This window comes from Hirundo rustica, chromosome 1, assembly GCF_015227805.2.
Source record: "Hirundo rustica isolate bHirRus1 chromosome 1, bHirRus1.pri.v3, whole genome shotgun sequence".
NCBI classification, from domain to species: domain Eukaryota; kingdom Metazoa; phylum Chordata; class Aves; order Passeriformes; family Hirundinidae; genus Hirundo; species Hirundo rustica.
Window position 1 is genome coordinate 36,542,134 of NC_053450.1, and position 67,436 is coordinate 36,609,569.

Genomic DNA, 67,436 nt, shown 5'->3' on the forward strand with positions numbered 1-67,436 from the left:
AGGCACTTTACTAGACAATAAAAATCAGCTACCTACCAGTATCACTTGCAGGTCTAATACTTTTCATTTCAATATGAAATACAGCCCTTTTACTGCTCATTCATTCTCTCATATGCTCTCTACCAGACATGTGGACAGTTTCTGCCATCCTCCTTAACATTACTATTCTTATGCACAGAGCCAGCCTCAGATTGGTCTGTTAACTGTGTATCACATCTTCCCTCAAAGCTCCTCTAAGCTGAGACCTATCACGGCAACTGAAAGACTACTGTCTGCTAACATGTGGTCAGTAAGGACTGCTGACACCGACTTAATTCAACCACTTGAAAAAGCCTCTAACCCAAAGCCAACAACCTGTGCTACACTGAAGATGGTAGCACCATCTCCTAGACCTATAATCTAATGCTAAGTCATTAAGTTAGTTTCACTAAACAGACATTACACCAAATAATTTAACAGAACAGAAATTAACTGCTCTATTTCACTATAGTTTTCACTTAGGTCATACTCTCACCAAGAGCATACATCATGAGTATTCATTATTTAAAAGGATGCACTCCAGAAAAAAGTCCAAGTTCAGAAATGCAAAAATATTTTCCTTACATAGCAAACAGAGATGTGTTTTGATTCAAACATTCCACAGCAGTGACAAATTATAGAACACGAAAATATGCTAACATAAATAAGCCAAAGTAAAGCTGACTAGTGCATTTTCACACACTGCAACACAGCACCCAAACAGAAATGCTTAATACTTCCAGTCCAATTCATATATAGACAGTATAGTTCAAAATCTACCTGTGTGAGTCTCTAATAGATGCATCTGATTAACCTCACTAAAACTGAGAAATGATAATTCAACACTACTTGCTATAATGAGACTGACTTTTCTTCTCATTTAAGGGCAGCATGGAAGGTATGGCCACAAACTATTTCAAAAACATGAAATAGCTAATAAGTGCCCTTTGGGAAAAAAAAAAAAAAAAAAAAAGCAGAAGTATTAGAATATGAGAGAACAAGTATTCAAGAATGACCAAACTAAGAACACCTTTACGAGGAGGTAAACACATTCATTTTTCTTTGAATGCAGAGAAATTAAAAAGAACAGGCTGAATTCAGTGAGATCTGGGAACCATGTGCCACCTCACAAGCAATATATGCAACAAGAAGCAGATAATCTGCACGTAGACAGAATAATAGAAGAAGTATGCTGTGGATAACATTACATGACAGCTCACAGAGAACAATTAGATTAGCTCAGATAATGAACTAAGAGGGGCAAAGAGTACATGAGCTCAAAACATAAAAGTTTTTTATCTGCAAAAGTATATACACAGAGGTAGCTGTGTGCATGCTACTCTATCGCTCAGTTTGCTGAGCATCTGAGAATTAAATGGGCATAAGTGGACTGTTTAGGCAGAAAAATTCCAAATAGAACATTAGTGAGAAAACAAATTCCAGACAAAATACTGCAAGATATAATCTGAAATGCTGTTTACAACTGACTTGCCAAGAATTTTAGAGAGAAGAATATTAAGTAGTTAGTAGTTCCTCCCTTGTGTGGGAAAGAAATCCCACTGAGTATGGTATTCAAGAACTAAGACTTAGAAGAAACATGAAAAAAGCAGAAAACCAGAGGGCCTACAATGCTGACAAAAGATCAGTTACTGGCGCTAAAATGAAGCAAAACTACCAAAATTCTGAGAATAAGGAAGGTGATGTTTTCTGCTCATAGATGAGTAACTAGTCACATGGTTGCTCTCTAGCAAACTAAGGAAGCTGCTCAAAAGATTATTCCTGATGATTCTACTCACTACACAGAAAGGCCCAAGGTGTACTGTTAAGAAGAGATTACACAAGCACATCACAAAAGCAGCTAAAAAGAAATAACTATTTAACTGACCTCTGACACTAATCTTTTGCAAAATAACACATTGTAAACTGAAGTACTGCTGTGCCACAGTAAAAGTGCTAGGAAGTAACATAATGGCAACACAATTTGCTGTCACCCTGCTCTGAAATAAAAGTCATCCTATAGCTGTAACATCTTGCTATGACTATCAGACATTAAAAAAAAAAAGCAATATTACAGATTTATACAGAAATACAAAGTATTAACTTACCTTTATTTCCCTGTCCTTTAGGTCTCTGTATATAGGAAAGTGGGGGGGAGGGGGGGGAAGCAAAACAAGTTCAGTTAGAATCCTCTAATATCAACTTCAGTGTAATTCTATTTATTTGCCAACTGTGCCCTTTTCAACTTAAATATCACTAAACCATGCTATTATAAAAATGTTGTGGCATTATTTAAAATAACATTATAAAATACTACAAACCCAAAATCTGATAGAATTTTACTCAAAGCATTGAAATCATCTAGGATTTAACAGCATGTGAAGCTTAAATGGTGCTGAAAAGCTGAACAAGTGAATTTTAATTGCCCCTGGACCTGAAAAAACATAAGCTATAAACAAAAATAACACACAGAATTTAAAAAAAAAGTTAGTACCTTAAGATTACTTACTGCCAATACCCAAATTTCATTCTGTTATGTCATTTCTTAAATTGACAGGTACTTATCAGAGAATAACATACAATGCCTTGCTTTTTAGATAGACAAAAAAAATAGAGTTGTATCATATGCTGAACTTCAAGTTGTACATTCCTCACCTAGGTAATTATACTGAGAAAACTATACAGCCTGTACAAACCTTTCACACAAGGAAATAATTAAAGAGGATTTTTTTTTTTTTTAGGATTAGTCATTACAAAACACCGTTAATCTGTCATGCACTAAGAATCAATGTAACATTACAAGTTACAGTATCCTTAAATCCTCCACAGCAAGATAAAGTAACTTAGAAAAACAAATGTTAGTCCATGAAAAGCTAATTCACCTTCTCATATTACATTCAACTAAGCAGGAGTGGGTCTCCAGGATGCATCACTCTCTCAAAAAAAATTTAGTCCTGAAGAGCTCAGTATTCAGAGGTTTGAAAGTTTAGGACGTAACCACCTCCAAGTTACTTTCATGTGCATTTGTCTCAAGAGTTACCACAACACTGTTAAACACTGCTTCATCTAGAGGTGCACCGGTTAGACACTGACCTCTCCCAAAACGGGAAAAATCTCTGTAACCTGAAAAACCCCAACCACCTCATCTTTTGGGATGAATCTAATCCAGACACAAAGGCATGCAAAGGCCAACAAGAGACACAACTAGAAAAAGTTGGGAAGAAGCAGCCTTCATGAAAGATAGAACAATGAAAAGCTAAGAGATCATTGAGCTAGAAATAACTGCTTAAAGGAAACTGGAGAGCATGCACAGAGACAAAAGAAACAAAACATTAAAGGCACTGAGGGAAAATAAAAGGAGGCAAGAGACTGCAGGGCTAAAACTTTTGGGGAGTGGCAGAAACCCATGGACGAAGCAGAGATCAAGACAGAATAGCTTCCAGACAGAAAGAAAGACCAGCAGAGGCCTAAGCAAAGGTAAAAAAATAACGAATTCTAAGCCCCGTGAAGGACCAAGTTTAAAAAAAAGTGCTGCACAGCGCAGGGAGAAAAACAGAGAACTGCTGGAAGAAGCGGAGGCCGGGGGAAAAGGAGAAGCCAGAGGCCCGAAGGTGGGCAAGCAGAGCGAAAGGCAGGAAGAGAAAGGATGCGGTAGCGAGAAGCCTGGGGGAGTTTGGGGTGCGCAAGGAGAGGAGACGGCGCAAGGCGCCGCGGGGAGCCCCGGCTGTACGGCGCTCCCAGAGCGAAGAACCGGGAGCCCGGGGGCCTGGCCGGGAAAGGCCCGCTCCCGAGTAGGTCACACACAAAGGGGCCGCGGGCGGGGGCCGGGCCGGCAGCGCTCGGGGCTGAGGGCGGCGGGCGCTGCGGGCGGGCGGGGAGGCGGAGCGCTCCGGCGCGGATCAGCGGTTATAAATAGGGGCGGCCGGCCGGGAAAGAGGCCCGCCATCCCGGCTGCGACGGACAGCCGCTCCCCATGGCGGCGGGGAGGGAAAGAGGGAGGGAAGGAAGACGGGAAGAAGGAGGCCGCGAACCGCGCCGCCCCGGCGGCGAGGAAAGGTGCAGGTGGCCGCCCTGCCGCCGCCCTCCCCCGCCGGGGGTAACGACGGGGCCGGGAAGAGGAGAGAGCGGGCGGCCGCCCCCCTCGCCCCGCGGGCGGTACCTGGTCGACGCTGGTGGCTGACATTCTTCACGGGGAGCCGCGATCCCCTCGCTCCGCTCCGCCTGGGCCTCGAGTGATTCCGCACGCCGGGGCCGCTCGCTCGCCTCCGCCGCCTCCTCCCCACCGCCGCCGCCGCCGCCTGATTGTCGCCGCCGCCTGGGCTCGCTGCCGCCGCCGATCGGGTTCCCGCTGGAAGGAGCCGGCCGGCCGGACGCAGCGCCGCTTCCCCCCCTTCGCTCTGGGCTCCGCTTCCCCACAATGGCGGACGAGGCTCCGGCTCCCACTTCCGCTCCGCGCCGCCCTGACCTTCCGCTCCCCCCGCCGCCGGCGTCGCCGCTGACCTTTCCCTCCCCGTCCCCGCCTCCTCCCTGTCACGTGGGGCGCCAAGCAGCGCCGCGCGCGCGCGCGCCCTCCCGCCGCCCAGCGGGGCCCGGGGCGCGGGGGGGCGGGGCCCGCGGCGGGAGCGCGAGCGCGCGTGCGCGCGGCGGGCGGAAGGAGCCGCGGCGGTTCCCGCCCCCGCCGGCCCGGGAGCGCGCGTGCGGCGCGGGAATGCCCCGGAAAGGGCGATGGAAAATGCGGGGGATTCTGTCCGCTCCACCGCGCCTGTGCCGGGGATCTGCTGGGCCAGGGCGGCGTGGCCGGGGCGGCGGGCAGTCGCGTGAGGCGACACCCAGCCTTGGTTCCCCGGAGCGGCTGCTGCTGCCTGCGGAGGGCTCGGGCGGCCTTCTCGCGGCCGCTCCTGTCGCCCATCCTCTCCTGGGTCACAGAATCACTGAATGGGTCAGGTTGGAAGGGACCGTAGTGGGGCATCTGGTCCAGCCTCCCTGCTCGAGCAGGGTCATCTCAGAGCACGTGGCACGGGGTTGTATCCTGACGGTTCTGGAATATCTTTAGGGAGGGCAGTCTGTTCCACGGCATGGTCACCCACACAATTAAGAGCTTCTTCCTCATACTCAGGTGGAACTTCTGTATATTGGTTCCTGTCTGTTGCCTCTTGTCCTGTTGCCGGGCATTGCCACGAAGAGCCTGGATCCATCTCCTTGGCACCCTCCCTTGAGATACTTGTACACATTGATGAGGCCCACTCTCAGTCATCTTAACAGGCCCAGCCCCCTCAGCCTTTTCTCACCAAAGAGATGCTCCAGAGCCTTGAACCACCTCTGGAGCTCTCCACTGGGCCTGCTCCAGGAGCTCCATGCCTCTTGCACTGTGGAGCCCGGAACTGGACACAGCACTCTGGGTGCTGCCAGCACCTCCAGAGCAGGCTGTGAGCAGGGTCCAGGGCGCTGCCTGGGGCCGGAGCCCACAGCTCAGAGCCTGGGCTGTCTGTCTCCCCCGGTGGGTGAGCTCACGGGTGACAATGCCTGCTCGCAACCCTTATCCTGCAAACTCACACCCCCCCTGCTCTGCTCCTGCCCACGTACCTGTGCTGTAGTAGGGGTTTGGTGGGAGAACACAAGGTGCTTCAGCAAATGCAGGGGTTTTTTACCTAGCTGCTTTCAACTCCATTGTTAATGAATTACACTGTCCTTAATTGATGGGAAAAGTTCAGCAATTGCATAGGGGCTTCCTGCAGCAGCCAAATCCAAGACCACTTAAACAATGCCCCAGGGGAGAATTAAGTATTTATAAACCTGAATCAGAATATTCAGCATTGTAATTAATATGTTTCTTAGAGTCTGGAGGTGAGAATGCCTTAAATCCAATACAATTGTGTAAATATAACTGTCAGGGCAATGGGACGGTACATCTGTCATGACCCTGAGTCCAAGTCCCTTTTAAAACTTGGTGCATGTGTTTTTTCTTCTCAAATTAGTGCTCTTGTTCTGTCTTGGTTTTGTTTGTTGGTTTGGGTTTTTGTGGTTTTTGTTGTTGTTTTGGCTTGGGTGTTGTTGTTTTGGTTTGGGTTTTTGGGGTTTTTTTTGGTTTTGTTTTTGGTTTGGTTTGGGTTTTTTTCTTTTTCTTTTTTTTTTTTTTAAGAATTGCATAAAGTGATCTTGGGGAAATAACACTTCTGGATGAAGAGTCAGTTTATAGTGGCAAATAATTTCTTAAAATTGTCAGAAAGTGAACATTATACTGGAAGTTACCCAGAGTTTGTATAGATAGGACTTCCAGAATGCCCATTGACTCTGTTGCAGCGCAGTCTGTAATTTTGACCACTACTCACAAAGGAACACCCTAGAGTACAGAGGGAAGCAACAAGGATGATGTAGGTCTGGATGTGGAAAATACTTTCTAAAAGAAAAGGTTGAAAGAAATGGTCTTGGTTGGGTTAGAAGGAGAAGAATGGTGTTGGGTTATCATAGGAAAAAAATAATCAAATATTTTTATGCGTTTCAAACATCAAAGGACCAGGACAAAATATCATGGATTTAAATTGGAGCTGGCAAGGTTAAAGTTGATCTTTTATGACACCTGGAAGAGCTAGCTGACCTTTAGTAGATCTGCAAATTTAACTTTGGATAAGACCCTTAAAACACTATCCATGAGTAAGACTGCACTCTTGCCTGTAGCATAACAGTTAAAAAGCAGGTGGAATCCTTAGATTCAGTCTTTTCAAATTTTCACTTCCTAGTGAAGTGATATGATATACATACAAAAAGATTGAATAGACAGAAGAAAAGTAAAAGTGAGTCAAACAGAGCACAGGCTCTGGAAGGAGTGCCCACATTAGAAAGTCTCCTTACTGATAGGCTAGGCATTCATTTCTGCCTGTGGTTTGTTGGGCATTTTTGTTTGTTTTCCTGGCATCTTTTATCCTTTTTCATTTAGCCATGGTGAAATAACTTCAGTCTTGGAATGCATTTTGGTGTGGTGATGATAATACTGCCATGAAAAATGTAGCTTTTAATCTCTTCCCAGTGACGAGGGAATTCAGATCTCAGCATTTCCTAGGTCATGGGGACTACTGGCCATGGGTACATCCTACCCAGTTACATGGTGAATATGGCACTGAAAATTCCACTTGCAATCTTAGATACCATAAATTTGATATCAGTAATACTCAAAAAGAATCAGCCACAGAAGTCCTTTAGGGAATCTGGTCCAGTGAAACAACAGCCTTTGAACCATCTGGTTCATAGCAAATTGCCAGTTCTCAAGATTTTTTCCTGTGATCCAGGAAAATGGACTTAAATCTCTATTTTTGGAATCATAAAATTATATTAAAATGCCAGTGTTTTAAATGGTTTTGGCCCTCCTGATTAGACACAGAAGTCTGGATAGAAAGCAGCCAAAAACTTTAAAAATGGGCATCAGGAAAGAAGAACTCAAACTTATTACTTAACATCTCATTTGTTTTGACCCAAGGCAATTTATTTTATGAGATTGGTGGTTGATTTTGAATATTTGGAGTTTTAAATGGTACGTCTTTTGTAGAAGTAATGTATTGCCTCTGAGATAGTGCTGGCCCCTAGTGACTAATCTATTTAGTTAAATATGCAATGTAATAGGGAAATAAATAAAAGCACTATGATTTTTTAATTCACTTTATCATGGTTGCTGTGATCTGTATGACAAAAAATCCAATGTGCTGCAAATATTTCCAGTTTTTATAATGTTGGTGTCTGTGCTTGCAAATGGTTCTACATTGTTTCTCGTTATCTATACCATTAGGAATGTGGTAGAGTGAAAATTATCCTTAAAGAAAGTGCAAGTTCAGCAGGATTCCAGTCTGCATTGCAAGCTTAGGCTCAAATGAACCTTTTCGATGGGGAATAATGCAAGCCTCTGAGGACTTGCTGGAATGCTCTGTGGCAATTAGTTCTGTAATATTATAGTTCAAGTTCCGGCCTTATGTGGCTCTAGATACTTTGGAAATATATATGGTTCATTTTTCAAAATGCTTTTAGGCCTCTTTTTTAATCCCCTTTAATTTTCCATCATCCAGTAGTTAAGTTCAGGAATATTGTTTGTGATCTGAGCTATGACGGTTTGATTCCACCACCCTGTGCCATCAGATTATCATACTGAAGATCTGCGTCATCTGTGTGCATGACTTGCAGAGTTGGTGCCAATGGAGCCATTTCTAGGCCACTCTGCTGGCAGTTTTCTGAATTGACTTAATTGGACAGGGAGTGCCAGCCAACAGGAATATTCTCGTCAGGACTCCATTTCCTCGTGGTTTTTGGAAACGCGTATCAAATGGACATGTGCCCCCCCCACCCCCCAGAAGGGGCTTGGGGCCCTTCTAGAAATGTAGCTCTAGACTGCAACAGTGCTCAGGAGGAGGACAGTTTTCTTTTTTTTAACCCTGAAATCAGGTCCTTATCAAAGTCTTCTCTGTTACATCCAGCAAAACCTTTTGGATTTTCCTGTTGCTGCTTTTAGCATAGTTGTGGCGCCAACTTAAAAGCAAACTTAAAGGATGACTGCGTTTATCATTTTGAGATACCTTTTACCCTTTAGCTTCACTGGACAAAACCAGAAGGACAACATATGTATTTTTAAAATAACAATTTCTTGGGAATGATTAAGAATTAAGGCCCAAGTTCCGAATTGCTCATAAAATGCAGTGAAGTTTCTCTTCTTAACCATTAAAATGTAAAAAACCACCATGATTTTTTCATACATCTCCAAGGTTTTCACTGGACTGTAAAACAGGTGCTTTGTTTGGCTACACACAGAAAGTGGCTCCAAGAATCTTAAAAACTAATTCTAGACAACACAAAAACTGTAAATGACCTACTGCCTCTGTTTCTTAGTGTAGCCGAACTGTAACTCAAAAGAATTATAAAAATATTTGTTAAATAAGTAGAAAATACATGCTACTAATATTCTTCTGTTTCTCCTGTCTCAAAAAATATAAAAAATACCTCAGTGCTGTAGTCTTGGTGATAGACCATCTCCAAAAGCAAGCTGGACAGTGTGGCGTTCAGGTATCCCCGCTAACCAATGCTTTTATTATTTTCTGTGATTGAGACAATCTGTGAACGATTCATGAGGCAAAGTCAAAGCTCAGGTGGTGGTGACTGCTGATGAACATGCCTTCCAGAATGTCCCAGTTATTAGCACTCCTCCAGCTTCCCCTTGGCTTGAGCTGGGGTCAAGAGATTGGGATGCCCAACTTCATCTAGCACAGAGGATCATTGCATTAATGAACATCTTCAAAACATGGGTTACAAAGGAGTTACAGAGCTCAGCTGCAGATAAATAGTTTCCCTTTCTGTGTGTGAAACTTAATAGTTCGGAGCTATTAGACATAGGAATAAATAAAAACTTTGTCATATATCATTTACTCAGTAGTTATTAAACAACTACATGTCCTGCCCCATTTGAGAAATTAATTTCTTTGTTGAAGTCCAGGGCAGGTCCCAGATTCCATCAAGCATTCTTTTACAAGATTACAAGTTCTGAATGTACAGTAGCATCTACATGACAAAGTATTTCAAAATATTCAACAGGCATTCTGGAAAATACCCTGATCATAAAAGACTGATAAAGTTATACAGTATGTTAATGTTGTTGATGCCCTTTTTGGGAATGAGGAAATGCAAGTTTTCACTAAGGAAAGAATTTGAAGTAAAACATTGCATTAAAGGACTGCAGAATTGTATGATAGACTGTAAATAATTGTAGAATAAAATTACAATTGATGGACAATTAAATAGAATGTAATAGCTCAAAGCTAGCACTATGACAAAATAAAGCAGCTAAGTTAGTGTATGCTGTCTTTAAAATAGAAATTACTGCATTTAACCAACAATGATTTCACCTCCTAGGAACTTTGATTTTATTTCCTTTGTTATGCAGTGTGTTATTTTTAGTGGGCTCCATTATCTGGGAGAATGAGGCAAGACAGAAGCTTTTCACATTGGCAAGCTCTTCTCCACAGAGATATTAATGTACACTAAAGTACTGGTATATTTGATACCAGTGTGTGCTAGATGTTTGGCTTCAGGAAACACGTAGCCATATCACAGCAGGCTGTGCCTACAACAATGATTAGTTACTGACAGATCTTCTCTTGTTAGTTCTTATGAAAGACAGTCTAAAGAATTAAATATATATGCCCTTTATTATGTACATCCTCTCTGTGAAACCCTCCTGTCCATCAGTCTATTTTTTAGTTTAAATATCACTCATACTTTGTGTAAAATTAATGCCTCTTGCTGCCTTTGCTCCTAATCACGTAGAGCAATGTATCTTTTGGTGTATAAATTGCTCATCATTATTGCCTGCTTGAAGCTGGGCTCTGCCATCATCCTGACTACAGCCTGAGGGCTACAGAAGATTCCCAGTAGATGTAGTTTATATAGCTGGGTTACTTCTGCTCTGCATCATGGCACTAATTGGGCTGTGCTTTTCCCAGTCCATTAGCAAACAGCCCATGGCCTATTCCTACCTGTCTCAAGATATTCCATATGCCAGATCAGAAAAAGCATGGAACTATTGTAGACACTGCTAGATAACCCCGTTTGTCAAAGTATTTTTAGGTGACCTGTAGTAAGAAAAGCTTCTTTAGTTCTGTTTAGGCTGTGACATTTTTACTCCAGCACAGCTGCTTATGTGCTTCATTCCTGTCTCAAGATTTGGCTTTGATGAGCTGTAGGTAAATATACACAAAGCTAGTATTTTAGGAGCCTCACATGCTAGCCTGCTCGCCTGAGAATATGCGGAGTGCTATTCTCTAATTTTAGTTTAGCTTCATAATTTCCTGATGTTCAGGGAAAATTGTGAGGAACAATTCCATTATTATTTCAAAGACAAACTGTGGGATTTCCACCTCAGACATTAGATTCACGAATAATCTTTATAGTTAAAACAAAGTATACTGTATCATAGAGACATGGTGTGCATTTGCTGAGACAGTCACCTGTTCCATAAAATTGCTTTGGCACTTATTTTGGAAAAGAAGTATTAAATACATTATGGAAAGGGTGCACGATTTTACCACCTTACTTGTGGTTTTTTTGTTTGCCATGGTGGAAAATACCTGTAAACTTTTCTGAAGTCCTATTCTGCATGTGACTGCAGCATTTTGACTACTGCATTCTTGATTATTTCATTAGCTAAATGAAATATTTTTATTGCCTGGCTCTTCATGTCACAGCAAGGCCCTATTTCTTTTCTCCCCTAAAACTTTTACTATTTTTTTTTTCTTTTTTTTTTTTTCAGAAAATGCAGAAAGTTGGGTCTTTTTCACAGGATTCTTTTGTTTTCATTCTTGCTCAAGAAGATGTGCAACTTTTGTCTTTGGTAAAATGAGTGGTTTGGCTCTGCTCCCAGCATCCACACCACATCCCATTCCATTAATCTGATTTCTAAACTTGGGAAGATTTCATCGATTTTATAACCTTACAGAACTTTCAAAAATCATTCTCTCAGCAATGCTTGCATTTTTCCTAGATGCTTTTTGCTGGGTAGTCTGCTTTGTGGTTAGATTTAAAAGTCGTACAGCATAGAGCTGTAGATGTTAGCTGCTAACCAGAAGAAGAGGAGCTGGAAGGTTATCTCCAGCACTAGCTCCAAGCTCACTTGCTCTGGCAGATCTGGAGAGAATTAAAATAATCCCTCTCTCCAAACCCTGTGTCTAGAGCCTGCTGTCTATAAAGGGATATCTATGAAAGATGAGTTCCCTGTTAATGTTCTTAGAAGGAGACTTATGAATCAGAATATTTGATATTTTGTATTTGTGCCACTCTAAAATAATACAAATCTGTGAAAGGAAAAAGTTTTGGTTTTCTTTGAAATATGTAAACCCTCCACCTACTTCGTCAGCACAGTCACTCAGCATCCCCAGGATTATGGTATTTATAGCACATTTTTTAAACATAAAAAATAAATTTGTTTTATTTATATTTCAATATCTGGATATTTACAAAAGTATACCATGAACAAATAGACACCAAAGTGGGATTCCTCCATTAGTATATGTAGGAAGAGTGCAGCTTAAATTCTGTTTTAAAGCAGAGATATCTTGTAATATAGCACATACAGACCAAACCAATTTAGGTAATTTCAAAATAAAGATAAAATTGTGCTGATTGGTAGATAGTACATTCATCACACACATTCAGTCAACCCATAGTAACTACATTTCCTCATTAATGACAAATGTCTGTTCTTTATCTCTGCTTGTAGCTCTGTGTTACTTACAAGAATGGATTTATTTCCTGTTGTGCCTCAATGTAAAATAGCAAGTTAAATCTAGACTCTGAGTTCAGTGTAAAATGCATAGGAAATACTTTCAATATACAAAAGGTAGAACTAAGAATCTTTTTTTTTCTAAATATAGATTAATTGAATGAATAAATATAAAATACAGCTGAAATAGCTAATTAGATGATGGAACCGATAAGCCATTGGCTATTGTGAATCCATTTTTATTTTAACAGCCACATCAAAGAGAGATATATAATTCTTGCTACATTTCATTCCAGATATAGAAACTGTCCAGTTTTTTAAAGGTTTTCATTAATTTATGTAACCAAACATCTGATCAGCTGCTGGATCTACACCACTAATTCTAGTCCACTCAAAAGTGTTTACAGGGAAGAGAGCTCAGGATTATTTTTTTTCTAAGCAGTGGTTTTTGCTTTCAGTTACTTCACTGATTTCTGTTTGCAGTCATTTTGATTTTTCCGATCAGTACCCGCATCTCATAAACGCTCATGCTGATTCTGGCATGACAGTGCTTTCTCTTACTGTGGCATTTCACAGTATTCTTTCTATTTCAGTTGGCTAGTCATGGCCATTTCTATTACCTAATCCTAACTGCAAGGTCTGGAATTAAGCCCCCCGATTAGACAAGGCACTCAAGGTTTGGTCCCAGTCCCATGTCATAGTAAACTTAGTTTACTTTAGGCTGATCACCCATCATTTTAAAGATCCCAGTACTTATTATTTTCAATCAAATCTCAGTTTCTTGCAATGATAATTCTGAAGTCTTGCCAAAAAAAATGCTCTTCATAGGTAATATGTAATGCATGCATTATATACATAAAGAGGCACTGCTCAGATCAAATACAGAATTTTAAATAAGTAACCATCCCTCTATAATTAAATTAAATCAGCAACAAGAAGAGAAATATTAACAGTATATTGATTAATGTAATAATATATTTATTTTAGGGAATTGCTCAGATAGGACACCTATCAAGTGTCTTTAAATTTTAAAAATTATATGCTTACGTAATTATATGACCAATATATTTGTTGTATTTGACTACCTGGTGAACAAGATTAGAAATAACTTCTTTCTTTGGTTACTTATTTTCCAGTATTAAAATCATGACTGTTCAGTCTTTCTCACTTGTTTTCATTTAGAGGAAGAAGAAGGAGTTTATTTTTCTATTCTCAGGAAATTCTGAAAATTAAAGGACATTTCTGTCCCAATGTTCTGGGCATAATGAGTTGGGAAGAGAACATCCTACACTGAGGCTCAGTAAGAGCCAAATTTTGTGCATACTAAGTGGTACTTGTTCACCTATATTAATTTAGTGTTTTTCAAAGCTGTTGTGACTTGCTGTGAACAGGCAAATAGCAAGTCTTAAAGAGAGGAGACTGACAGCTGCTATTCATACCTTGAAAAGGAAAAATATTTTGCTTCTTGCTTTTGTTCTGGTAGCTTTTAAATAGATCCACTAGGTGGTGCTTGAAATACAGGGGCAACTGGAAATCGTTGTGATTAAGAAATATTAAATTATAATTCCTTAGTCTACACTCCAACTGGAATATTCTTGGCAACAGGATTTCTATCCAAATGCTTGGAGTCCTCCTTTTCCAGAATTGAGTTTTCTGTTTCAGAAGTAGAACTAGATGTTCACCATTATGGGGGTGTACTGCTCTCCGTTATAAATTTCGGTGGTTCTTCACCTTTGGTACCCTCAGAATAGATTGTTTTCCATTAGTATTTTTGGCATTTGAATAAAAAGTTTATGGCCAGACTCAAAGTGATTCAGATAAGTAGTTCTTAAAATACATTAAATAAAGACAAATCTTGCCATTGCCTGAGTGCTTTATCATCCAGATGTTTAATTTCCAGTAAGGAATCCAGGAATAATGTTGTGATGTTATAGCACATGGCCAGGAGAAGAGGCAGGAAGGCCCCTATGGCCAGTTATGCAGGTATGAATTATGGGCACTATTCCAATTTCCTTATGGAGACCAAGGCTTGTTTTCTCAAGTGATTCTTTAACCATGTGCTGTGCAATCACTCATCCTTATGTAAACCAGCTTTTCTGGAGCTGTAAAAGTAGTACCGATGCCCTAGACTTCTTGATCAGCTGTGCACCAGTCAGTTGCCCAATAATTCTCCTACCTTGCAATCTGACAATAAAGTCTTCTGGAAAAATTATTTGTTCCTAACACTGCTTCTCTATTAAAGAGGGTGTTAGTCCTGTCAAACTGCTGTCCAGTCCCCAAGTGGGAACTCTGTTGTCCTTCCAGCTTCCAGGAGACATCTGTGATACCTGTAGGCTTCAGACCACTCCAATTTCCTCTCCTTCTGCCTTGAAGGTGGAATTCTAGTGATCCAGGCCTCCCTCAGCATGTGGTTTTGAGGGAAGTGCCTTTCAAAAGGCATTTCTCTATTTCTTGCAGTCTCCGGGAAAACAAACTCCTTTAATTCGTATGGTAGGGGGAGGATAGATGGAGGAGAGGGAGGAAACACACTGAACTTGTACCTGTCCTTTTTCCTTGCCTATGCACCTCAGGCAGGTGGCTGAGGACACTCACACCACCTGTTCAAATCTTGCCCAAGGAGCAGGCTGGCAAAGGTGAGACCATGAGAGGGATCTGATTGATAGGGCAGGTCTAGGAGGGCTTCAGGTCTGGGGTGAGGGAACTGAAGATCTGAAGTGGGGGAGCCCACTGGGAAAATCAAGGTAGGATTGAGGGTGGGGCAGGAATTGGAGGTGCTGCACTAGGAGTTATTGATGATTAAGAAAATTGAATTAACCCCAGCTGGAATAGTTCAAGAGACACGGGACAAATTTAGAGTTAGCCACGCTTCTATTATTCATGGAAAAAAATGTTTAAAATTACTATATGAAGGAAAAGCATGTGTGAATTGCCAATGGAAGAGAGAGGCTGTTATTAAGGTCTCTAAAGGGCACACGTGTGAACCTGGAGAATTCAGACCTAATTACTGCTAAGTGCACTGCCTTGAGATTTCATCTGTCATTTAGGTTGCTCATGACCAAAATGCAAAAGCCCTTTTCACTACAAGGCTGGGAAGCAAGTAAGGTGTACAAACTAGGAGGATGTACAAGGGAAGCTAACCTTTCACCTTTATATGTCCACATCATGTCAAGTATTTTTCGTGTTTAAAATGTAGTCTATAAAGAAACAGACTAAGAATATTGATCTTAAAGAAAATTAAGGATTTGGGTCACTGGAAAGCTACAGAGAAGAAATTAATCAGAAACTCAGCATTTTGTGTAAAGATAATTTACAGGACATGAAAAAATAGGCTTAATTGTCTGCATTGCATCTTGGAATAAGATTATATCAATAATCTGAAATATGCAAATTAGAAAATGTTAGTGTAGCCCTTAATATGAAGTTGATTTTTCAAAAGCTTCCTCCTTCTCATTTTGTTTGTTATTGTAGATCTGAAATGGATATACCAGTTTTATAAAGACACTATTTTCTTTCTTCAATTTGTTGTTGCTGCTAAAGTTTAACACCAGTTTTAGTTTTGTACCTGAGTGCCTTCTTTTCTCAATATGCCAAGCTGCCAAAAATCAAAGTCTTTCATTTAAACCAGAAGTCACATTTTGGTAGATCAGGTTGTAGATTTTATTCTTTATTTATCTTATTTATTCACTAAGTTTGTAGTGAGTTTTAACAACTTAGTTCTTATTTTACCATTTCTGTTTCATTTTCTCGTGAGGTGGCTGATAAAATCTTTGTTCACGGCAATGTGAGTCGGCTGCATAGTCAGGTAGTTTGTCGTCTCAGCAGAGAGCCAAGAAAGAAGCCCTTGGCTCTGTGAGTCCTCAAAGTAAGGAGGGAGCTACTCCCTGTGCCAGTCTCAGGATAGACCATCTTCAAATCAAGGTGCAGAAGAAGCACGCTCTGATGTTTGCGCTTTAACATTGCACTTCCTGTTATGACCTCTGATGTTATCTGAAGGGAAAGCATTCAGGTTCAAGAGCTGAAAATAGATCACTTTGGTAAGACCTCAGCTAGGAAGAGTGAAGGAAAGGGAAGGATAGAAACTTCCATAGATACTGAAGGGTTTGATTTACAGCCTTGGGAGAAGCTTGGATTGATGTAATAATAATGGCACACAGACATTAAGCAAAAAAATTATAGGCTTATGTTTCTATAGTTGCAAGTAAGAATATGCTTTAAATAAGTAAGAAACTGTATTGGGTAAGCTAGTGAAGAGTTTTAAAGTGTAACAATGTGATTTTATAGAGTAAGCCAATAGTTTAAAACCTATGATAGAAGTATATGTGTGTACATGAGATAGAAAGCCATTAGATAAAAATATATGCAGTGTGGCAAAATCAAGTAGAGGTGATGGGTTAGAAAAGCAAAATAAACTCTGTGGCAACTTTCCATTGGATCAGAATGTTATATATTGCTTTCTAACAAAGAAACTTGTGACTGCTTTGGAGCTATGGCCGACTTCTTACTCTAAAATCTCACAATCTCTGAGGCTAATGTTTATCTGAGTAATAAATATTTTTAGCCCGCCAGTGGTCCCATCCCTTCATTAAGGCATTGATAATAGAACAGGAAAGAGTTAATTTCTGTTTCACTGACATAACGTTATCTAAATGTTCACTTCTTTAAACAAGTGATTTAGTCATAATTTCTTGTAAAAAAGAACTAAAAGCAATTAACTAAGTTTCAGGATCAAAATAAGTCTATGTGGATATTTTAGTATTTAATGCTAAGGTAGGAAAAAAAAAGTTTTCTTCAGTTAGTTTGTACATTTTCCAATGCACACTAACTGAAAATTGTTTCAGGTTAAGTAAGGAATTTTTTCCCCCTGCCATGTTCTGAAACTGCTGTTAGTTTTAAACCAGGTCACATTCATTTTCAGTGTAAATCCACATCACTGAGTGGTGTTGGTGTTTTAGAAACATTTTCTGGGGTGATCTGTAAGACAGAAAATGGTAAGTTCACAAAGAAGTCAGTCTGAAGACACAACAGCAGAAATATGCCTTGATCAAAAGTCAGGCCACACAGTCTTTGCAAAGGGGAAAAAAGGTGCTTTGTTTAGCTTTTTAAAAGCTATAGAAATAGCAGGTAAAGATGTCCTAAAAGCATAGTTTCTGTACTTTTTCACCAGTCTCTCTCACAGAATGAAGATGATTAAAGAGGATGAATAATCGAGGTGTTTGCAATTAATTAAACATTGAATATATAACGAAAACAAGCAAACAAGCCAACAAAAAGCTGGAGTGAATGACTATTTCTCCAGATAAAAGGAGGTTAGTAACAGGCCATAGCAGATATATGCATTAAGACCATATTACTTTTGTTTGGAAGCAAAACTTTCTACCCACTTAGCCTAAAAATAGGTTAATATGAGATGGAAGTAATTGTTAAAAATCAAAGATGAGTTACCTTACTGCATTGCACAGAGTAGAGATGACTAATAACAGATCTGAGACTACAGCATGTGGTCTCTTTTGTGCTTGTATTGCCATCAGATGTATATCAAACACCATTTATTTCTATGCAATTGGTCATGGTTTTTTAGGGTTATCATATCCACTTCTCACTTCTAAATTATTTATCTGGCAACTAATATATTTCTATGGCTTCCATAGAAGCCTCTGGTGGATGATTAACCAACAGCCTCACCCTCACAGCCTAAGCCTTCTCTGTCTCCTTGCTGCTGTGGCAGATGTCATTTCTCTGCCTGTCATTTTGGCTATACCTGAACATCTGGCTCCTCCGTGACTTCATCCCTAGATCATACCCCTTTTTTTCTTTTTTTTCTTTTTTTTTTTTTTTTTTTTTTTTTAATAATTCACTCTGTAAAATGTGTCTAGGATAGAATTATCTTTGTCTACTCACAAATTGAATTTCTCATTCACGTTATGGTTGTCTCATTAATTGAGACCTTGTTCTGGTTTTGTCAAATTCAGTCTTGCCCTGCTCACACCCACTCACATGGCTGGGGTAAAGATGGGGTTTTTGTGCACATCTAAAAGTGTTAGCTCTCTGTGCGTTTCTGTACACTCCAATTTATCTGTCACGTCAATTCTAAGATGCTTATCCTCAAATCAAAGCACTTTTTACTGTGCTTTTTATCTATGGCATCAGCTTTTCTTTAGCAGTGAGTTAGAAATAGGTGCCAGGCCAGCTTCTGCCTCACTGTTGGGAAAAGCTCTTCAAAAGGAGTCTGCTGCTTTCAGCCCCTTCCTGAAGCTCTTGTTTTGGCCATTTAGGCCTAGGCCAAACACTTCTCTAGGCTTCTTCAGAACTAGGCTGCAGGCATGCAATAATTTAGGCTTCTTATTTTGGCCAGTATGGTTCCACTGTCTTCTTGTCCTCTGTCTAATTCTTTCTTTTTGCGTCTTTCTTATGTGTAGATAATAGACTGCTTGAGGCCAGAGATTGTTCTGCATCTGCACAGAACCTAAGAGAACAGAGCAACATCAGCCATAGTAGTAGTACCATCAATGCATATTATTCATCTTGCATGGTTTGTTTGGAATCACAAGTATCTTTTGGGGTTAACCACGTCATGGAACTACCTTTTAAGTCCTTCTGTGCTCATGCCTTTTATTGAATTTCACTGATACAGTACCAGGTTCCTCTGCCTGGAGGGCTGAAAGGACATCACAGGGCAGGCTTATTTCGTTGCCCAGGGGCAGGTCTGTTCTCTGGCTACCTTCATGCACTAAAAGAAAGGAGAACATTAACAGATGATATTGGCAGAAGATAGAAATGGTTCATGTATGCTTCCTTCAATGGTGCTACATTGAGATTATGATTATTATCAGCAATATAGAAAACATTCTTTTCTTTTTAAATTTACTGAAGAAAGTAGAGAAAATCAAGAATAAAAATACATAATTCATTTATCAACTCATCTGAGTCTGTTAATACCCAATGATTACCCACCTGGATTGAAGTTTGTATCTCACCGAAGGACTCAAATATTGTTTAACTTGGCAGGCAAGGGTCTAAGTAAATAGGATTTCCATGATGGTAGCAAGAAATTATGATGCAACGTGGTTATTTATTAGCTTTGGTTTTACTGTCAGGGAGATGGGCAAATAATACCCTAATGCTTAGAATTTAAATAGGTCAAACTATTTGCACTGCTTAGACTCTGCCCAACTTCTTTATAAGTTCCTAGAGATAAGCCTCTCAATTGACATAATTTTGAGAAGCCCTATATCCTCCTTTGATACTTTGTGCAAGTTTAAGCACTTTTGAAATTTAAGCCATTCATCTAGGTTTTGCAATAAAGCTACCTAGAATAATTTCTTTGCCAAAGATGTTCCTCATTTAAACTTGAAGCTTTCACAGAGAATTACCAATCTGTTTGTACAGAGATCTGCCAATTTGGATTGAATTTTTGCCCTGAAATGTCCAATGTTGACGATCTAGTCACTGCAAGTGCAGTATTTAAATATCCATCTGACATTTTAAATTCAAATACAAATATTTTGACACAAAATGCTCTCATAAGTTTTGGGATTTACGGTACAAAATCAAAGCAAATTTTGTAATCTTGAAATTCAGTAAATGGATGTTTGTTCTTTGGACAGATTTATTTACATTCATTATAAATAACTTGTTATTTGAAAAACATACAGAAAAGTCCTTGTCACAATTTAAAGCAATAGCATTTTCAAGCAATTAGTATCTTTTAAAAAGCAACTTTCCTGTGAAAAAAAATCTGAGAGAGAAATATTTGTTCCCACTGATGAAACCTGCTTTTCATTTGACTAGGAGAAAATATTTTTGATAGTGAGGCATACTAATCTTAGTTTTACTATGCCCAGCAGACAAAGGTATTACATCTCGACTTCTCGTCACTCTGCTTACTTTCATCTACAATCCTTGCTGCAAATAGTTATCAGCAGGAATTTGCTCACAGCCCCTGACAGTGTCAGTGCACCTTATCTTCCACAACATATGGCTCTTTGCTGCACTCCCTTTGTAGAAGTAATGCAAACCAAATGAAGGTCTGCCTTGATTGTGCCTTCACAACATTTCGCTGGTGGCCTTCTCTGACTTGCTGGATGTTTTAACTGGCTATAGAAAATGGGAGAGCTCTTATCCAATATTTATTTTATTTATTTTTATCACTGTGAAATCTTGTACCGACATTGTTTCAATGTTGACTGTCAGCAACCTAAAGCTTTGTTTCCCCAGTGTCATTTTTACCAGGGTGTGAATTAGGACACATTTTCCAAGGTTTTCAGGCATCATCATTGCTTTTATGTACGCTTAATAACATGGTAGACTCTTCAAAGTCAGTGCCAAAACTCCCACCATCTACCATTTTAAATACAGCAAGTGGGGTTAAGGCTAGTCAGTTGATATAGCAAATCCTATTAAAGTAATTTAGGTTAGATTTTAACTGTTACTTAGATTCCTAATTCTCCTTTAATCTGAGTTAAGATGAGGTGCATAAATAAATTACCACTCTGGGTCTAGGAGCTTTTGAAAATCCCACCCTCCACCAACATACAATCCACAGGTTTGTGTATGATTTAATTTATTCTCAAAGAAATATATGGGATCACATTGCCTGGCCCTCTCTCTGTCTGTCAGTCTCTGACCTGTCTCTCTCTGATAAGTTTTGAACCCAAGAGCTAATGTTGACTTACAGACAGAAAGGCAAGGGCCCAAAGGCCTTAAGCCCTTACGGAGTATAATGCTTGGAGAAAGGCGATCTGCAGCACGAATTCCACTGCCCTCACCTCTCTCCTATGCACACAGACTCATGGGGCAGTCTGTGTGTTGGTCACGGCCTGTTGGGTTTGTTCCCTGTGATTCAGGTGGTTTTAGAGTCCTTTGCCTTCTGCACAGCTCTGTGCTAAACTGAAGGAAGAGACGGAGTCTTCAGGTTTAGATTTTTCAAGGTTGCATGCTTCGTTTATTTTTTCTTATCTTACAATTCTCTCAGTCCAACAAGATGTTTGCTGTGGCTTGGACTTCTGACGACTCTCCCTGAACTGGGGCTGTCCTTATCTTTTATACTAATTGCTACGTATTATTTATTTACTATTTCTTACTAATGTCTATCACTAATACTAAAACGGTCATCTTTACTCCGACCCAATCCTCACTAACTACTTTGTGCCAACGTCACTGCTGAAATGGAGTGAGGCAAGAAGGATGAAGAAGAAGAAGACAACGCCCCAAATTCTCTCTCTTGCCCCCATTCACTTCAATGCTAGAAATCTAAACTTACTGTTTTCTCACCCTGTGATAAGCTAAACTACTATTTTTCACACTCTTGTGGCCTGTAAACCCTCTCTCAGTGTAGGAAGTTTTTCCCATGGACTGAGATCAAAGCCAGTGTCCCTCTGAGCTCTGGGCTGGGGTCCCAGACCCCCCTGCCCAGGTTTCTGACCCTCCAGGGCAGACAAAGGAATGCCCTGGACTCCAACAATGGCCAGCACAGCACCACTCTCCCTGTCAGGCAGAGGATCTTACCTTGGCTCCAGCAATAACCCACACAGAGAAGGCAGCAGGCTTCCACCATCTGCCGAACTCAAAACATTGTCTCACTGGAAGCTAGACCACATTGATTTCATCATCTAAAACCTGTTGTCACTTGCTAACTTGCAATAGCCAACAATGAACAGTCGCTTCCCAACACAACTTCTGGAAAAGCACTCTTGAGAACCACCATTTCCTCTGAAATTATATCAACAGACTTAATTTAAAAGTAGTTGTTCTCTGGACCTCCACAACTTTGCTGTCTTGCAAAGGGCAAAAAATTTTGACACGTCCCGGTGACAGCAGCCATACTGAGGAGCTGACATTGGTGCCTACCCTGCGGAAAGTTCTCCAGTCTAGACTGACTCTGTGACATGCCACCAGCTGCAGACACATTATAATCAAATTTTAGTTTACACTGGATAGTTATTCTAATCTCCCAGGTTTACCTCACCATGATCCTAGGTGATCAGCAAAGAGGATGGGTGCGATTTCAGGAAGAATGGAAATCTATCCACAGCCTGGGTTCCAACGTGACTTCTCACACTTCGGTTCTTTTGTAAATAAAATATCGATGCCCAGGCCTGCAAAGCTTTATGCCATCAAGGCAGTGGACAATGTTTTTACATGCTAATAAAAGTACATTAGGAAATTCAGTGGAGATGATTGGCCTTCAGCTGGAAACAGAGAAGCTGGTGTTAAATGAAATTAAATTGTCAATGACTCATCCTTAAGTTTTCTATGTGTTAAGACAATACAAACTGGAGGCAGCATAGACCCGATTTTAATTCAGTATGTGAAAGGAAAATTATGATAGCAGAGTAGGAGGAAGAGATGACAGTTAAGGAACCTACACAAGTCTTTGCTCTCCTTATATATAGTGAGATGCATATTCTCACAGCCATGTGACAGGGCTGGGTCTACCAAGTTACCTTATTGCTTTCAGAACATGCTCAGACTTCGAAGCGAAGTCCATAAACCTGGCAGTGGATAAGCATCACTTCTGCAAGCAGTTTGGTGTAGATGATTCATACTGTTGCTACAGCAAGACAGCAGATCAAAGCCTTCGTAACTCAGTCAGTCCTTGAGTGACCCTGCCTGTTCCTGGCCTTGAACGTTTTATCATTATCTCATCACCCACCAAGGATTGCAGTGTCTTACAGAGCAAAGTATGTTTAATTTAGGTTGTGCTTATATTATATGTGGGGTTTTTTATTTGTTTGTTTGTTTGTGGGTTTTTTGTTTGTTTTTTGTTTTGGTTTTGTTTTGTTTTGGGGTGGTTTGGGTTTTTTAAATTAATTTTTTTTCAATTTTTAAAAATTATTTTTATACCAAGATGGTTTTGCAAATATTGTGGTGTAAAATGAAAGACAAGTTTTCTGCCATGTACTGTCTGTCTGCTGAGATTGCTGAATTATATTCCAGAGTAAGACTTTCAAAAGCTGTTACTAAGTCGCTGAGTCACCAACTAACCTTGATACACAGTATAGGCTTTTGGTCCAGTACGACTGAAAAAGGTTTGACATAGTTTCAAGCAATGCTATCAGCAGCACTGACTACAGGAGGATGGGTCATGGAGAAATTCAGACAAAAAAATCAGAAAGTATCCACTGCAACTAGATCTGCTACACTTTAGGGTTTCAGTGAAAGGCTGATATCTATGCTGAAGTATTCCTACAGAATGGTTTCAGCGACGGGTAACAACAATTTACACTCCTTTTTGCTGTACAAAATGGTCACCCTTCAGATAGAGTCATGAGCTCTCAATTCAATTTTCCTTAGCTTGAAAGATCCAGTTCCAAAGTACTTTACATGAACAGATTCCTATGACAAGCTTGGAGTCCTACTGATACGACTGTCTACTCTGGATTTCACTGGAAGTTTGCATTTGTACAAGAGTTTGCTTGTACAGGACTATTGGTTTGGAGGGATTTTGGATTTTTTTATCTGTACATAATAAATACCAGAGTATTAAATATATTTTTTCATGTGCATGGAATGTCATGTCTCTTTAGTAAATAAATATTGTTGTAATTCATACCAAATGCCTGTCCACCCTGGAATATGTGATAATCTTGAAGAATTAATACTTGTGTTCTCTTTGGGGTGTAGGGTTACTTTGCTTCAGCTGGTGTGCACTTCTTTGATTAGATAGGCAAGAGGAAAGAGCAAGCAAGCTCTTTGGCTTCTTGACTTCCTGACTCACAAGTCTGCATTTAAATGTACAAATATGTGAATTCTTTGTAAAAAAATCAAAGACCTGAAAATTAAACATTCTATGGTTTAGAATTCCATGTTCTCTGCACAAGTTTAAGCAAGTTAACTAGAACTTAATTCATAGAGATGCTAACATCTTGCAGTCACCAGTGGCTGGAATTAAGTGTTCAGCATTTATGCAAGTTAAACTCTTAATCTTGATCCTAATGGAACTTGTATATTAATGTTGAGTGCATATGCATGAAATACAAGGTCCTTCTATTTATCCATATCATTCACAGAAAAAACATACAACTACTAATGTAGGGTTGAAACTCAAAAACCTTTTACAGTTTTTATAGAATCTTGTAAAAGAGAGAAGCACAAGTGCATGTGTATGTTACAGTCAATCTAAGATAGTTGCCTCCACACTTCTTGAGCACTTGTCACAGACCTGTTAAAGTATTATCTAGGTTTTACTCAGATGTAAATATTCTCTTGAAGGACTGCAAATTCCAGCTATCTGTTAAAAGTCTGTTTTGTCATAGGAATATGCCAAAAGGAAACATCAAAGAGCTGCTGTCACAATTTCAAGTCTTTTTCATAAGAGTAATCATCCTGGTCCAAGGACAAAACAAGGCAAAGTTTACAAACGGGCATAATTTATTTAGACAGAGCTTTCAGACACTTGAGCTCTTTTCCAGATGCAATTAAACAAAACAAAAACTTTACTTACAAGCTCCATCTTGCAACAGGTCTTAATTGCTCTGGTGAAGGGTCAAGTATACAACATGTTGGCGTCTCTGAAGGAAGACTTGATGATATCACATCTTCACTGTCAGAGAGAGGAGTTCTCATTAGTCTTACAAATACAGCCTCTTTTGCAGAATTTTAACAAAAACTTCAAATTTATAGATATACCTTTGTAACTTAGTCCTGAGGGAAATCACAGAAAATGCTTGTATAACTAACTTTGTTCAAATATAGAGCCAAAATCACAGTATGAATTTTGTAGAAAAGCCAGTTAGAAGCTATGAGTTCCTCTGCTGATCAGTCTAATGAAAAGTATCTCTATTGCCCTTTTTGTTTTCATAGATGAAGCACCAAGTTGGATGTATTCTGAGATGGCAAAAGTAAGTGCTCAAAAATTATGAAGTGGTGTTTGAAATCAGAATATGAACTCTCTGTGATATTGCTTTGTTTGTCCTACCACCTATGACTGGTTTACACATAAGCCTACAAATTTTTCCCACGGGAGCTCTGTCCAGAAGCAAAAGGAGTGTTTTTAAAAAACCTATTGTTAGTGTCCCCTCTTTGTTTCTTGCTGTATTTCCAGCTTGCTTTTTCTTCTTGATCCAGGGTAAGTCCACATTTCCTCACACCTCCTTGCCCAGATGTCCACATCTAAAGACCCTTGACTGCACACCTATTTTCCAGTTTTTATCCTTTCCTTTAATACCTTCTCCCTGCAAGCTTGTATTCCCTATTCAATCCCTCAAGTTGTTTGCATTTTTTGTTTTGTTTGTTGCAAAAAACCCAAAACACACAAAAAAAAAAAAAAAAAAAAAAACCAAAACAAAAGAAACAAACAAACAAAAAAAACCCCCACCACCTCTCCTCCCACCCTTTACTTATCTGCATTTAGCTAGGCAGATTTTTGATTTTTTTTTTTTCTTTTTTTCATTTGTAAAGCTGAGAGGGATACCTGTAGACATTAAGCAGTGTCTAAGAGTCTGATCAAGAAGTACGTATTAACTGTAGAAAGTCAGAAAAGAGGAAAGTAACCTGGAACAAAGTTCTGTAAACCTTTTTACTAGGCCTAAGTATGCCTTGTTAATTGCATGTTAAATGAAATAAGGCTTTTAGCCTAAGCAGGCTACAGAGATCTCAAAGGAAACCTAATACAAGAAAAAGATTATACTAAAAATACTAATAACAGCAATGAACTCTTTACATTTCATAATCGAACTCACTGCTGGGCAGCAAAGATGGACTAAGGTTGGATTCAATTTCACCGCCTTATCTCCTGGCAGAGTGAATATATTTTCGTTACTGCATATCCACGTTGAGGATGAGGTGCTCCAAGGCAGTTTTGCACCAGCAGTGATCCCCACTTTGCACTTCATTTCCCAGCTGCGATGAAGTTGCAGCTTTTTGCGATTCCGTATCGAAAGATGGATTATTTTCGCCAAAAGGGGAGCCCACCACCCTTAGCCCGTCCCAGGGGTCCGCGATGACCCTCCCGCGGTGAGCGCCGCGGGTACCATCGTCGGGGGTCTCCCTGGCCGCTCCTCGCCCTCCAGAGGGAGCAGGTACAGCTCGCTTTTGGGGTTGCAAGCGAAAAACAGGAGCTGGGCTTAAAGCGTAAAATTCTAAAAAGCGGTCAAGTCCGCAAAAGTGGAAAGAACAACCCCAGGAGAGGCAGGGCCGAGGACGCGGCGCACCTGCCCGCTCCATGCCGGGGCCCGGGCGGGCGCTCAGGGGTTAAGGCGCGCCGGGGGCGGGGCAGCCCGGCCGGGCCCCGCCGCGCCGCGGCTCTCAATGGGAGCGGCGGGGCTGAGGCGAGCCCGGCGGGGCTGAGGCGAGCCCGGCGGGGCTGAGGCGAGCCCGGCGGGGCTGAGGCGAGCCCGGCGGGGCTGAGGCGAGCCCGGCGGGGCTGAGGCGAGCCCGGCGGGGCTGAGGCGAGCCCGGCGGGGCTGAGGCGAGCCCGGCGGGGCTGAGGCGAGCCCGGCCGTGCCGCGGCGATGTCGCAGGGTCCGCCGGACGCGGGGCAGCTCAATGACCTGCCCGACCACTCTCCGCTGGTGCGCGGTGCCGTGTCCGAGCTGCGGCGGCGGGCGGAGGCAGAGCCCGGCCAGCGCTGGCCGCAGCCGCTCTCCGATGCTTTCCTGGTGCGGTTCCTGCGCGCCCGAGACTTCCACCTGGACCTGGCTTGGAGGGTGAGGAGCGGCGGCAGAGGGGGCGGCGGCGGCGGCAGGTCCGGGTGCCCGGGGAGCCCCCGCGTTGGCCGTGGCCAGCCCCGGGCCGGGCCGGGCCGGGAGCAGCCGAGCTCGGCGGGGACGGGCTCTGGGGTGCATCGGTGCCTGCGCTGCCTGGGCCGGGCGAGGCCGAGAGGGGAGTTCCAGGGTGTAACCAGTGTCACTCGTCACGAGTGTCTTCGGCGTGGCACCGAATCCATGTGCGCTGTCGGGCTGGTTTAGTGAGGTATCGATGTGGCAACGTAAAGGCTGTGGTAAGCGTGGTACCGTCACTCGCCTATACAGTAAGTGCGGTAAGGTCACAGCTTCGATTAGGAAACAGCATCCTTCAAAGGACACCCCTGTGATGATTATCAGGATCAGGTTACTTGTAGCCGTACTAGTTTTACTATAGACTTGTAATTACTCTAAAACTATGCGAAAAAACTTCTTTTTGCTAGGAATTAAGTCCTTTACAGCACTCCTTGCAGGCTTTGGTAACTCGTGGTATTTTCCAGGCTCTCTGTATGCCTTTTTGCCACAGAGCGCGCATATTTTTAATATCCAAATGTGCAGATTGTTATCAGCCTTTTTTTTTTTTTTTTTTTTTTAAATTAAAGATTGACAGTCATTAAACCCTTGGAACAGAAAGTATTTCCAAATCCTCCCAGGGCAAAAGCATTTATTCACATGTGCCAACTGAAAGCTGTGTTTCCATGGAATTTTATGTAGATTACACAGTATTGCCCAACAGACATCACCTATTAGTTTCTGACTTCTCTGGACTGTAGATTTTCCAAATTTACTCACCATAAGAGAAAATTGTTTGCATACAGATGAATTGCAGGGTCAAGGTAGCTAAAAAAGGAAATTGAGAAATTTAATGAGTCCCTTAATCATAAATAGCTTTTAAAATGGTATTTTTGTTCTTTTCATTTGACTTGTGAGATTTGCATCATAGCTTTAAACCTTTCCTCCTCAGCAGAAGAACCAAGGAGTCAAGTCAGATTCCTTTGTGTTTTATGTATCTTACTTTTACTTGAAGTCCATGAGATTGTTTTTATCAAAGTTGTGCACTAAAAATTGTAGGACCATGCCTTTTTTTTTCTTTCCCAACAAAAGCCATTTTATTTTCCCATGTTTCTTGGTTCCAAAATGCAGGGCTTAATGAGGACCCATGGACTCCTGAATATCCGCTCCTAATTGCATTGCAGTTGGTTGTTACTGATAATCCTATAGACAAGACAGTGGCACTTCCGAATTTGGCCCATATGGTTTTGCACTTTGATGGGATTGTGAGGCATGTTGGAGGCAGGACTAATCTTTGGGAGTGTGAAATCTAGGCTAGATTTAGAGATGAGAGTCTGCAAAGTAGCAAATTTCCTATGCTCCTCTTGAGAATCAGCCCTCTACACTGAGGACCTGTTTTGAAAAAGTTGTCTTTTTAAAACCTCTTTAGATTTTCTGGGTCTCCACAGGCTGCTAAGTTTCTGAATTTCAAACTTTCCTTTGAATTAAGAGATTCTGATTTCGAAACCAACTGGTGTTTAATGTTTCTGTGTAGAATTTCAGTTCTCCAAGTGCTGTAGCCTCTTGCACTTAATCTTCTGCATTCCAGCTGACACCATTTTCTAGAATACCTCCCTTACAGTCTGGGAAAAATAACAGAAGCACTTTTTTTTTTTTTTTTTTTAATTTTATTTTTTTATTCCCCCACAGGAATGTGTTTATTGCAATTGATGTATCGAGGCCAAAGACAATTATTGTGCAAAAATCTGTTTTGGTCGTAAGTTGTATATTCATCTAACCCAAGCGTGACTTCATGCAGAAGTTAGTACTTCATCCTAGACAGAGCCCTCCTGCCATCAGTCCAGAGAGTGGCTCTTCCCTCCTGTCCTGATTTGATGTTACCTCTTGGTTTGGAGTTCAGGCTGACAAGACTCTTTGCCCACTGGGCTTCTGTGCACTACTGCGTAGTATTTGTAGAGCAGCTAAGGGATAATCTAAGTTCATGGCCCGGAAAATGCGTATAAACAAAGGTTGTCCAGCGTCTTTGTATGGGCTTATACTTAGCCTTAACTGAATCATGAGTCGGGCAACTCACCAGACCTTTTTATTGATGTATTTCTGTTTAATAATTGACACAGATTTATCTGATTTCAGTTATCAACATTTGGAAATGCTCCAGAAAAGAATAATCAGGTAGATTGTGTCAAGACATTCTATTTCTAAATCTTTTATGGTGACTCATAACAGCATTTTTTTACATTTTTTCAGTGGCAATTCCAGACTTGCTTTTAATTACTGGTATATTGATATCTCTCATGCTAGAAGAAAATCCAGCACTGAAACAGGTATCTGTAGTTGAAGGACTTGAAGATGAGATAAAACGGTCTTAATTTTTTGATGACAGTGGTTATTCAGTTAAGCTCAGTAACAGACTATTCTGATAGAACCACAGAATATACTGAGTTGGAAGGGACCCACAGGGATCATTGAAGTGCAGCTCTTGGCCCTGCACAGACACCCCAAGAGTCACACTGTGTGACTGAGAGCATTGTGCAAACGCTTCTTGAACTCTGTCAGGCTTGGTGCTGTGACCACTTCCCTGGGGAGCCTGTGCCAGTGCCCAGCCACCCTCTGGGTGAAGAACTTTTCTAATAACCAACCTAAACCTTCCCTGACACAACTTCAGGCCATTTCCTCATGATTTTTCACTGGTCACCACAGAGATCAGCGTCTGCTCCTTTTTGAATGTACCAGCTGTGTCTGTATGTTTGACTTTGTTGTAATCACCAAAAGCACTGTCACATGGATTCACTAGTGATATGAAATCTGGAGAACTAGCATCTCCTTTTGGACATAAATGTTTCTTCCTGGTTTTTATGCATTATATCCTATAACCTTGTATATTTCAGGTACAAAAATGTACTGAGGACTGACTCTCAGTGCTTTGGAATGCTGTCTTTTTGTACCTGAAATAGATTATACTCTGGGGAACAGAAGGAAAGTATTTGGCATTGAAACTCTATGCAGAGGGTTTTCATAACATACTATTGTAAGCATAATTTTTGTGGCACTGAAAACTCTCCAAATTCTCCAAAACTGTCCAACTCTCTGGGAACCTTTTGCAAATTCTGGTTAATACCAAGGTATATAGCCAGACTTTGGGTTTGCTCTGCATTCAATTTATGGAGGAATGAGAATTTCCTAGTGTATTATGCTGCAAGTAAGATTCTTAGGATGACTATGCTGTACAAGAAATGTTGTTTTCTGTAGTGTGAAACACACTGCTGAGTATCAGACATTATCTCTGAGGATCTTCACATCATTCAAACAAAAATGCTAAGTTGAAATCAGTCACTTGGCTGCTTTTCTTCCATCAGCACCAAGGAATTCCTTGAGAAGGCTGGAAGAGCCCATATTAGCTCTCTGAGCTGACTCTTGAGGAAACACAAATCAGTCAGCCAGGCTTCCCTTAGTGCTAAGCCAATCTTTTTCCAGTGACAAAGAGGTAATGCATGAGGAATCAGGAAAGTTCTGTGTCTCTATAAAATATTTGAAATTCTTTGTCTGCGTATACTGTATGTTTAAATTCTGGGCACACTTGTACACACATATATAAAAAGAAGTATAAAATACATATACATGGAGGTTTATATTATGAAATTCGAGCTGTGGTTTCTCCTGCAAAGAATGCCAGTAGAAAACATTTTTCCCCAAGCATTGTATGCATTGATACAACTTCTGACACAACAGAGGCCTAATTCTGCCTAACATCCACACTTATATTAAGAAGCAGTTATTGTCAAGAAGAAAGATAATTAATTTATGTATACAGATGTATTAGTTTCCCTAACAAGCACCATGTTTTCTAGTTCTCTTGCTTCTAAGTAAAGTACTAAGTTCACTTTGGTTTGTAGGACATGAATCTTGGTTTAATTGGTAACTTCGTAATCTCTAATGTTCAGAAATCTGGAACTATCCCCAACAGACATCAGGGAAAAAACCTCTTAATTAATGCTTAACTCCAGACACTGGAGTTTTTCATCCAGCTTCCCCACCCTGCCCCCCCCCCCCCCTTATCAAGTTATCTTGCATCTATTTTCAGATGCTGAGCAGACGCTAAGTAGGTTATTCAGTTTGTAAACACAGATAATTATACATTGAGATGTATTTCTTGTGTTGTTACCTGCGTGAGCCATTTTTTATATTGAATGTAATGAATGCATCTGTTTTTCCTGAGAGTAGGTTGTTTTATCTATATCCAAACTGATTGTTATGTTTTTCCCTGCTGAAAAAAAGGCCTACTTGAAAAAAAATTTCGCATGAATTTCTACACTTAAACAGTGTCAAACTAGAAAACTTCTAAACCACTGATAGTATTTGAATTCCTTTAAATGTTTAAGGATTACTCTTTTAAGTGGCCTTGTGAGACATGACTATGTCCAGCTGTAAGAAAGGGTTTGCTTACATAAATAAAAATCTACAGAATATCTGCCAAAGCAAGCTATGGATTCTGTGCAAGATTCTCTAATGCTAGCCTTTACTTCACATCTAAATCATTATAGGTAATTGGGTTAGGTTTTCAAAATCTGAGAACTCTTCAGCACTTTGTGATTTTCTTGCCAAGGGAAGTATATTTTAGGCTTAACCAAGTTGTATGCCTGAAAGATGCACCACTTATTTGTGTCATGGAAAGTGTCCAACCAGGTATTTACTCCTTAATGGGTGTGCTAGTAGGTTATCTATGCCTTCTGTAAGGATCTTGAGTGCATCACAAGCTGAAAACACCATTCTCTTTCTTCAAAGTCCAAGAACTTAAATCCTTGTTGTTTCCAACTTGGAAAATGAAAATATAATGAAATATAATGTAAATATAAAGAAAATGAGAAATTAACTGTATTAACTAGACAGGATTATTTAGGGTATTCAATTAATGTGTCATTTTTATTCTTGTCTTAGTTTTGTCAGGAAGTTCTTCAAAGAGGGGTTTAAAATATATACGTTCATGAAGTTGTGGTACCACAGATTTTAGAAGGAAGGTAACAAATGACAAAGATACAGATGTTTGCATAGTTGTTTTTGGGGTGTTTTTTTCTTTTGCTGCTATTTCAGAGTCTGTTTTGGAAAGACCAAAGGAAAAAACATGTTGACATTGCTGTCTGGCACAAAGCAGAAGTCGGGATTGCTCAAACAGTGCCCTTTGTAGACAGTCAAGTACTGACAGAGTGAGATAATCAGAGTACCTCAACAGGCCTATCTTTGCAATTCTGGTGAAGTTCTGTTTCGCAAATTAACTTACTTTCTCTACTTCCTCCCTCTTTCCCTCACCTTGTTTGTTAGTTTTAAAATTAACCTAGGCTAAAACGGATTAAATGCAGTCAAGATACTTCTAATAAAATTCTCCTAATGGTTAAATGTTTCTTTCTATAGTGATGGTTTAAGATGCGGCTTTTATCTGTTTTTTTTTACTGTCAAATCAAGTGGGATTCTAGCGTGGTATACATATTTTTTATTATTTTTTAATCTAAATACATATTTATAGGCTCTATTTCCATTAAAAATGCAGCTAACTTCTGATCAGTGTACCATGTATTTTTATGTAAATTTTGCTGATAAACAATAATGTTTTATAAATAGATTCCTTATGGCAATTCATTTGAGAGATCTTCAAAACCATTCAATACCTTAATCTGAGCGGAAAAGCATTAAACTGAAGAAAAAGTATGTTTTATGTAAAATGATATAAGAAGCTTGAAAGTAAAGGGAAGGGTAAGAGATAAGATTAATTATCTAACATGAACATGCTGTGAGCTATGTGATGGTGAGTTTCAGGTCTCTCTAAGCGTCTGTAGGGATGAATTCAATTTTACTGAAGTTCCTTCTGATCATTCTTCCAATGAAAATGCTGAAGAAATGCTTAGATACAAGAAATTTGTACATTTTTAAAGGTTATATTCTGTTAGCTGGACCTGACATCTCTTTTAACTTTAGTATTTCTGTTGCAAAATATAGAGTAATTGATAAAGGAAAAAATTAATTTCTGTTAATACAAATTATAAGAAATAAAAGACTTTTGGTTGATGTTTTCAGCGCAGTGAACACACTTAAGTTGTGAAACTGTACCAAAGATCAGATTGAGTTTCTCTGTTTCATGAAATACAGACATAGTTTTAAAAGCTAGGCTGTGCATGTTTCCTTTAAGATTTAAAGCTGCATTTCAGTTCGTTGTGAAACAAGGTACTGAAAAAATCTGATTCCCTTAGCTGCTTTGAAGGTCTTGGGTTAAAACTCTAAGTCATAGCCATTGAGGAAATTAAAACTAAATGTGAATTACTTGTAATAGTGATCTCTCTACTTTCCAAACCTAGTGATGGAGAGCTTTGCAGAGATGATACAGCAGAGGCAAATTTTAGTTGATGAGCTGTGAGGAGGCATTTTAGAAGACAGTCTTGCATAGCTTCCTACTTATGCAAAATGTCTTAAATAAATTTTAGTTGCAGGGCATAGCTGATTTTCCCCACAACCAAATCAATATTAAAGGAGAAACAATAATTAGATTTGGAAGGTAGAAATATTGCAACACCAACTTAATTTTTCACGATCTGTCTCTAAGATGACCTTTCACAGTGCTGCCTGTAATTCTGCAACACAGAGTTTACCTCATGAAGGCACACCTTTAATTTCCTCTTCCCTAGCATTATTCCCTGGCCTTTCAACACACAGTTCCTCCTGTGCCTTAGAAATACTGGTTGTGGTGCTGCCTCCCAGCCTTGGGAACCAGGGTGACCAAGTCCCTGACGGCAGGTGGGATCTCTGTTTCAGCCAAACCGGTCCTCATTATTTCCACTCTGTGGGAGGGAGATTGTCAAATGTATAAGGGACCCACTACTTTGTTATATTCTCTTATTTCAGGGAGTAGAATGGACCTCAAAAATGGTTTTGGATATGCTGGTGAGCATACCTGTTTCAAATACTAAACTGGAATTATTGATGACTGTGTAAACAAAATAGCGAGAGAGTGAGTGAAGGAGAATGTTCCTCCATAAAACTGTACATGTCTAAATTTAAAAAAAATCCTGAATAAGTCTGATGCAGTAGCAAAAGGAACAATGCTATAGGTAACCTGAGCAGAAAAAAAAAAAAAAAAAGGGGGTTAGATTCATTTTACATGGAAACTACAAGCTTATTGTACATTCAGTGTTCTTTTCTGACACAAGATGACAACTGCAGTCCATTAGTGATTTGACTGGTTTATAAATTCATCATGGTAATTTACTCACTTACTTGATCCCGTATAGCAACATTCTGGTTTTAGGAGTGATTTGGTAAAAATATACAATTAAATTATAGCTCATTTAATGAATTAAACCTGTGACCACGTATGGAAAACATATTTTTACTGTGCTCTTCCTATAATAGCTGATGCTTACCTGACATCCCTTTTTTTTTTTTTTTTTTTTTTTTTTTTTTTCCCAGTTATTGAAGAATTATCAGAAGTGGAGAATTGAATGCCCAGAAATAAGTGCAGATTTACAACCATCTTCTGTTCTTGGTCTTTTGCAAGCTGGCTATCACGGAGTCCTAAGGTCAAGAGACCCACATGGAAGCAAAGTTCTAATATACAGAATTGGTGCGTGACAAAATTGCTTGGAACAGTTTCACATCTGAATCTGACACTGAAGTTTTTTAGTTTTGTTTGTTTGCCTTGTTTGGTTTTGTGGTTTATTTTTTAATTATCGCCATTTCAGCAGCAAACCAAAAGCACTTTTTGTGTACAGCTGCAGGGATTGATAAAACTAGATCCTATCAGAATATCTTAACTAGAAAGCTAGTATATTTATGTTCCTTGCTAGAAATGCTTTTACATGAATATAAAGGTGAATTTACTGAGCTATAACAGTTAAATAATTTTGCTTATATATTGGTATGGCTTGAGCTGTACAATCCCTTATGAAGACCCTAATTTTCTTTTTAGTGAAATTCTTGTGGCATCAAAAGATTTTGAAGGTTAGAACTTTTAAAGCTCTGAGTGTCCCAAAAATCATTTGACTTCATGTAAATTTTCAAAGCCATGGGCTGAGACTGTGGTACTGATACAGATGCAACAGAGTGGGGAGAACACAAAGGTGTACACCTAGTCATGTATCAATGTTCAGTTTGGGCTTGGATGAGCACTTCAGGTTTTCACTGCTTACTTGTAGCCAAAAAGCCCTAGCTAACACATGGAAAATGCTTGATGTACCTCCCAAAAATATTTTCAAAATGTACATAGTTAAATGACCACCATATCTCATTATGCTTATTTTGGACAGAGGCTTTGACAACTTTCAAAGAATTTTCTTATTATCACCTGGTCTAATAGATAGTTGTGCCCTCTAAAGCTTTCATCTAGGGTTAAGGCTCATCCCACGCCATTTTTCACTCAGGCCTCAGAAGAAAAATAAGTGAGATTCACTGAATCACACCACAATTACAGTGGTGAAAAACAACTAAATTGATTGGATTAATGATCTGTAGTTTCTGCTAGCATGACTGTTACTGAATTGTACCTTATACTGGTAGAACATGCTACATTACGTGGTACAATCTACTAAAAGAGCATCAAAATGTATGAGAGAAGGCACACAAAGTAATTTATTCACTCGCAAAACAATTTATTTCCGGAACTTTGTTCTTGCTGGGTAATTCTTGTTCCTGAGAAGCACATTAGAAGCCGTAGGAAGAAAAAGTGCAGCTGTATGGGGTTTTCTCATGGTAATGCAGAGTAATCTATCTTCTCTTCAGGACAATGGGATCCCAGTTTATTTACAGCATATGATGTGTTTCGTGTAAGTCTCATCACATCTGAACTCATTGTAAAGGAGATCGAGACTCAGCGAAATGGAGTCAAGGCCATCTTTGACCTTCAAGGATGGAGATTTGCTCATGCTTTTCAAATCAGTCCAGCAGTGGCCAAGAAAATTGCTGCTGTTCTCACAGTGAGTATGACATAATGTTTTATGCAGCTTCATTGCTGTAACTTGCAATTTTTCATCTCTTCCAAGTAAATTTTCTTTCTGTAGGCCTTCTCAGACTATGCAGCTAAGAAACTAAGAAGAACAAAATCCTAAATCCATTACAAGTTGTGCTTGATTTTACTTAAAGTTTATTCTTCTATAGCAGTAAATGCCCTCTAACTTCTGGTGTTTTATAAGAACTCCACCAATCCGTTACAACACAAGAATTTCATGACTGGAGAAGCAAATGAAGCCTAGTTTTGGAAGGATCTCTGTTTGTTATCCTGTTTCATCTCTTCTCTTCCATTCTTTTGTGTATTATCTCAATATTTAAAGCATTTATTCCTGGCTTAGAGAATACTAAAAATAGCATGCACTGTGAGCAATTAAGAGCAAGACACTCCTAACTTGTTACGAGTAAGGATGATGCTTATGTGATCTTCCATCTGCTAACAACAGAACGTGTAACGTTTGTTTTGCTTGCTTTCTTCCCCACAACGTGAGTATGGTTTTGTGCAAATCACTGCTACCTCACCTCATATTTTTTACAAAACTTCACAGGATTTTACTGTCTTTAAGGCTTATTCCTTTCTGCCAAATTTAGTTGAACCTTGCCACTGGATTTGAGAGAAAAAAAAAAATTAAAGAAAAAGGGAGACAGAGAATTGACAGACAAGCTACAGTGTAGTCTTATCATCTTATTTTCCTTCAGAAGTTATGCTGAAAGTCAGTAATAATAAAATTGTTAGCCTGTGATGTGGAAATGAGCCAGGGAGATAATCTCTTGCTCTGATTTGGTAAGGTTCATATCTGAGATTCAATCAAATCTTAGTCATTGAATTAATATCATCCGAACTTCAGATGTTTTTCCTTTCTGGTATCTACTGTAGAACTTTATTGAAACCATTAGGTATTCCCAGCTTTGCATATCTAGAATAGATGGTGTTATGCAGTGGGCCAGATCTCATGAAAACAGGACTAGTGAGGGTGTTTCAGTTGATTTCTGAGGTAGTAAACACATTGCTGGTAATTTTTTTAACCTTGAAATAGAGCAGAAAGGAAGGAGAATAGAATTTGCAAGTACACCTAAAGGTTTCAATCCATTACCTCAAAGCGGGGAATTCTTGCACTATGATGTTTCCATCTTGACCTATTTCTGATTTGTTCAATGTTTTTCAAACTTCTAAATGCTTATTCTAGCTATGTAAAAAGAAAATAATAAAAAAAAGAAATGTGTTTCTAGTGCTCTTTTCTAAGAAGAGAAAGAACTTTAATTTTTTCAGGTTTTGTTTTTTGTCCCCTGATTCCTTTCCTCACTCTTTACTGGGTTTTTAAGTTTTATCCAGAGATTCTTAGTGTTCTTCAATATCATAGAACCACAGAATTATAGAATAACGTTAAGTTGGAAGGCACTCATCAGAATCACCAAGACCAACTCCTGGCCCTAAGCAGAGCACCCCAAGAGTCACAGCATGTGGCTGGGAACATTGTCCAAACACTTCCTGAACTCTTGTCTTGGAGCTTGGAGCTGTGACCACTTCCCTGGGGAGCCTGTTCCAGCACCCAACCAATCTCTGGGTGAAGAACTTTTTCCTTAAATCCAATATAAGCTTCCTCTGACACAACTTCAGGCCATTCCCTTGGGTCCTGTGTCTCTTCTCCTCACAATGAAATTGCAGACTGTGATGAGGTTTCTCCTCAGTCTCAACTTCTCCAGGCTGAACTGACCAAGTGACTTCAGCTGCTCCTCACACAACTTCCCCTCCAGACTCTTCACCATCTTTTTTGCCCTCATTTGAAGCTCTCTAATAGCTTAATGCCTTTTTTTTTTTATATTAGGGTGCTCAAAACTGCACACAGTGTTCAGGGTGAGGCCGCCCCAGTGCAGAGCAGAGTGGGACAGTGCCCTCCTTTGCCCAACTGGTGATGCTGTGCCTGATGCACCCCAGGGCATGCTTAATGCACTCCAGAATGTGCTTATAAGTAAAAATTAAGAAACCTTAACCTGTGTTTTACTCAATAAATGTGTCTTGCAAATTACTATCCTGTATCAGAAAAAAAAGAAGTTAATAGAACGGAAGTACGTACTAAGGAATGGAAAGCACAGTATGAATAATAAGTTGACATTGTCTTGAAAAATCTGTTATCCCAGGCAGAAAGTTATTTCATGAAAATCATGATAGTAGACTTTAAGTATATGATATCCCATAATAACATTAAGTTATTAATGTTATTAAACATACAAGCTGATAATTTTAAGGCCTTTGTCATATATTAAAATCTAAAAGGAGTGGCACTAAAGAAACATATTGGCTTTGGGTTTTTTCTTCCTTAGAACTATTGACCTAGTGAGGAGATATGTTTGTGAGAAGTACCATTTTTATACGCAGAAAACATCTGGGTCAGAGGTAGTATCGGGTGGGATATGAAGGGAAGCTGTACTTTCCCCATTGTGCTAAGCTTGTTTTGAGCACTGCCATATTTTCTTTTAAATTTCAAAGATCTGGAATTTTAAATGAACGCAAGTAGAATTCAAGTTGTTTTTTATTATAAAGGCTGTATAGCAGGTATTTTTAAAATTTCATTAAAACAGTAATCTTGTTGTAAAGTTGAACTTCTGGCTTGGCCAAATTCCTAGTAATTTCAAGGCTTATATCTAAATGATGAATATTACTTATTTAATTTAAAGTTAGTATCTTCAGTAGTTAATATATATTTATGTATTATCCTTCAGGCTGAAAATGGCCAATAAAAGCACATAGCTAGATAGCTTTTTTGTAAATTAGTAGCAGAATCTTGTGAAAAAACGTACTTTAGAAGAAAGATTGAGCACGAGGTTTGTGTACAGTACTTATGGGCAATTTGGTGATAGTTTCCTTTTTTGTTTTTCTGTTTATTTGTTTTCAATATTCAATCTCACTTCATACTGAGATTAAAAAAAAAAAAAAAAAGGTGAGATTTTTCCTTGTGATGGGAGGAACAAGATAGGATTTTTCTAAATGTTGCTCTTAATTTACATTGCTACAACACTACAAAATGCAGGAATTGGCAAGGTCAGGAGGGATACTTTAACCATGGGCTAGACAGTTTTGACAGGCTTGTCCTTAGTAATAGAGGTGCTTCAATAATATTTTCTTTTTCTTACTCTGTTTTTCATGTATGCTGACAGGATTCCTTTCCACTGAAAGTTCGAGGTATCCACTTGATTAATGAGCCTTTATTCTTCCACCCAGTCTTCACTCTAATTAAGCCTTTTCTCACTGAAAAAATAAAGCAACGGGTGAGTGCACACACATATTTCTTTCTGCCACAAAGCCTTTATATGACAATCTGCAGCACTTTCCTTAGGCTCTGTTACTCCTGAGTACTGAAGAGCATAAATCATTTTTGTTTGTTAGTGCCATACAGACCTCCAGAATCTAACAGTAAAGCATTTGCAGTTATTAATAACATGAGACTTGCAAGTGGTGCAGTTATCACTGCGCTAAAGATAAAAAATACTCTGACATAAAGAGGTTAAATAACTTGCTTGAGGTCACATAATAATTCCATAAAGAGGTTAAATAACTTGCTTGAGGTCACATAATAATTCTTCTGCAGAGCTAGAAAGAAATAGGTCCTGGATTTCCCAGTACTCTGCCTATAAATGATAGAGAAGAATTATCAACGAACAGTGTTTTATGGTCCAAGTCGTGCAGAGTTAGTAAAAGACAACTCTTTAACTCTGACAAACCTCCAGAGACATTTATGAGTCAAAAATTGGTCAGACTTAATTTCTAAGGTGTGTTGTGGGGTTTTTTTTTTTTTTTTTTTCTTTTTTTTTTTTTTTTTTCTTTTTTTTTTCTCCCAAATAGTTCCTTAGTTGCTTTAAATAGTTTTGCGGTTATAGATCTGCCAATAGATTTGTATTTGGATGCAAAAGTATGCCAAGGACTATGGTCTGTTGCAGCATAGGAAAAATATTGGAGTTTTCAGCTGGCACAAAAGTGAAGTGGTAGCAGCAGGACTAAGGTACAAAATAAGCATCCCTGCCTATTTTTATTCCCCTTCTGAAGCCTCCTTTTCTCAGCACATGGACCTTGGGCATTTGCAATAGCCACTGCCTGCCAGGACAGTAGATCCTAGAAAAGTATCAGACTGGAAGTAATAAACAAGGCTTCAAAATAACTACAATAAAGCAAGAGGAGAAGAACCAAACCTACAATATTGCCAGGGTTAAAGTGGAGAAATAGTCCAGAATCTAATTCCAGTTGGAATTGAAAGATAAGAACTGATATATAGATTCTGTTGAGTATCTTCCTTGACACCTGTCTGAACCTACATACTTGCTACATAATCTTGCTTTTAAATATGTGTGGCAGGACCAGATAGTGATGGCCATGAGCCAGACACAGCTCTTTTCTTGGAAATGACTGAAGGGCAATTACAAAACAAATCACCAGTCTTCTCATGGTTTAGCTCAGTTTAGCAGTTTGGATGTAGTGTTTACTGTCATCGGCATTGCTAAACCAGTCTGGAACAAGTGTGTAGTTAGTTTTGGCTCCTGTGCTCATCCTATGTCCTGTCAAGACAATAGGATACAAAACACAGCTACATAAAATGCAGTTCTCAGGTTGTAGCTCATCCTTCAGATTCAGAGCAGGATAGAGTTTGACCACCTAGGGGAAACTCACAAGGGTAGCTCCTCCCTTTAAGGAGCTCATCATGAATACATACACTTACTTAGTTAAACCAAGCTGGTGGGTTCAGCTTTTGCACTGAGATGCTTTGCTGCCTGTTCTAACTCAATAGTCTAGCATTCATACCCAAGTAAATGCGTTTAATATTTTGGTTTAGGTGTACATGCATGGAAATAACTACTTGCAGAGTCTCACCGAACACTTCCCTGTCAGCATTCTCCCACAGGAATATGGGGGGGAGGAAGTCTCCATTGAAGAGCTGGCCAAGGAATGGACTGACTTCATAATGGCATCTTCAGATTATCTTCAGAGCATTTCTCTGGTTGGTTAGGAATAACCTTAATAGAGTGTTTTATCAATTCTTGAACACTGGAATTGGAAAAAAGTTTAATATGACAACTATTTTCTATTGTGAGTGAAACCAGGGCAATCACTGAATGCTATATTGGCTGCACTTTTATAGTAACTGGAGTCTATCACTTTGTATGTCTGAAAAGATTAATGAATTTTACATATTTGTTGCACTTTTTGTAATTGAGTAACTTGTATGCCAGAAAGCTGAAGAGTGCATTGCGTATCAGATTGATACTCCTGCTGTTAGGTCTCTTTGGGACAACTCACCTGTAACAATGCAGTCCAGAAGCTTACGCTTAGCTCTTGTACCTTGGCTTGTCAAGACAACAGGATACAAAACAAAGTGAAAAAACAAAAAAACTGTGAATAGGGTAGAGTAGTTTGTTGCAAATATAAGACTATAGGGCTAATTAATTTACAAGGAGTGAAGAGGCTGCTTTTTGGATTGATTCTCAGGGAAAAAATGCTGCTTTGTGTCAAATTGAAAATTAGCCATAGTAAGACATTTGTGTTACTCTTTGTGCTGCTTGTGCACCTTCCCTTTTTTGTGCTAATTAACGGAGTAATCTTCAAGTTTTATAGAGAAAACACCATCTACGTATTCTTCAAAGGACAGTGTGAATCAGGAGAAGGAGCTGGTAAGAGTCAAAACAACTCTGAAAATTCTTATTTTCTTTCTTCAAAGTGATACTATCTATGGTCAACTATAATCAACCCAGATTATTATCCTTTATTCCCTAGTGTAGAGGACTACAAAGGTCAAAAGTTTCCAGCTGTTTGCATTATCTGTTTGTTTCAGGGTGTAAAGTAGGTTAACCTTTTCGGATCTGAACTTTAGAAATATCTGTTGTATGTTTTAAGGGTGTTTTGAGGTCACTTTGGACCTCAGCACAGGAGATGATTGGTATTGTAATTTTATTTTCAGTACAGTAATTGACAGTTTGCAAGTCTATTTGCTGCTGGGCACTGAAAGAAATGATTTTTAATTTCCAGTGAGACTACATCTTCATTTCTATTGGGGTAATTAAAATAAACCAAAACCTCCATACTTACTGAAAACAGGTTTTTGGTTTGTTTTGAAAGGGCATTGTTGACATATGAATACTGCATGTGTGAAAGCTATCACTCACACTACACTGCAGTATCATGCTGCAATCCCCTGTATTTAGTAATCCCAACCATTATTTTACTTTTCTCTCAGCTTTCTCCTAAACTCTCTGTTAGTACACCAACTAATAGAATTCATTTACCCAGTTCTTAACTTTGTTTTTGCATAAGCACTATATATTTAAGCATTCCGTATGAATTTTCCTATAAATAAATACATTAAAAAATGCTTTTTTCTCAGGTAGCTAGAAATGATAACTTCAGTTATTTTGTAATCTTTGGGACATTGGGATGGTATATAGGCATAGGGGACAGAAATGAAACTATCCTATTAGAAATTTCTTACTTTAGATTATGATTAGGAAGGCATTATTGCAAGAGTCCTTGGAAACTATTCTTTTTAGCAAGAGGAACATCTGTGAAAGACCCATGAGAGTACTTGCTGGTTGTAGTTTCTTCTGGTGTGGTAAGATCAATGCCAGAAATTCTTTCAAAACTGACAACTTTTTTTTCCTTTCTTCCAATTTCTGAATTTCCTCACGTGCCTTTTTAATTTTTCTCTCAAAATATTTTTGAAATGGGGCCTAAATTTAAAGAAACCTTTTTTCAGATACATGATTCTATGGAAATGTATTTCACATATATTTCTTTTTCTCAGATTGAACTATTTTGTGATACAAAAGCTCCTTAAATAGAGGAGTTCGATGAGCTGCGAATTCTTTATAAGAAAATAGACTAAGTAGTCAGGTATCTGGCAATTGCTCAAGTGTGTAACTCAAGTTCCAAGTAATTTACCAGCTGGAGAACCGAAGCTATTGTCTTAATATTGCAGTCCTTTAATTTTAATTTGTGAATGTAAACTGCACAAAGGAATGAACCATGTTTCAGTGAACAAGAAAATTTAAACTTTTCCTATGAAACCAATCTCTGATTGCTACTGGTTCATGTAGCAGAAACCTCATTTGATTGCATATGTATATGCATATTTAGCTGGGGCTTTTTAATCTTTATTTGGACTTTACCAGCTCTATGAATATAAAGTCCTAAATGTCTTCAGAAATACCCTGATCCTGTTATTAAGTGGTAGCATGTTTGCATAACTCAACAGTTAGAGCACTGATTGCAGTTATTTTTTCCTGAACTGTTAATTATTTTTTAATGTTTACATATTATATAGGAGGTGGGAAACCTTACTTGCTATTGCTGCTAATAATAAGGACACAAGATAGCTGGAACATTTACATAATGAATAGTGGAGATATTGGTATGATATGTGGTGGTGTTGCAGCTTTGAGCAGCAGCCAACAAAACAAAGATCCCTAAGTGCATTATTCTTTATAAACATTGGGAATGCCTTAAAAAAAAAAAAAATCTCCTGTTAAACGGTGCAAATATATTTTACTACTGACTCTAAACACGATGTAATGCACAATTTTTAAAAGATTTCTCTCTTTTTTAATGTATTAGCATGTTTTAATTAATAAACCCTTTCTGGTTGAACCAACCTCGTCTGTCATTGATACAAGTGATGCCTTAAGTTTTAGCTTTCATGTTTTTCAGATTCTGTGCTGCCTAGGCGTGCAGTTCTATGTCTCATATTAAGTGTTAGTCAGCTCTCTTCAGAGAGTAGTTAGACAAAACAAATCCTTTCCCAGATGGAGAACAAGGACAATGGTTACAAGTTTTCGGGCCCAAAAGCGTGAGCAACGGTGGACTGAAAAGAGAAAACAAGATGGATGGGACTACATAACCTAAGCTGTAATTGGACAATTAAACCTATTATGCAAATATACCAAAAATTATAAAAGCATGAGACTTCGTGACCGGTCATCCATTTTGTGACCATTTTGGGTCCACCTTGGGTGTGGCCCTGACCAGGCTCTTGTCCTGCCCAAGGTGTATCCTTCAAGGCCTTTTAATAAGAATGAACCTAATTTATTCTCTAGCTCTGTCCAGTCTGTTCGAGGTTAGCCTTCCCAAGGCACGACAATCGCCGCGTTCCCCGAGGCGGAGGCGGCGGCCTGGGGCGGCGCGGGGGCCGTGTCCGGCGGGGCTGGGCCCGCGGGCGGGGCAGCGGGCCGGGACTGCATTTCCCAGCGAGCCGTGCTGCGGGCTGCGGGCGGCTGCGTGGCGCAGGGGCGGGCGCCCAGCCCAGCCCAACCCAGCCGGCAGCCGTGCCCGCGGGCGAGCCGAGCCGTGCTCCGAGCTCCGAGCCGTGCCCGGAGCCGTTGGCTGTGCCCGGCGGTGGCCATGGGGCGCCTGGCAAGGCTCGGTCCCGTCGCGGCCGCCGCGCTCTTCCTGGTGCTGCTGCGCTGCGGCTCCGCCGCCTCCCTGTCGCGGCGCGACCTCCCGGCGGGGCGCAATGACAGACCCATCATCGGTAAGGGGCCGCGGGGCCGCGCACCCTGCCTCGGCCGTGCCGGGGCAGGGAAACCCCTCCCGGAGCGGAGGTTTGGCTGGAGCTGGTACAGCAGCGTTACGCTGTACGTGGTTTCTCTAAAACTCAAGCTGACTTGAGAGAAGTTGCAGTGCTGAGCAGTCATAGCAGGGAAGCCGAGGCTTAGTCAGGTAATGTGTGTTTATGAGGTACCTTGTGACGGGGCGCCGTAATTGATGCCCCGTTGTCTCGGTGCGTGCAGTTCCTCGGGGCAGTAGATGTATCGCTGCACGCTGGCGTGTAGGAAATGGGAGCTTCATTAATTAATGGGAGCACGAGCCTTAGGAGGAACGGCTGAGGAGCCTGGGGTGGTTGGGGCAGGAGAACAGAAGGCTCAGGGGTGACCTTATCGTTCTTTGCCATTGCCTGAAAGGAGGGTGTAGCCGGGTGGGGGTCGGTCTCTTCTTGGCAGCTAGCAATAGGACTAGAGGACAGGGTTTTAAGCTGCCTAGGGGAGGTTTAGGTTAGACATTAGGAAGAGTTTCCACACAGGAGGGGTTATTAGGTACTGTAATGGGCTGCCCAGGGAGGTGGTGGCGTCACTGTCCTTGGAGGCATTTAAGGAAGGACTGGACGTGGCACTTGCTTCGTGGTCTAGTTGACATGGCTGTGCTCATTCATTGTTGGATTTGATGCTCTCAGAGGTCTTTTCCAACCTAATGGATTCAGTGGTTTTGTGACTTTTCTTTCCGTGTGTACCATTTGCTGTTTGTATGGTACTAATTTTCTTCCTTGGGCCCGTCAGGGATATTGTCGCAGGAATGTCACTTCAATGAGTACCAGCGATTTGGAAGATCTTATATTGCAGCTTCATATGTGAAATTCGTGGAATCTGCCGGTGCTCGAGTGGTGCCAATAAGGTAGATTTTTTTTTTTTTTTTTTTTTTATCCTTAGGAGTGGATAATAATTGCATTATGAAAGGTATGTACCATTTTAGAGGCACAGAAAGTAGTTCTGCACCTTTTCCGAGTGTTTATGGCTCTTCAAAGACCATTTGAAGATGCCACAATTCTCAGAGAGTTTCAGAAATCAGAATAAAAGCAGAGTCAAGTTGTACTTTTTAATACTTCTAGTTACTAGTCTTTCTTTGAAAAGGTCTAATTTTTTTTGCCAGTAAAATTGCCTTCTGTAGTTTGCATGCATGGTTTTTGAAGTTAGCCATATTCAGTGTACAGTGTAGTGCCCCACAAACATGCATAGATACCTAGATACATAGATACCTATATTTTTTTTTTTCACATTTTGTAGCCCTGGAATTCAGGGAATCAGGGAAGGCCATCAGCACTCCTTTCAGAAAACAAAATCCAGTTCTGTTCAAACTATGAGTCACTATCTCCTTGTATTTTGGTTGTTTGGTAAAAAGTAGCAGAGTAAGTACAGCTGACAGTACTTCATACCAGCGCTTAGCTATAAAATATTAAGTGAACTGAAACCTAAAAGTGCACTAAAGTGCACTAAAATTATAAATTTCAGTACTTAAAAAAATACTAATACAGCTGCAGAAAAATAAAATAGGATGTATCCACACAGTTTAATAAGAGCACCACTTAAGTGCCGGGAATAGAAGCCAGCATTCCTCACGTAGCTGCGGGAACTTTGAGAATGTGTGATGACCAGAAGCTTCACTGATGTATGCTGATGCTTCTAATTCTGGCAATTAAGTTACTTGCAGCAGGGCTGAACACTTTCACTCACACCCAGCATATCAGCTCTGCAGAAGTGTGGCCATCTGTGCTGGTTTTGGCTGGGGCAGAGTTAATTTTCTTCACAGTAGCTGGTGTGGGGGTGTGTTTTGGATTCGTGCTTGAGCACAGGGTTGATGATAAAGAGATGTTTTTGTTATTGCTGAGCAGGGCTTACAACAGAGGCAAGGCCTTTTCTGCTTTTCATGCTGCCATGCTGGCAAGGAGGCTGGGGGTGCATGGGTGTGACCCACTGTTTGCAGCTCTGCCCTTCTTGGACTCAGCTGGAAACCGGAGTTGCCGGTCTGCAGGAAATAATAACCATGCCATTCATGTAAATAGTACATTTTTCAAGGGTCTTGCGAAAGGGTCTCAGAGTACTTCATCAGGAACTCTACCTGACAGGGTTCTATTTTCACTCTTGTGGGTTGAGCTGTTTCAAGTGAAATGTTTCATTTGATTTGTGTCCATTTTACACTGTTTAAAGCATGCCTTCCGCATATTTGCTGTGTCAGACAATTTTGTTCAATAGAGATGATATTTTCATGGTCAAATATATATATGTCATATGTATTCTATAATTGTTTTTTGGTCTTTCAGATTAAATCTTACAGATGAAGAATATGATAAAATATTCCACTCTATTAATGGGTAAGTTTTGAGCACTGATTTTCTGTTGAAAGGCATGATGGTTCTATTTTTGAACTCTGCTGTGTTCTCAGGAACATTGTCTTCCTACTCTCTTGAGAGGTTGTGCTGGGCGCTGCAGACATGAAAATGTATTCTAAGACAGAATTATTTCATCCAGCATTGGTGTGCTGTCTTTCCTTCCTTGAGGAGCACATCAGATAAACCACAATGGTGCAAAGGTTCCTCATGGTATTCCCTTGTGATTGTCTGCAGACAGGGAGAAGTGGCATTATAGATATGAACAATTTTGCAAGTGATATACTTGACTTCCTCTTTGTTAATTTTTCTGTCTTCCTCATTTGAGTTGTCACCTTCATTCTGATGTTTAATAGCACTTGCTTGATATTTCACTCCTGTTTCTCCTTTTTCTTCCCTCTTTGAGTCCTTTTTCATATCTCATCTGTTATAAGAGTTTCTGATTTCCACTCTCTTCTACTTTTTTATCCATGTGTGCTCTCTCTCTTGCTACTCGAATGGTCTGTCTTGCCTGTTGTGATTCTGTGTCTTATGTCTTAGAAAAACTTCCTGTTTTTCAGGGATCTGTGGCAACTGGCCTCCCTTCTATTATTCCTTTTCAAATGTTGGATAATGTGATCTTTCCTAGCAGATTTTATTGTGGACTAAATAAAGTCAAAACCTTCTATGTTTTTTAGCCTTGTGCTGAAAGTGCACTTTAGAAGAGTAAAACCAGCTGATGCTACACTTCACAGCCATGGTGGAGTGTGAGGCAAAAGCATGTGATTGGGCTACTTGTAGTCATGAGATGAGCATCTTAAACCATGAATGCATTTGTTAAGCTTGTGCATATAACTAGAATGTTAATCAGCATGTGTAGACCTTGCAGATTTAGACCTTTGGCTGTCTGGGCTGTGCATTGTCCTCCTACATCAGCATGCCCTGGACACTAAGACGTGGATCTCTGCACTCTTGTGCTATAAGTGAGAGTAAGACAGTGATTCTTTTTTCTGCTGTGTGCTGTTGAAGACAAAATGAATAATTTCCTCCCTTTCTCATGGCTACCAGCTTCACTTTGGTTGCCAAAAGGGCTTTCCACAAATAGGGTCTCTCATTGTTTCTACCTCACCATCTACGTCAATGCAGAAGAAAGTGTTTGGCAAGTTTGACAAGTAGATCCACTTTCTTTGTCCATCTGTCCTTGCAGTCAGAAGTCAATTGAGTTTGTGTTATGTAGGTGAGTGAATGGCCTGTATTTCCTTCTGTGGCCCTCCACTGTCACCTGTTGACTTCCATGATAAAACTGTGTGTAAATAACAAAAAGGAGCTCTGGAGGGAATGACTTTTATTCTGTGGAAATTCAAAATGGGGAGGAGATAACATTGATCTTTCATACTGTTCTTTGAAGTTGGAAATTACTTACTGTTACAGTCTTAATTACTTAATGCTACAGTCTTAAAATCATGACAGTTAGTAAAGATAGTAAAGACATAATTTTATGAATGTACTCCTGAGGTAGCCATTGAATTGCAGTGAAAATCGTCAGCTCTAACCAGGTAGTGATACTGGAATAAACGTAGTTGCATTTCAATCTGCTTATGACAATGTCAAGCCATTATCATTGCTACTTAATGGGTTATTTCCTTTTTGCATTAGCAAAAATGACAGTCAGTTTTTCTAATTAGTATAGTCCAGGTTTTGGGTTGAACAGGTGAATTTTCTACCACTTCCAGGTAAAGATCACCTTATTTGTCTAATTAGACCTCTGAAGAAACCTATAATCTGGCCTGTTTTGAAAGTAGCTTCAGCTGTATTAATTTTCAATGTTGACATTGGGAAGTAAAGTTTTTTGTATTTTTGTGAGTACTACTTTTCCACCAAATACTTGATAGCTTTTACATGACCCTGTGTATTATTTACTTCAAAAAAAACCCTGGTCACGAGGTTTCAAATGCGCATTTGCTCTGCGTATGCTTGCGATCATTTGAGGTGTTATTTGTTTCTAACTGCTTGTTAGTATCTCACAGATACAGACTGCCATTTTCAGAGCACGGAAATGCAGAGGAAATCCTACACCCATTTCGGTAAAAGATAACAGCTAATGGATGTGACTAGAGTAAATCCACTTGAGATTCTGCAGGAGTGGGTTAAGGAATGCTCACACATCCAGTTCTTTTGGTTCTGCAGTCACTGTTCCAGTTAACAGCCAGAAGAGGCTTCCTTTATTGCGTGTTACTGTTTCTGATGGTACTTGAATATTTGCCATGTCATCATGTATCCACGTGAATTCTCTGCTAGACTGTGCTGAATCTTTTTCTTCTGGGTGGTTTTTTTTTTTGGGTTTGGGGAGCCACACAGGGAATTTCCATTCCTGATCATATTTTATGGTGGAAAAAGCTTGTGCACTATTTCTATGAAATTTTCCCTGAGATTGTCTTTCTTAGCTCTGTGGGATCCTGTGTGACCAAAGTTATGGGCAAATGTACTTTTCTTCCTTTTTGATTGGAACTTTTTTATCTTTGTTGTCTTCAATAAGAAGGTCACTATGCCAGGACCACAGTTCTATTTTTCTGCAACTGAACAGAATGAATTGAGATTTGGGCTGGAATTTTAAAGTGGTAGTGAGAGCCAGCTGAGAATCAGGATAGGAAACGACAGTCATGGCTTGCAGCCCTTGTATACCAGCTGAAATCTGTGTGTTTTATGTATTTTCTGTTTACTTTCTTCTTCCATATGTTGCATTAGAATTGATCTATACTTTGGATAGAGTAACCGTTCTTCAGTAGGAGAACGCTAAGAACACTGGGATTAAGTTGAAGACGGAAACACCTAAACTTAGCTGTCTGCCTGTGCACTAGCTGCCCAAACTCACATAATTAATGGAATGCTAGCCAGTACAGTCAGTGGAGCTGACAGGGCTGTTCAACCTACCCACCACTCAGGTGTCTGCTCTGGAAAACCTGTTTGAATCTCCAGTGACTCTCCTGAATAGATCCCTGCTATCCATAAGGGAGCATAGATGCCTGTCTGTAGATTTCTGAAACCTAGGCCTGAATCATACCCTTAAAATTGCTATCAGACTTTTCTCTGTGTACATTGTCCAAGTTTTGGGCTGATCAGTGTTGCTAATCATATTCTTGGATGTTGCCTTTCAGGGTACTTCTTCCAGGAGGTGGTGTGGATCTTAAGACTTCAGAGTATTCAAGGGTTGCTAGGATATTTTATCACAAGGCTTTGGAGGTAATTACTAAGGAGCAGTTGGTTCTTGTCATTTATCACTGTTTGGAGATCAAAATGACAGGGTCATATTTTTCATAGTTTTGCACTGTCATTCAGCGGGTTAACTGTAGGCCTGAAAACCGGTAGCTTATTTCTTACTTCTGCATAAAACTTCTGCAATAACAGCTTAAGATTCAGGCTTGTGACACCCACTCCTATTATATGTTGTGTTATGGTCTTAAACTCCAAAGTTCTTCAGGTGAGAATGGTATTGTTTATTCATTGTACCTGAGGCTTTGTGGCTCTGTGTGAGCTTGGCAATGAGGAATTGCTCTTCCACCTTCACTGCTGACTTTCCAGCAGCAGGCAAGGAAAAGTTCAGGCAGTGGCATTCACAGCACCAGTCAGCTATTGCAATTCAATAATTGAGCTCCCTTTACTCTTCAGTCCCTGTGGCACCAATGTTTTATTCTTTTGTCTGTCTTTATTTGTGGTGAGTCTTGCCAAGACTGTCTCACTTTTATGTGAGACAATTTCATTTGTCTCTCTGGCACTCCTCACTGTGTGAACTGCAGCCTGTGCCTTGGTATTCAGCACTGGGGCAAGGGTTTCTTGTGGTTTGTTGTACGATTATGAAGTTATGTTGACATTTCACAATGATGAACTGAATTGCTTATGTCACTTGATGATCAGAGAGACAGGTGTGTTAGCTGATATGTGTAATACCAGTGACTGAAAGGCAGAAAATAATACTCAGTTCATCCTAACCCTTTCTAACAGAGGAGGGTTTTTTTCTTTGCTGTTTCTGATAATTCTGTGTTTTGATTTCATCTTTCAAATCTTAATTATTGCTATAAAATACTGCTAGTTTTACTTAGGTAAGGTAAGCAACAATAGGCAAGAGTATCTTTACAAGTACAGAATGACTGAATTTTATATTTTTCTAACACATGAGGGGACCTTTTCATTTGCAAATGTTCACAATGAGAAATTACTTTGATCTGGCTCTGCTTTAATACAAATTGAGAATGTGAAATCAGTAGAATTTTACTAGTTAGGCAAAAATCTAAATTAAATACTGTTTTCCAGCTCTTAAATTAGTTTTTAAAATGTGGTGTCTTGAGTGGTTTTTTTATACATGCTTAGCCTCCAGGCTCTAGTTTATTTTTTAAAAAAAAGGCGGGGGGGAAGAGCAGCACAAAGTCTTTGCTTCAGTTGTAATTGGTTTTAAACTAGTTTGTTTTTTGCCTTCAGTAGTTTTAGTTCTCACTTGCAACTCCACTGTCGGTCTTTCACATAAGTTCTGTGCCTCATTATACATTATGGGTGGTCATGAAGACTCTGCAGCCCTATCAACCTTCTTTCTGTACACCTTCCTTGTTTTCCTGTGAGAAGAAGGTGCTCTGTGGGCTTTTATTACTATACTGTCAGTAGTGCAGTAGGGGTGAACATTATTATTCTGAGCCTGTCATTTTAGCTTTCCCAAAAATGGCTTTGAGCAGCTGCTCTTCAGGGGTGGTATGCATAACTTAGAAATGTTTAGAAAAAAATTAAGAAAAACTAGTCAGATTTCATAAAACAGGAGTTCTGAAACATCCCAGTCTCCAACATATGCTTACTATCAGGTGTAAACCATTCAGAAATGCAGATTCCCGCTGCATGTATGTACCATACTTAGTTAGGTCACAAGAAACTAGTTGTGTTCTTAGTTTTTTGCTTTCTTTTTCTCCTTTTTGCTTTCTTTTCATATTGTTTTCACACTGACCGGCCAATTTTTATTCTTTGGAAAATGACTGCCACTTTTTAACGTTGCTTAAATGTGCATTTTGTCTTTCTGGAACACGGGTCTAAATGTGCTAGTTAAACAGTCATATAGGTGTGTCACGTAAGACCATAGCTATGCTAGTAGTAGGGTTCATGTTTTCTAAATACACTTGAGTGGGCACAGACGTTGCAAAGGTCCCTTGCTGTGTGATCAGAGCGTGCTGCATAGAAAAGTGTGAATTGTAATGAGTACGCTTTCCCACAAAATGGTGACAGGCTCTTCTGTGTCCCTTCTAATGATTGCTTTTTTGAGAGAAATGTTGCCATTTTATGGTTTCTGTTTAGGATGCTCCCAACATTACTTGTAGAACAAAACAGTCAAATCAGTATCCACATTAGGCTCAGTTTGCTGCTTCAAAACACATATATATCCTTTAGCCTTCATATTTTAGGAGAGACTCCAAGGGAATCTGCTTATTTCAATTGCAGTTGAACTGTTACAATTCCTGTGGTAGCAATTCATGCTACTGCAGTAGTTACACTTCTCACCTATGCAAAAGAAAGTAAAAAGAGTAGGAAGTTCTTGTTTGTCTCTTTTCTGTATGTTTTCATTACTGTTTCCTGATGTTGTTGCTTTTGTTTTGTAGGCTAACGATAAAGGAGATTATTTCCCAATATGGGGAACATGTCTTGGACACGAAGAGCTTACCTATCTCACGAGTGGTGAAATTTTACTTGTTCGTACCAAGACAAATGGTTTTTCACTCCCTCTGAACTTTACCTCAGGTGAAAAGTTCATTACATCTCGTGTCTGAGTTTTGCTAAGAGTTGTTGTGTTTTGTTTGTGATAAATATCGTGGGGTGAATGCTTGTGAGTTTCCTGATGATTATCTTCTGTTAAATTCTTTGTTATTTCGTTGCTTTGACTGTTTTTGTAAAGTCAGTGCAGCTGTCACTTCTTAAGCAGAGAAGTGAGTACAAGCCATTTGAAACCGAAAGCAGTCAGCAAAAACCAAAGTTGTGGTTCTTTTTGTACCTACAAAATAATGTCAGCTTTTGCTTACCAAGTTGAACAAAATTCACAGGTTCAGATCTTTCCTCCTAGTGAACAGTAGCACTTACTGTCGCATTTGAGCAGTATTAAAATCACAGAGATCTCTTGAGACAGAGCTGTGGCACCTGGCAGCACTGGCAGTAGAGTGTGGCCTCTGTTGATACTTTACCCTTTGTGAATAATCAAGATAAATGTAGCATTCACAAATTCTGTCATTTGTGTTCATTGTGAGTGGACAGGCCACTGAAATGAGTGTCAAAGAATGATGCTTATTTTAGTGAGAACTTTGCTACCTAACTTGGATCCTCTCTGGGTCAAGACTATTAGACAGTGGTAACAGTTATAGTTATTTCGCTGATATTTCTTGCAGGATAATCTAAAACAATGAAGATGTACTGCCAGACAAGTTTAATTCAGCATTTTATTAATTGTCTTCTGTCAGTATAAGTCCATCTGAGACCAGTTTCAGTAATGGAAAATACATTTTTTTTCTCTGTAATAGCTGCAAAAGACAGTAAAATGTTCAGGAATTTCCCTGATGATGTATTACATGCACTTGCTACTGAGCCATTGACATCAAACTTTCATGTATGGAGCCTCTCCATGGAGGTATTTGATTTTTTTATTTCCTGCATACAAACACTTTTTTTTTTTTTTAAAATTCAGTTAAAACTAGAAAGAAATAAGCAAATAACACCTTTTCCCTCTTCCCCCTCTCCTTATCACAGAATTTCACCAATAATGAAAAGCTTCGTAATTTCTATAACGTTCTAACCACTAACACTGATGATGAAGTGGAGTTTATATCTACCATGGAAGGTAAGGAAATTAATTTCCTGTGGAAACTGTGGCAAGTCCTTTAGGGTGTTGTGGCATGAATGTGAATTCATATTGCAAGTTGTTAAAGTAGCAGGACGAGCATAAGCCCTGTCAGTGCTCTGGCCGTGAGGAGAATTTCTGTTTGCAGAGATATTATATCTTTTCAGTACTGTGAGCCTTATGACTCCTCCCACCCGCTGTTCCCCTTCCAGATATGCTGTTACACTTCAGCACTGGCATATCTGAGCGCTGTGAACTGCACGGCACTTGTGCTGCAGTAGTTGAATCCCTGCGCAGCGCGGTGTGCCTCCGTCAAGCCGTGCTTCCCAGCTGCCTGCTTGGGCTTGTGTTTCCCTGGTGCTCTCTGTTTGCTGTATGGGAAGAGCACTCCAGGCTGCTGAGGGAACAGCAGTATCCCTCATTACCTTAGCAGCGATGCTGGTAATTGCCCTCTCCAAAAGCTTTTTGCATGACTTGTTTGTCTGTTTCGCACTGGGCTTGCTCAGCTCAGGAAACAAGTTAGCTCTTCAGGGAGTGTTTTATCTTGATGAGTGCACCACTAGCAGCCCTACTGTAGGGCCCAGCTGTCACCAATGGGATTCTTCTGTGTGGCATCCTGGCTGGCCTCCAAAAGAGAAGAGCAGCACTTTGATCAGCGTACGTGATTAGGCTAATGACAGGCATCACCTGTGCCTGCAAGCGGTTTATCACAGCGCAATCATCAGCTGCTGGGCTGCTATTCCTGGAAGAGAGCTGAGGGCTGACTCCCCCAGAAGGTATCAGACCTGGCCAGAGCAGGTGGGAGCTGCCCCTGGATTGACTGGGCCTTCAAGGAGATACTAAGTCTTGGATCTCTCCCATGGAACTGGCATCCTGGATGGCTGTGAATGCTGAGTGAAGCTGGCAAGCAGATGGGAAGCTTTGAGACTGATATACTTGAAACATTACTTTTTTTAGTGTGTATATACCTTAATTCTGAAATGAATAATCAAAAAAGTTTCTACAGATATTTTCTTGCGTGGAATGAAGAACTTCTTTTCCAATATCTATTTCTTTTCTTTCTGTTCTACTGTAATTTTAACAGTGTTTCAACTTGCTGTTCAAGCTTTTGCGGAACTGTTGATAAGTGAGGTATATTTGTAGTTTATCCTCTGAGTTTATTTTGTGGTAAGATTAATTACGTAATTCTTAAGACGTACACCTTTACACACTTTGTGTTTTGTTGTAGCATACAAATATCCAATTTATGGCATACAATGGCATCCAGAGAAAAATCCTTTTGAGTGGAAGGATTCTCCAGGCATTCCCCATTCGCCATCTGCTGTAAGAGCAGCATATTATATGGCTGATTTCTTCGTTAATGAAGGTAAAAAGTTTATTATCTATAAATGTTGGGGGTTAGAGTGAAGCATTACTGAAAAACTTTGAAGACAACAGACTTCTTTTTCAGCTGTCAAAGTTCAGTACCTCCTAGTGCTTTCTGAGAAGATTACTCTGCAAGCTTTATAGGATTATAAAACACTAAAGGATACTAGAAATAGAACGGCTTAGTGAAAGTAACATCAAAAGGCCAAGCTTTCCACAAACACTCACTAGGCTGGCTCTAAAACATTGTTCTATGACTTCCTGTCATTTCAGCATATCCCTGTAACATTTTGGCCTCTCTTGCATAAAGACAATAAATCATAGAAAGTGCTCTGTTCATAATTCCAGGACCCTCTTCGGCTCCAAACTGGCTTACAGTCACCCAATGTGTTCTCAGTTTTGCTTGCAAAATGCCTACATCAGGACTATAAATAGGCCTTGGGCAGCGTGGATGTGTCAGAGGGGTGCAATATGGTGCCCTACAGTTGTATACTGTAGACAGCACAAGGAGTTTATGAATTTTACAGAGATGCTATTTTTTTGTTGTTGTTTATACCCTAAGAATCTGGAAGTAACTAATGCATAACATTTTGATAGTTTATGACTCTCCTCATCTGATTACTATAAAAAAAGCAGGATATAGAGGAGTATTTGAAGGAATCAAACTTTATTCCTTAATTTATCCCTACTAAATCATTCTGCTGGACTATTTTATGAAATTTTCTTACCTCCTTGATAGGGACTATGGAGAGCATAATAATTAAGCTGGTTGAGTTTGGTCTCTAGACTTGATCTCAAATCAAAAGAGTCAACTTAATGAAGAAACTAGACAGTGATGTAAAGAAATGCAATTTGTGTTGATCTGGTCAGTGAGAATGTAGAACTAAAAGTTGTGTTTTCTACGAATTCAAGGTGATTTTTACTTAAATTAGTCCTACTTCTCTTTCTGAAAATGTAGCAAAACCATTTTGATAGGGAACTTAGGGCCAGGCAGAACTGAGCCTCTGAGCAGCCTGGTCTAGTGGAAAGTGTCCCTGCCCATGGCAGGGGGATTGGAACAAGATGATCTTTAAGGTCCCTTCCAACCCAGGCCATTCTATGAGATAGCAGAATATGACAAAAATATAGGGGAAAATTGGAGGAAATACAGTATGAGTCTGGTTTATATGTTGTAGTCTAATGCTAGAATGCAATGTGTTTTCTGGCTTTGTTTGCTACTTTCTCTTGTGTCTGTCTGCAGACTTTATTCCCAATAGAAGTAAGCTTGCTCGGGCCATTGCCCCACTTCACTTGCCCCAAGTTAAGTGGGGAAAAACAAGTGCCAACTCTGCTTGTAAATCACTATTGAGACACCCTGTGTGTGAGTTCTGTTAGGTATGTGTACACATCCAAGGAGCTTGTGCAGAGTGCCACACAGATGTGTCACTAGCTTTTGGATCTACTGACCTACTGTTCCAGTAGAGCAAACTTTGTTCAGCCAGCTTTGTCTATCCCCATCTCTTCTACCAAATCCTAAGTTACTCTTCATTGCCTCTCCAGTCTTTTGGGGAGATACTGAAGCATAAGCTACTCCTACTGAGTACTTTATATCATAACTTTGCAATGAGTAATTGACATTTTTAGCTAATGTAAGACAGAATATCTTCCCTAACTTTGAAAATAAACCACAAGATGAAAAATATAAACTGTTTTCAGATGGTAAAAATATACTGAAGTGTGATCATTTAGGAACTAAGCCATTCTACGGAAGTACCATTTTTGTATCCATCCATCATTAATTTTAACTTCTGTAGAGTTGCCAACATGATAAACCAGGGAAGGATTCAATTTTATTGTCCTCACCAGCACAGTCCATGCAGCTTTCAGTAGGCTGATACTGTGATGCATTTCTTTCAGAGTTGAATGTACTGGTATTTCTGGTAGATACTGCCAGCATCTCATGCATAACTATTTTACACAGTCTTGGCTTTAAATTCTCTCCAGTAATAAAATATGTTGGTTGTAAGCAGCTTTCTGAAGAAGTATCTTCGCAGTTCTTCACATACACGGTTCTGTAATTCCTTTTGTTTTTATGCTACACCAAGTAACTTAATTTACCAAGATAAATATTGTTGAGGAGGATAACATTAAAATGATCTGTACTTTTACAATGTTTTACAGCCAGGAAGAGCCTGCACCATTTCTCCAGTGAAGATGAGGAAACAAAAGAATTGATCTATAATTATAATCCAGTTTATACAGGAACATTTTCTGCATTTCAGCAAACCTATTTTTTTGATTGAGTATCTTGTCAAAGGTGCAGTGTTGTTATTTATGAATGAATTATTTGCAAGCAATGTGTAATTAAGCTGATACAGTGACACAAAGCCAGAACAGTTCTTCTTTACAATGATTTATTCTGTGTATCTTCTGCACTATTGAAACATTAATGTATAAATTTACATTCAATAGCATAATAATCTACAGAAAAAAAATTCATCCAGGAAAGAGGACTTGACTATGCTTATAAACTTTGAAGCAGTCACCCTCAGTACTAGGAAAAGCTTTCATATATTTTAAAATATGAGACTTAACCTTTGTAAAATGTTGTGGACTATGATAGCACTAGACACTTAGATGCACTGTGTAGTAAAATCCTGTCCTTTTCAAACAATTTAGCAAATGAGACTCTTGGATTTGTCATAGATATGTGTATGCAGCCAAGTTCTTGACAAGGACTCCTTTGTCATTTCAAAAATTGACCAAAATAGTAAGGCATGATAACAAACACATTTCTGCCTAAGAAGCACATTTATCCTGTTTGTGAAACTGTTTCTCTTGTACATTGAGCATTATTTGGAATCCTTATACCTTGTGAGGTCTTCATATCACAGTTATCACATAAAATAAGTAAGTTTGGAGGGAATAGTTCAGTGCTGATTCCACTCTCAGTTCTTTTCAATTCAGTTTTATATACCCTCCAAGGATTTGTCTTGGAGTAGCTGGAGTCAGCAGCCAGATAAAAGGTGCAGACGCTCACTCCTGTGTATTTAAAAGAATGTAAACCTAATTTTTTCTCTGAAGTGTCTGACTTTTCCTGTAGCTGGATAGAATTTTCGCTTGAAGTCAAGATGTAGTTTGCCATTATATTAGTAAACAATGTAGTTTCTTTCTGTCTTGTTTGATAGTTCAGTACAGCTAGAATTTAAACAGCATATGAATGTATATGATAAACCTGTTAAAGGTGACATAATGTGATAATAGCAGCTGCATGCAATACACTGACACCATTTTTTCTCTGCTTTGCTCCAGATTTGGTGAAAGTTTTGTTCATGGTTTTGTGTTTTGTCCAAAAAGGGACTAAGATTAGACAATCACATATCATTCTCCTCTCTAGCACAGCTTCCAAACCCTTGTTAACATTAACAAGGATTTGGAGTGTAGGAAGAATTCAGGTGTATAAACTTCAGCTCTGTTTTGTAGAATCTCATACTCTCAGGTAACATATCTGAATAAGTCTGGTAAGTTTCTCAGGTTTTTCAAGTAAAACACTCCCCAGCTTGTTCTTTATCATGAAGCAACTGCGTAAGAGAATGTGAAATGCATCAGTAAAAAAAAACTATGAGGAAACATTAACTGTGACTAGCAGAAAAACACTTCCAGGTAATTACAAGCTTAAACATGAGATATTTATACATTTGTCATATCAGCCAACTTAGTAAATGCTTATCTTTTTAATATAGGTAACTTTATTAATTGACTCCTGAATAGAACCAAGTTTAAAAAGGGGGTTGTGCTCTACAGTTGCTGTGATACTTAAAAGCCAAGTCCAGTCTTCTGCTCGTTGTTCAGGCTGAGTTCTTTGTAACAGCTCTAAGAATTTGCCCAAGTGAGGTGAGCAGGTTTTAGCCTTAAACCAGAGATGAATCTAGCCAGTGTAATGTCTGCAATGGTAGTAATCAATTCCTAAATATGTAACTATAAAGAGTATTGTGTGTAATATGACGAGAGAAGTTTATATATTATGAATTTGTATTTGTCTTTCCTTTATACCCTTTATCTTGTAAAGCCTTATTTGATGATACGCATGATTTTACTATGATACGTGAAATAAACTTTGATTCAAGCAGACTTGTATTTTTGTTGTCTTTTAGATACCATAGATGAAGCAGTGACACGAGTCACTTTCTTGTTTCCATCAGTGATAGTCATAAATCAGAAGATTACAACCTGTTATCTCCTTTCTGTGGTTATGCCAGCAGGTCAGGGTCAGGAAGAGTGAGATCCATGGCCCGGCACAGACATGCCCAGAGCACAGGTACCCCTCCCCAGGGCTTGAGCTTAAATGCACTTAAACGTGGCTGTGGAGACGAGGGGCATGAGCGTTCAAGAAGGCTGCCCACAGCTCATTCTCACAGAGCAGGCTCACCCCAGGGGCACTGTCGGAGCTTGCTGCAGCCAAACCCCCACAAAAGTGGGAAGGGGCTGCAGCGCTAATGGGGCTCTCAGGGCTCTGAAAGCTGCAAGGAAAGAAATTTTGTCTATTTCTTATAATACCCAGTATCTTCTGTCGTGTTCTCCAGCCAGAAACAAGCTACAGGAACCCAAAATTGTCTAGCAGTCACCTAACAGTGAGTTTAAAAGTTTGGTTTAAAGAAGACCTCCCCTCTGCTCTGTTGTACCATGTGGTTTTTCATTGCACAGAGAGAACTCCTCATACAGTTTTTAGGATTAATGGTAGAGAGAGAATAGCCTGTGACCATGCAGGTTATTGAGTCTGGTGTATGAGCCTAACTTACTTGTTGCTGTGTGGGAAGAACATCCACTGATCAGCAAGGTAACCCTAATATGTGTCTTGCAGCCATATGAAGTAATCTCTTAAGAAAGAAATGTTTGAGTAACTTCCTCCTTGGAGTATTCTGCTCTTCCCACTAGATGGCCTCCCAGAACCAGTATTTTCTGCTATTTTGCAATCGGGTGTGGTTGTGTCTCTCTGAAGTTGAGTAAGATATTTACTGTACTATGGTATGTAGTGAGGTGTTTGGGATGTGGGGGAACGAGAAGGGAGGAGACAACAGGGCTGGAATCCTGCTGGCATAACTGGGCTTGTTGGCAGGATTGCAGGAGAGAGTCTACGAGCTTTGAATTCATTCAGCTGGGATTAAATCTTGTTTCCAGTGAATATTTAAACCATTCCAGCATTAACTGGCGGTGACTGGAATTACATCTGTTTTTTCAGGTGATTGTTCCTCCCCTTTAGCTCTAAAATCTGTCTTGGTTCCATTTTCTATAAATATGAAACTAGCTAATGCAGAACAGGCTAGAGAGCTTAGATGGGAAGGAACGAGAACTTGATCTCAAAAAACCTTTGTCTGGGAGGCAGGAAAGACCAGTTTGAATTCCTTCAGGTAAGGAAGAAATTACAGAGAACAAACATCCTGAGTAAGTGCTGTGAGTACACAGTTAAAGAGTAAGAACAGAAGCTTGACCCACACTTCATTGTGGGGAAAAACAAATCACAAAACAACTCACCCAAAACCCCACCACTTTTGGGCTGACAAGCATGCAGAATTCCTGGCAAGGTAGTGTATCCAAAGAAGAGATTACTGTCCAAGTGCTTCTGTGCTGAAAACCATATTTTTAGGTTATTTTAACCCTTTTCCCCTTTAGCATCAGCACCACCATATTGCTGTGGATGCTGCTCAGCAAAGCAGTATTGAAAGCTGGACTGTACTGGAAAGATTTCTATAGAAATTAATGGCCTCTTAGGAACATGATGGTTCTTTCCTTTGAGCAGGCATGAAAGTATAGGGACAGTTTGAGCAACGAGGAAGAACAATAAAGAACAATTTCCCATTTATGTGTTATCACACCATTGCCCTTATGAGCTAGGAGCCCTGAAAGTGGAATTGCTATGTGTGTAATCAGGTGGCTGAAGTCTGCATGCCAGGGCTCAATCAAGAATGTTTGGGTTTCAGGTGAGAAGGTATACACAAGATTTCAGTCACTTTTATCACAGTAAATAATATTTTATCTGGAGTTGTGAGGTTGTTGTGGGTTGGTTGTGGGGGTTTTTTTTTGGTGTTTTTTTTGGGGGGGGGGTTTTGTTTGTTTGTTTGTTTTGTTTTGTTTTGTTTTTTGTGCTTTTTTTGGTGTGGTTTGTTTTTTTTTTTTTCCCCTACTGTGGAGTAGGAAATTCTATTCTGGTGATAGTGTTACCAGAAAAGCGTTGGGAATTGGCTAGGGTCCAAGTCCACTAAGGTTTCTAAGTGCCTTTTCAAATTACTATGGTTTGTGTACTTATATGGAAGACAGATTGACAGATACAGTGAAGTGACTAATCACCTTCCCTTGTTAGCCTTGTGTCTTTCCTCAGGGCAGGCCTCTTCTCTAATCCACTGCTTATTTATAGGGAAAACAGTGAAGTTTATCCTGCCCTGGGCCACCTGTTGATAAGGATACTGTTCCAGCTTTCATCACTTCCTCATTATGTTTAAATCTGTTTCATAAATGAGCAGTATGTTTTAAGAGCCAGCTTTCTCTGTTAGTTCTTATATAACCAAAAAAATTTCCAAGACAATTTCATCAAAAAAAAAAAGCCTAGACCATTTAAAAATATCTGTCACTATTTGTAGGAGCACTTGAACAAAGCATTCACTCCAGACTTGAGCACAAAACCCTCCGATTCTCTGATTTTCAGAAAAGTAATGAACAAACATCCCTTGCAACTAAGCTTTCTGTAAATGAAAAGCAAAAAAGCAGAAACCTCAAAAGGTTACAAGGGGTAAATTCTTGCAGTTCGTGCTTCTGAGCATCAAAACAATTTGGTTGAATACTGTGGGCTAGTTTTCGGGGTGGAGTTAATTCTCTTCACATAGTTTGGTTGGGACCGTGTTTTGGATTTGTGCTGAACACAGGGTTGATAATTGAAAATGTCTTTCACTTCTTATTCTTAACTATAAAGACCCTTGCCCTCCCTTGCATTTGCAAGATTTCCCTAAGAAATCTGTTCAGAATCTGTCAGCTGTTTTCTTGTGGTTTTCCATGCCCAGGGCACATGAAATGAATTCATCTGGATTGATCTCCAACTCTTTTAACAAAAAGTGAAATTTGAGATGAGAATATACTGTAGCTTTTAAGCTATGCTTAAAAGTGAGTGGGGAAAAGTTATTGTACAGATGAAGCATGTATCTTTATATATTAATTTTATTTTAAGGGAAGCTGAATTGCATCCCATCAGCGTGGGGAATACCAGTCCAGACAATAACATCTGTTCAAACAGCAGGGCTTGATGGGCATCTTTTATTTTCTCAAGTTTCTTACTTGCACATTTTGCCAGCAGAGTCCAGGGTGTTGTATAATATACTATCATTTTGACAGTCATTCCTGCAAATGCTCAGCATGGATAGCGGTGGTCACTCTAGGACTTTGTGCTAAACTCAGCCTCCCTCTGAGGTTTGGGTCTCTGTGGCAGTCAGGCCACAGAGCTGCATGGGACAGGAATACAAGTCATGTGCCAGGTGAGGTTTGACAGGTCGGGGTTTCACAAAACACATTTCTGTCATGTCTCACTCATGTTTAGACAAATTAGGAGAATTTCAATTTCCCATGAGAAGAGCATGCCCAAGGCTGATATCCTGCATGGCCACACCAGTGAGTGCAGACACGTGCACAAACTGTGCCATATATTTGTGCTGTTCAAAAGACGAAGTGAAGTGACATTCAGAAAGGTTATAAGGTGTCAAATAATGCTCTTTTAAAATTAATTTTTTATAAGAGAAAATTAATACCTGTGTAACACAATGAAATGGCTTCTATGGAGAAATTATATCCAGGGACGATGGTGGTCACCATGATAAACCTGGGCACTAACTGAAACGGAATGCTCATCCATGCAGTGGCATTGTTAACAAAGCCTGTGTATATTTTGAATTCCCAACCTATTTGGTTTCTGGATGACATGAAGCAGATGCCTGCTGGGATCAGTTGTCCCCAGGTTGAGGAGTGGGAGCATGTTTATACAGTGCCATTAGGTCCAGGGTTTACTGTGGGAAGAAAAAAAAATCCTGTTGAAAACAACCAAAATAAAACCAAAACCGTCTTTGGAGCAGAGCTTGATTGTCCAGCTCAGTTCTCAGTTGCAAGACAGATTGACCCCATATGGTAAATGAAGGTCTAGACTGACGTTTTTCTTATGAACTTTGTTGCAGCCTCTAAATCACTACCACACATCATTTTTATTTTTTTAGCATAGTTTATCTCCTGCTAAGCTTACCATGACTTCAGTGAAAGGTTGTTTTTTTTTTTTTTTAACTCATGGCCATAATGTTGAAAAATATAATGCAGACAGATGGATGATTAATTGTATGAGAAGTAATTAAAATGAAACATGATCTCATACTTTCATGTGTAGCAGAATTTTTGGTAGTTATCTTGTTCTCTGTGTCCTACAGAACTTCCTGATAAATTACCATCTAAATAGCAAGACTTCAAACCAGACAAGAAAAATTAAAGAGCTACATTTATAAAATTTGAAATTAGATTGTAGCTCTAAAAAATAAAGTCAATTAAAATTTGGGATGTCTCAGCTGCCTGATTAAACATCTAAGAAGATGCATGACTGATACTCCTCTCCAATCTTTATTTATTTGTTTATTATTAAAAAGCTCCTCAGATGTGTATAAGCCATCTGCTGTTCTCAGATTCTCTGACCCTGAATCTGCAAAGCATTTTCATTTGATGCCATCAACTATGGAAATTTGAGAATGAAAATTTCCAGTAGAAAAAGCTGATGTTTTCTGGATATTTCTGATTATGGCCCAATCTTTTCTCTTTTGTCCCCAACTATTTTGATCATTACAGCTAAGCTGCAGACTGCTTTGGTGTGATAAATGATACTGGCCAAGTGACAGCAGCCAGGCTGGGTCCTTCTCAATGTCTTTGGGGTACTTATCCCAGTTATTTCCTCAGCTCAGCGTGGAAGCTTCCACCTGGAGATAGGGCCCTGGCTCAGCCACAGGACTGCAGAGCAGGCTGGAACCTAGATCACGGTGTGGTGAACACCATGGTCTAACAGTGCCAGGACGGGCAGGAGAGTACGACAGCCAGTGAGGAGTTTCAGATGGAGGAGGATGCTCTGCCTGCCGGTGTTGGTGTCAGACAGCGACAGCCCAGGGCGGGACTCACTCGGGTGAGCAGCCCAGCTGGCTCCCAGCTACACTTCCCCTATCACAACTACAGTAAACTGAACCATGCCTTGGCACTGCAAGGGCAAGGAAAGGCCACAGCCCTTCCTGGGCACCAGCATGGTTCTGGGGAGGTGTGGGAGGAAGCCCAGCCTGGGTCAGCCTCACCCAGACCTGCCATGCAGCCGGCAGTGAGCTGCTACTCTCTCCTGACCCTGTTTGCCTTCTGCCTGCTGAAAGCTGCTGGATGTTTCTACAGGAATGAGCGTGCTGAGCTTGGCTGGGACAGCTTCTGTAATACAGCAAATGTATGGAAATGAGAAGGAATTCATCAACCTTTAGCTCCTGGATGGAAGCTGAAGCAAGACATGGCAACTGCGGTTGGTTAACACTGTGTTACTTCAGGCATTGGACTTTCCAGTTGACTCTTGTTCTTGATTTGAACATGTACTTTCAGTCATCTGCCTGCCTGCCAGTGTCTGAAAGATGTAAATCCCAGCCTTGTGGATGAGGACAGGGATGGAACAGTTATCTATCATTTGACCGTCACTGTTAGTAATCTCTTTCCACCAGTAAAATTTGAGAATTCCTTAACTCTGTGGCAGTGAGCCTGCTATGTAGCAGCAATGCTGTGGGCCTCTTCAAGACCCCTGAGGGAAAAAGTGGTGGTGAGGAGGTACCACTCTGATGAGTGAGATGTAATTCCACCATAGCAGGCCCCATCACCTCATAGAAATGTCTTTCTCTGAGGCATTGGCCCTCTACCTGTGAGCTTGTCACTGCTCAGCTTCCCCCCTCCTTCAGTCAACCCCCTTAGCTCAAGGAGGGGAAGTCATTGGTGCCACACAGCAAAGATTTTATCTCACTGAAGGAAAAGGTGAGACTGGAGCATGTGACTTCTCATTTGTGAAGCATGAAACCAATTTTCACATCAAACCCTGTATGACTTGGGCTTGTCTTTACCTACAGCTGCACCAGGGCTTCCCACTCATCTTGCAAGAGTAGCCAGGACCTGATGCAGATACGTGGAGCCGAGTGAGCTAGACTCATCTGAAGAGGTGGATGTGAATTATAGAAGCTGACAGGTGTAAAGAATAGCTGTGGAGATTTTCCCGATGCCTGGCTGGGTCCAGGTCTAGACTTTTATTAGTCACTAGGGCTGGTTTCAAAGACAGACAAATTCCTACAGCTGTCTGCAGGGTTGCCCAAATAAGAACATGACATTGTATAGCATTAATCATGCTGTGTCCATGGTACATGTGCCTTGTAGCACCAGATTAATTTTACTGTACCAATAGTCTGTATATTCATACTGAACAAATTAAGGGTTGTTTGTTTGCAGCTGGATCAGTGCTCTAATATTAATAATGAACCCAAGTGGTGCCAAGCAGTTGTAATTTCTGGATAGGGGAAATGACCATGAAGTAGCCCTGTGTCTGGTTCCGTCCCGCACCGGGCGGGAGATGACCTCCGGCTAGCTCGAGTCAACACAGCCACAGAATGGTCCCGGTTCGTTTCGGCTTCCCGGCTTAGCAGCTGGACCCAATAGTGTTGTGACAGCCAACAGCAGCAGAAGAGAAAAGGCTGGCTCTCAGCTTAGCAGGTTAAAAGATGTTTATTAGCTCAAGAGCTGAGGAGCAGAGAGGCTCAGAGCTCCGAGCTGAGAGCTGAGCGGCTGAGATGCTGAGAGAGTTTTTTCCTCCCTCCTACCCCCTATAAGTGGGGGAGCAGTTCCAGGGAGGATACAACAAGACAACAAATCAGGGGATTCAGGGGGTAACAAGGTGTGCCCACCCCCAAGCCTTGGACCACTAAAATCCAAAGCTAAAGGAATTCCCCCCAGGGGACCTATCACCTGAAGCCCTCTCCCTGAGATTTCACAACCTGGGAGGGTTCCTCAAAGTGATAGACAAGCTGCCCCAGAGCAGGGGGGTGGGAGGACTGACACAAAACACCTTGTTATACAGACAACACAAAAAGGGTTACAACATTGGGGATGCAGTGAAATGAACCATAACATAAACTTCTTATAAAAACCTAATAAAACAGTTCTGCACCACCACATAGCCCTACACAAAGGATCTCCATAATTTCATTTCTGTTTCACTGTATTGTACTCTTTACACTGTATTTTTATCATACAACTCTTTATTGCAGTGTGGGTTTTGGCAAAGTCTTTTTGTCTTCTTTCTAAAAACATTTAATAAACTCTTCTGGGTTTTGTTTGATGTTGCAAAAGTAGTAACAGCAAACCCTCATAGCACTGAGTTTTGGGGAAGGCAAAAGGATGTCATGAAGTGTGACTGCAGCAGGCACACAGAGTACTAGTGCGCACTTTTTGACTAAGCACTGAAGTAGACGCAAAGTCTGAGAGCCTGAGGATTGTGTCAGATTTCCTTACAGTGATTTTAATCTTCCTTAAGTGTTTGAAAGCACTCTGAACTACAATGATGAATAGTATGTTTCTACTTGAATATTTTAACCTATTCCATGGGTGATTTTGTGGTTTATAGTGGTTTTTGTTTGGGGTTTTGGTATTGTGTTTGTTTATTTGACAGTTTTGGTGGTTTTTGGTTTTTTGGGTTGTTTGTTTCTTTGTTTGTTTGTTTGTTTTTTGGGGGTGGGTGAGTTTGTTGGTTTTGTTGTTGTTATTGCTGTTTTTAAATGTTTTTTAACATCTCTTACTTTTCCCTTGAGGGAAAAAGAGACATAGGTAAAACCCAGTTCTGTAAATGATGTGTTATTTTTAGTTCCTTAACTCTGCTATGCTTAATTAGTTTATGCAGCTGAAAATGAAAAAGAAAACCCCATGCCCTACAGCTGTATGTGTTCATTTATAACACCTAATATCTTAAATCCCTTCATTTGTCTCTAAAGTACACCCATTAAAGCTGTGTGCGAAGAAAATGGCACAATCTGTTGCATATAATCCTCATACTTTAAAAAGTACAATTTTTTTTTTATATAAGTGGGCAGCTTCACTGTCAACCTGCACACCCCCATAACATGCCTGGAAATAGGCATCAGAAACCTAAATGCAGTAGAGGAATCCCACCCTCCCTCTTGGTTTCCTGGACACCTCTTTCTGTTCTCCTGTGTTTTCTTCTCTTTCAGCCCATGGAATTCATCTCGCTGTGACTCGCATTTTTTTTCTAAATTGCCTCTTCTCCCTGAATATGGAATATTCCCTTCCTTATGTTTTCTCCTCTGATGTGATTT

At 40.0% G+C, this 67,436-nt stretch overlaps 3 protein-coding genes across 4 annotated transcripts in view; 2 read left to right on the plus strand and 1 right to left on the minus strand.

Moving 5' to 3' along the window:
- YTHDF3 (YTH N6-methyladenosine RNA binding protein F3) overlaps nt 1-4,555 on the minus strand; it is a 23,188-nt gene extending 18,633 nt beyond the window's left edge. Inside the window, exons 1-2 of one of the 2 annotated variants that reach the window (XM_040059195.2) lie at nt 4,175-4,555; nt 2,124-2,148 (exon numbers count right to left, since the gene is read on the minus strand). In XM_040059195.2, coding sequence (XP_039915129.1) covers nt 2,124-2,148; nt 4,175-4,198 — 49 coding nt within the window. In that variant the 5' untranslated portion in view covers nt 4,199-4,555. Of the gene's footprint in view, nt 1-2,123; nt 2,149-2,897; nt 3,811-4,174 lie in introns of those variants that run through there. The other variant, XM_040059203.2, reaches the window with a different exon arrangement.
- Nucleotides 4,556-26,712: 22,157 nt separating this feature from the next.
- On the plus strand, nt 26,713-43,492 carry TTPA (alpha tocopherol transfer protein). The gene is made up of 5 exons (XM_040087357.1): nt 26,713-26,907; nt 34,408-34,561; nt 35,716-35,909; nt 39,097-39,207; nt 40,764-43,492. Exons 1-5 carry the CDS (start codon nt 26,713-26,715, stop codon nt 40,935-40,937), a joined length of 828 nt encoding a protein of 275 aa, XP_039943291.1. The 3' UTR covers nt 40,938-43,492.
- Nucleotides 43,493-44,290: 798 nt separating this feature from the next.
- On the plus strand, nt 44,291-59,163 carry GGH (gamma-glutamyl hydrolase). The gene is made up of 9 exons (XM_040068339.2): nt 44,291-44,447; nt 45,250-45,364; nt 46,788-46,838; nt 49,988-50,072; nt 52,463-52,601; nt 53,372-53,478; nt 53,598-53,688; nt 54,917-55,054; nt 57,214-59,163. The coding sequence occupies exons 1-9, from the start codon at nt 44,318-44,320 to the stop codon at nt 57,333-57,335; spliced, it is 978 nt and encodes a 325-aa protein (XP_039924273.1). The 5' UTR covers nt 44,291-44,317; the 3' UTR covers nt 57,336-59,163.
- Nucleotides 59,164-67,436: the final 8,273 nt, after the last annotated feature.

Excerpts from the sequence above, each read along its gene's own strand:
- TTPA (XM_040087357.1), top strand. The coding sequence starts at position 26,713 with ATGTCGCAGGGTCCGCCGGACGCGGGGCAGCTCAATGACCTGCCCGAC. Across the intron at positions 34,562-35,715 it reads AGTTCTAATATACAGAATTG|GACAATGGGATCCCAGTTTA; the intron begins GTGCGTGACAAA and ends TCTTCTCTTCAG. Across the intron at positions 39,208-40,763 it reads CTGAAAAAATAAAGCAACGG|GTGTACATGCATGGAAATAA; the intron begins GTGAGTGCACAC and ends ATTTTGGTTTAG.
- GGH (XM_040068339.2), top strand. The coding sequence starts at position 44,318 with ATGGGGCGCCTGGCAAGGCTCGGTCCCGTCGCGGCCGCCGCGCTCTTC. Across the intron at positions 44,448-45,249 it reads CAATGACAGACCCATCATCG|GGATATTGTCGCAGGAATGT; the intron begins GTAAGGGGCCGC and ends TGGGCCCGTCAG. Across the intron at positions 45,365-46,787 it reads GCTCGAGTGGTGCCAATAAG|ATTAAATCTTACAGATGAAG; the intron begins GTAGATTTTTTT and ends TTGGTCTTTCAG.